Below are 72,089 nucleotides of genomic sequence, written 5' to 3' on the forward strand. Positions count from 1 at the left end.
AAAGCAATGGATTTTAGCCCATCAGTAAAAGTGGCTTGTAGATGCCCCCTCCCAAATCCCCAGCATCTACAACATTGCTCTGCCCCCATTTCTTCCCACATTGGTCCAGCTGTCACCCACTACCACCTTCCCTTTCCTCCCAGGAACTCCTGCGATAGCAAATAAACTCCTGCCTCTTGTCATTTTGTTAGGCAGCTCCCAGGAGCCAAGAAGCTGCATCCCTGGCTGTGAAGTGACTCTGGTGCAGGCAGCTTGATTAATGACTGAGGGTCAGCAGATGCCACCTCTCTCGCTGGATCCTCCAGTGCACAGGGAACCAGCTGGAGATGAAGGGGGGGGGCAGAGCTCCGGGGGCTCTGGATGAACATAAGAACTAAGAGCAAAGTTACCTGGGCAACTCTAGCTTTCTCCATGACAGGAAGGGCTGAAACGCCTCTCCCCCCACCATTCTCTTTTTTAGGCAAAGAGGATGCAGAAGTGGAAAATTTTTAGTCCAGAGCCTTCCAGATAACTAAGAGGACAACTCTTTCTGAAAATACCAGTAGGAAGTATGAAGATTGGACAGAAGCTCCCCAAAGCTCCTTACTACACTGCCATGGGTCCTGGGGGGGGGGGAGGAGAGACAAGTAAAATCCTTTGTCTCACAGAACCTGATGCTTGGACAGGTACACAAGCAACCACCATAGGACATTTATTCATTTGGATGGGCGTTTTCCACAGCCAGGGACAACTGGTCTCTTTGCTTGTTTTCTGCTGTAGTAATTAGCTTTTCATCCTTGTGACTGAAAAAGAAACTCAACAGAAATAACCTTAAGGGAGGAGTAATTTGTTTAGTCCATGGTTTCTATGGTGATTAATAATCATCGTCAACTTGAATGGATTTGGAGGATCCATATGTATAAGAGGTATACTTTTGGGTATGTCCTTGGAGGAATTTCTAAAAATATTTAATTCCTGGAGGGGAGAACTCATTTTAAATGAGAGGGCACTGTGCCATGGCTGGAGGTCCCTGGCTGAACACAAAAGGACAGCAGAAGATGTCAGCTCAGCAGCAGGTTGTAGTATGAGCACCCTGCCCCCTGCTCCACCCCACCCATGCTTACACCTCCAAGTTTTCCCACTGTGATAGACTCCATCCTTTCAAACCTGAGTCAAAAATAAAGTCTTCTCCTTCTAGCAGTTCCTATCAGGCATTTTGTCACAGAAATCAGAAAACTAACCACTGTCACTTCAGAATCCTCAGTCGACCAAGGAAGGAAAACATGGAGGAATGGTCCACAGAGACTATTCCTCCCTTCTTGGTGGATAGCAAGTGGTGCACACAACAGGAAGAGGCCAGAAATAAGATACCCCAAGGACCCACCCCCAGTGTCCAACTTCCTCTATGGAGGCCCCACCTACTAGAGTTTCCATACCCTCTGCTAAAAGCACCACTAGCTGGAGACCATGTATTCAGCTTATGTGTCTGCGGAGGCAGTTCACAGGCAAATCACAGTGTCTGTGAGCTCAACCTAACGTAGCATCCTCTGCTGAAAGGGACTGAGATCATGATCTCACCTTGCCAGGTGTCTGGAGGACAACCTGTCTGAAGGACAACGTCACACAGAGCACCCAGATCAGAGGTTATAATGTGGAGCAGGAAAGACAAGCTGTAATGTAGGCCATTCAAAGCATCTTTGTTTTCCTTATTTATGAAGTATAAGCACCTGGGGAGCAACCACTTTTCCAATTACGTTTTGTTTATTTCATCTGAAACTATTAATTAGGAAGGATTCTTATATCCCATTGGGATACTGGGTCTGATTAGAATAACCTTTAAGAGTCAAGTCTAAATCTAGAGCACTTGATAGCAACCCCCCCTGAGTAGGATTCGGAAACAAAGAGCCAGAGGATCAACGGAACCACAAAGGTCACTGAGTCTACACCATCATTTAACATATGAGGTAACTAAGATCTATAGAGATGAACTGTTAGACTTAAGGAGGCTCACAGGGCCATCACAGACCTGCTGTTGAACCCAGGACTCATGCCTCTAGACTACTGTTCATTCTGAAAGAAGATATTTTCCCTGGTAGTTGAGAACTGCAAAGGTATAGGTGACATTCGAATCTTCAGCTCCAGATATTTAAAAACTATTATAAGAGAAGAAGATGAAAGAAGTCAAACCTACTTAATGTATAACCCAAGCTCTTTCAAGTTCTCCCATGGGAAAAAAAATCAACATTCTTTTCCTCTTTCTTTCTCCCAAACTTTTGCTTTCCTTTCCCCTCGCTTTTTCTCTCTTCATCCTTTCTTTCCTTCCCACGTTGCCTTAAATTTATTTAAGTGCCATCAACTAGGCGTTACTTCACAGAGCACATTTTTGGGAAATGGTGGAAGAGATTGGCCATGAAAGGCAGGATGAACTCCTCCGGAACACGGGCACAAAACAGCTCTCTCTGGTCAGATTCACTGTGCAAGGCTTGAACAACTCATGCGACCTCCCTGGGGCATAGAGCCGGGAGGCTTGCCACACAGCTCAGCTAAGATTTGAAATGATCACTCTTGAGTCCCAGCCTGAGGTGAGGAAAGTGAACCATGGTCCAGGATCCTCCAGCCGGGGTGTGTGTGTGTGTGTGTGTGTGTGTGTGCGTAAGGCCAATGACCCTGGATGCCCCAGCTTCAGCATCATCGTTGCAAGGTAAAGGCATTCTTGGGTCAACTTAATAATGAACTCTTATTTACTCACATGAGCCCCTCCCTTAAAAACCAAAGTCTTCCTGTCAGGAAGTAAACAAAACCTTTAGCTCTCTCATGAACCCCCTCGTCCTCTCTTGTGCCCAGCGCTGAATAATCCCCTAGTGCTAAGCACCCAGGACGTTTCTCTTGGCTTTTATGGGGGCTCAGTAAGACCCTTCCTTTTCCAACTACATGCCTGAATTTTATGTTTGCTTTTAATTATCAGACCTCCACCCTCTGTTACAGCAGGTATATCTCGGGTGAGCATTGCCAGGAACTGCTTTTGCTTCTAATTTTCTGAGTGGTGCCCACACCTGGCATGATCAGAGTCCAGAAATGTCAGGCCAGGAAGTAGAGCTCCTCCTGCCTGCTGACTGAGAGGCCTAGATGCTAGACAACGGACGAGCTTTGCAGGGTACCACCTGAACATGACTAGGCTCTAACAAGGAAGGGGCAAGAACTTGGAGCTTTGCAAGGAGAGAAACCATATTGATGGATGGAGGATGGGCAAACAGTCTATGAATTCACATTTTTTGTTTGTTTTTTTGTTTTTTGTTTTTTCGAGACAGGGTTTTTCTGCATATCCCTGGCTGTCCCGGAACTCACTCTCTAGACCAGGCTGGCCTCGAACTCAGAAATCTGACTGTCTCTGCTTTCTGAGTGCTGGGATTAAAGGCATGCGCCACCACTGCCCGGCTGAATTCACATTTTTAAAAAATCCTCCAAGAAAAAGTAAAGTAAAAGCTACCCCATCTCCATGTATACACCAAAGGATTGTTTTTCAAAGACAGACAGGAGAGAAACTGGAAACATTTTTGAAGGCAAAAGGATGTTTATTTCTGCCAAAGTGTAGACTCTTGCCCCTGCCTCTGGCAACTGTATCAGAATCGAGACTTCAGCAAAGAAACCCATTCACTTGTCACCACGTAAAACCTCTGTTCCCTAGAGAAAACGGCAGAATTTCACCCTTAACTGGATTTGTCAGCTGAGGGAGGGAGGGGAGTGGAGGAAAGAGGCCAAGACATCTTCAATCCAGGGACATTTAGTGACCTTATTGCCATGTGAATGGAAGGCTGTACCTTTAGAGAGGTCTTATGTCATCCTAAGACAAAGACAGAGAGGAAGGACTTAGGATAGGGGGACCCCAAATTCTTAGCCCAGGCCAAAAGAGAGATTCCACTCATATCACCACAGAGGGCCATGGGCATGTTTCTGAGGAGGCTAGAACAAGATCCTACTCTCTCACTGGAGGATGCCTGGTACCTGCTTTACACTGACTGGAGTTTCTGGTAAGTGAGCTTAGCATGGTCTATATCCATTGTGCTAAGCCAAGGGTTCATTTCCCACTCAATTTCCTGCCAGTGACATTTCTCGCTACCATATGCCTAGCCAACTGGATTTACCCCCATCTGCAAATGCTGTTAGATGACAGGAGGGAACCCCAAGATGTCCTTCTGCAACACTTAGTCTCCTCAGGTCAGAGGTTCACCACCGCTCTCCACGCGGGATGTTCTCCTGCCTTCCAATTCTTTGGCATTGCTTTCTTTTTCCATTTTCGATTGCGGTCCAAGTCCGGCGGGAACCGCGGCAGTGTCCTGAGCATCCCATGATTCAAAAGCCCCTGCGTTCCAAAGGCTGAGGTCAACATGCAGAAGACTGAGAACCAGAAGAAAACGAGTTGCTAGGATGCAGGGTTGTTTATCAGGCTCTCAGCCTTAATTAGGTGTAAGTAACGTCTTGTCAATGTTCTGCCACATGTGCTAATGCTGCTGGGGCAATTTGACCCAGCCTGACAGTTTAAATCAGAAACGAGAGCCAACACGTCAATGATGAGGCCAGACGGGATGGATGTATTAAGAGAGGTCTGGAAAATTCTGGACTTCATTACAGTGGCCCTGCTTCTCAAATGTTTCTGTCAAAAGAATTTCAGCCCTCATCGGGGGATTACGCCAGCCCCGGGGCCTCCCATGGCCACCTGGACACAAGAGATTTTCTGCAGAGGGCTTCTTTGAAGAAGTGATTGAGGGAAGATGGGAACAGGGAAACTGCTGATTTGGGTATAATTTCTACAAATGGATCTATTGAAATTTAAGAGGTGCCATAACGACATTTTGGGTGAGTTAAAAAAAAAAAAACTGCTTAAAAATTGGTTTGCAGCTGTTTCTTTTTCCATCTTCGCCCTGGGCTATTTTCAAAATGAAAAGAATGAGATCAGGTCCTGACCAGGGAGGTAGAGTTGAAGGCAGTAATGAAAATGTAAAGACCTGAAAGACAGAGGTGATAATCTTTGGGAGGTGTTAGAAGTACATTTGACTTAAGAGAGAAAGTTTCTCAAAGGGGGAAAAAAAGCCATCTGGGTCAGGGGAAAGCGCATTGGCTGTGAGGACTAGCACCTTAGCAGCCTGGCCCACAGAGGAATCCTTTTGCCAAGTCTCCAAGGACTGTTGTATGGAAGACATCTGCAGCCAAGACCCCAAGGAAAGAGACCATGGCCTGCCATTTTTAAGTGCGAGGAGAGGAACGAGGAACACTGCCATACCTGGCTATGCCAGAAGGTCCTGTGTTCTGAAACTTAACTATCTGGTGATCATTAAAGAATGAGTCCCGGGCCCAGGTGCACGGTCTCTACCGGGTGTAGGGCTTATATCCAAAGCAGTGGAGAACATAGGCCAGGGCCTTGCAAAAGACACACACACACACACACACACACACACACACACACACACTTTTGTGCCCCTTTCAAAGTAAGAAGTGTGTGCTCATACTGCTAAGCAAGACTTGCTGTAAGGTTTCAGGAGCAGTGTGTGGTCGACCCACAAGGAGGCAGACTCAACGTGGATTCCAACACACGACAAATGGTGGCTTTACAAGGGGGCTTTTCTAGAGCTGTTTTGTCTGTTGGTTCCTATATTCTTTTTGTGGCGCTAGGTAGGTGGAGTTGACATAGCCTGCAAACGCTGCTTCAGAAGTTGAAACAGAGTCCTGTCTGAGTTCTAAAGCAATGAACAAACCCAGAAACAAAAACATTTGTACAGTGTTTGGTAAATAAATATTCATGCTTTTAGCATCGGATGATGATGATGATACCTCCCCCACAGGAATAAAAACCTAAAAGGCATGTACCTTTTATTTGCCTGAAAAGCAGTCTTTTTCCTTTTCTCATTGGTATGGATGCAAATTGTCTTCCTTGCTTGCCTCAAGTTAGATGCGACTGAAACTTCTTCCCAACCTACTTGGAGGCAGAGCATCATCAACTCATACTTTTGTCAGCCCAGCCATCGAGTAGCAGGCTTCCCTGATGGCCTTCTCTTCATCTCTCGCCTTAATGCTCCTGATAAAAGCAGCCAGGGACACTCGCAGCGCTCCGGAGGTAGAGGCAGGGGGATCTTTGTGAGTTCAAGGTCAGCCTGGTCTACAGAGTAAATTATATGACAGACAGGGCTACACAGAGAAACCCTGTCTCAAAAAAAAAAAAAAAAACAAACCACAAAACAAAACAACATAAAACAACAAAACAACAACAACAACAAAAGAAAAAGAAAGAAAGGAAAGGAAAAGAAAAGAAAAGACAAACTCTCACCACCAGGAGGGCCTAGATTTTTTTCTTTCTGTGTCATGAATACTACAGATGGAGATTAGTGTCATCAAAACCTCTGATCCTCTGACATCCCCTCCCTAAATCGCTTGAGCAAAACATAATGATGTCACTGGGGAACAACATTTTCTCCTGTGTTCAAAATATTTCTGTTGAGTCAGGTCTGGTAGCACAGGTGCATAAGACCAGCTCCTTGGGAGGCAGAAACAGGAGGACCACAGGTGGAAGACTAGCCTAGACTCAGAGTGAGTTCCAAACCAGCCTGGGTGATGTAGTAGCATTGTATGTCAAAAACCTATGTGGAGAGGGGTCTGGGGAGAGATCAATTGGTAAAGTCCTGGCCCTGTAAGCATGAGGGTCTGAGTTAGAGTCCTAGTACCACATAAAACCAGGCATGGTGGCCCATAATTGTAGATGCCAGCACTGGGGAAATGCATGCAAGCAGACCCCTGGGGCTCAGTGGGCAACTAGCCTGACCTAATCAGCCATCCCCCAAGTCCCAGTGAGAGACAACATGCTTCTGATACCAAGGCAGATAGGTCCTGAGGAAGGACATTGGAGACTGATATGGCCTCTACCTATATGTGTATATATGTGCATCAAGTGAACACACACGCACGCGCGCGCGCACACACACACACACACACACACACACACACACACACACACACTGAGCAAAGAAAGAAGGATAGAGATATAACTCAATACTCAATAGTAGAGTGTTTGCCTACTATCCATGATGCCTTAGGTTTGTTTCCTAGAACCACAAGGAAATAAAAAAAGAAAGGAAGGAAGGAATGGAAGGAAGGACGGAAGGAAGGAAGATCTATAGAGTTCAGCATATATATCAAATTATTCTAGATTCTTGGAAATACGGAAGCTAATCTAATAGCCAGCAGTGAGAGGATTCTTACTGTCTCTAGCCCCATTCTAAGTGCCTTACATAAAATATCTGCTTACTATAATGATCTCCATCTTGAAGATGAGGAGACTGGAACTAACCAATTAATAGCTGGAGAGCTCACACGTGGAAGACCAAGGACATCCATCTAAGCATCCGTCCCTAGCCACACCACTGCACCACCCTGCCTGGCAACCAGAAGAAATGGCCCGTGCCCCACTGGACGTCACGGTCTGTTAGTTAAACATTATGTGTTCATACAGTTTAGTAATTGGGCCTCTGGAAATAAACGAAACATCCTGAGAAACTTCAAGGGATGAAAGCCCATCGACTTTTGATGAAGTCTCATCTTAATCAGATCGTGTCTTGGTCAATCTGTAGAGTGCACACAGCTCCCGTAGTACGCGTAGCCTCCTTCCCTCTTGGGCTCTCAACAGCTGTTCCTGTATCAGGAACTTCCCCGAGCTGAATTGTTGCTGGCCACAGATGACTTCCGAGTTGCCTTCCTCTCGGGCTTTCAGAACAAAGCACAATGACATCACTGCAAACAAACCTATACTCTTTTGTTTGTTTGTTTGTTTGCTTGTTTGTTTTGGTTTTTTGAGACAGGGTTTCTCTGTGTAGCCCTGGCTGACCTGGAACTCACTTTGTAGACCAGGCTGACCTCAAACTCAGGAATCCGCCTGCCTCTGCCTCCTGAGTGCTGGATTTAAAGGCGTGTGCCACCACGCCCAGCTTACTCTTTTGTTGTTTAAGTAGTGTCATGAAGCCAGGCCTGGTGGCATAGGTGAGACTCTCTCAAAAGCCAAGCCACACAAAAGCAGCCCATAGACACACAAATTCTCATGCCAGGCCCTTTCCTATGGGCGTTAGGTTCGTTTACTTTAGTCTTTCTTACAGACTGGGAGGTGAGACTATTTATTCTCCCTCTATGGATGAATAAAGCTGAAATTTAGAGAGGAAGTGGTTTTCTCAGCCTGACACAATGGGATAAACAAGCCTGGGTGATCAGCTTCAGAAGGAATGCTGTCCCTCCCTTCCTATCATCTGTGTCTCAACCACTTTGGCCTCTTGAATTCCTAGAGGTAATATGAGTCTGGAGATCATTGGTGTTAGAAGTCTCACTTCCTATATAACAATGTTGAGTGCCCACGGGGGCCATGGTGAGGTCTGGTGGCTCAGATGATGGTGAAGTTGGGTGTGTATTGCAGCCGCCATAGCTTTTAACCTCAGCCCCAGCTCTCCTGGGCTGTACCCCGCAGACACCTTAAAGTCTCTCTGTGGACGACCCCCCAGCTCCTCTGCTTCCCACATTTATGGAGGGAGGTCTCTCTTGGTGTTGGATGTTCTGGACTTTTCAATGAGACCCAGTGAGGGAAGACTAGCCCCTGTGCGAGGGCCGCCATCTTTCTCAAAACTTGGACAGAAAATTTTAGGAGTTGAAGAAAAAAAATCATTACAGTTCATAAAGGGTTCAGAAGCTCACCTGAAAACCTAATTAATCACAGGCGGCATGCTCCAGTGTTCCAGTTAATCAGGGGCTTTCTGTTCTCCCTTTGTATTGCGAGCCCGCAGCTCTAATGCACCATTCAGCTTCAAGTGGGGGCTCAGTTGATACTTCTGACTGAGAAAAGCAATTAAAAGCATAATACAAATTCCTTCCAAACCTTGTTATTATTGTGAAGGTGTTTTGCTTATGCAAGGCACTTTTTAACAATCCTTTTGATTAGTCATTTGCCGAAGTATTTGACTAAACATTTCAAATCAAGTCAAAATAATCACAGAGGAGAATATAGCACTTACGACATCGCTTAGGGAGATTGTGATCGCTGTGTGTCGTTTTTTTTTTTTTTCTTTTTCCCCCTTTTGGAATTGTGTAAATAAATGGTCTTAGTCCATTTTGTGTTGCTACAACAGAATAGCACCAACTGGGTAATCTACAAACGACAACAGCAAAAGCTAATTTGACTCATAATTCTGGAGGCTGTGGTTTGACTTTTTGCTGCATCTTAATATGGCGGAGACCCTGACAGGCAAGACAGAACAAATGAGCAGTGCATACAGAGCCCCAGTCCTATCCCAAGTCTCACACTCCCATGACCACATCTAATCCTGGTTACTTTCCAAAACTCTCACCTCCCGGCATATGACTTTGGAAATGAAGTGTGTATTGCATGAGCTTTTGAGGGTGATGGTTCAAACGAGTGCATAATACTACCCCCACCCTTGCCTGCCCCTTTTCAGCTTTAAGAAGTGGAATCTGGCATTTCCCCTCAATGTCATGGTGCTGTCCAGTTGGCTGAAAAAGTGAGGCAGCTTTTAACCTCTTTAATAACTCACAAAGGGAAGAAAGGACTCTTGTGACAACGGGCAAAAACAGCAGCCATCTCCAAGGGGAGGAAGAGAGAGACACAGAGAGAGAGAGACAGAGAGAGAGAGAGCCAGAGAGAGAGACAGAGACAGAGAGAGACAGAGAGAGACAGACACACACACACACACACACACACACACACATAGAGACAGAGAGAGACAGAGGGAGACAGAGAGACAGAGAGAGGTTATTCCTGGGGCAGCCAAATGTGAGGAGATAGCACTCCGACTCTTAAACTCCTCTCCCCCAAGATAAGGCCTATTGGTTACTTACAGGATAGAAAACAGAGAGGTCTAAGATATACAGGCAGGTAATAGGAGGCAAAATGACTAAATGAGCAGTCTGGACATTTAAAATCAGACTTTGCCTTTTCATAGGATGTAAGCATGTTCAGAAACTGGCTGAGGAAGAGGCTTTGAGGATGGAGTTTTAGACCTCAGGGGTTAAAAGGTAAACCCCTTGGGCACTTGCACAAGCCCCAATGAAGGGTCAGTGGTTTCAAGTGGTTTGATATAGGTAAAAAGAATCTCCCGATTCATAAAAACAAAAGAGAAAAAAAAAAAAAAACTCCAACAGTGTGGGCAACTGTTACCATGGTGACCTATGTGGTGTTGTCTTCGGCAAAGCTACACCAGTTAGCTTTAAAAGGTCGATAAAAGCCAGGTCAAAAATAAGCAAAGCTGGAGAGTTTATTAGTGTTATCCCTCAGCTTCAGAGGAATCTCTTAGTCACTAGGGCCAAACTGGAGGTGTAGATGCTTCCATAATCTGTTTGCCAGATGGCCACCTTTGCTCCCAGCCTCAGCTCCTGTGACCTGGTGCAAAGTAAGCAGACAGTAATTGCCATCAGTGAGCTCCAGTTACTAGATGGTGTCTTATTAATGGACCACTTGACTCCGGGTAGTATCTGACATCACACTTTGAACTTCTTGCTGTCACGGCCTCTCCCTTCCTTGGCTCCTGCCTCATGATTGCTGGCGTTTTCACCTGCACTTCCTTCCCCATACCTCGACACATCCCCCATGAGCCTCTGGCTGATCTTATATTCTTCTTCGTCTCCATCTCTATTGTCTTCTTCTTCGTCTCCATCTCTATTGTCTTCTTCTTCTTCTTCTTCTTTCTCTTCCTCTTTTCTTCCTCCTCCTCCTCCTCCTCCTCCTCCTCCTCCTCCTCCTCCTCCTCCTCCTCCTCCTCCTCTTCTTCTTCTTCTTCTTCTTCTTCTTCTTCTTCTTCTTCTTCTTCTTCTTCTTCTTCTTCTTCTTCTTCCTCCGCCTAGACCAACTTAGAGGGCACAAAGTCTTCAAGCTCACAAATAGCATCAGGGAAACCAGGGACATTAAACTCTTCAATAGAAAGGATTTACATCTGTTCCCTCCCAGAAAGCTGGATGTAGTTAACAATCTGGTTATCTTTTGCTGTCTGTAGATCAAACCTTCACCTGAATCCCCCAGACTATTATGTTTATCCTAACTCCTGAATATTGTTTCTCTGTCAGTAGAACCCATTCTGATGAGAGGGGTCCCATGTGCTTTGGAAAAGAGTCTACTTTTATGCTTATTCCAGACCCTCCCACCTTAGACCCTAATCCTAAACATGGTTTCCATCCTTATGAAAGAGGTCACAGGTCACAAGTTTGAACCAACACTGGCTAAATGAGTCCTGCTAGACCGGATTTCCTTCTTGCATCAATTCTTGCCTGTCCCCACCTTTCACTGCCAAGAGCACAGCATCCATTCCTGAACACTTAACAAAGTCAGTCAGTAAGCCCATGTCTTTCTCACCAGCCTAAGAGTCTCTATCCTACTGACCTTAAAGGTGTAACTCCTGGAACTTGAGAGATGGCTCAGCTGTTACATGTACTGATTGCTCTTCTAGAGGACCTGGGTTTAGTCCTCAGTACCTGTCTGTTAGCTCGCAACTATCTCTAGCTCCGTTTTCAGGGAGTCCTACACTCTACTCACCTCTGTGGGGACCAGGCATAGGTGTGGTTTGTAAACATACACAGGGTCAAAATATTCACATCCATTAAATAGGTAAATTCATTTGAAAATGTGCAACTTGCAGTCTGGGGAGATGGTTCAGTGGGTAAAAGTGCTTGTCATTCAAGCCCGACCAGAGTCAGGATTCCCAAATCTCACATAAAAGCTAGACTAGGCAGCAGAAACATCCCTAATCTTTTGCATGCCTCTGGGGAGATGGAAGGTGGTATGGAATATTCAGATGCTACAGGGGCAGCTAGCTTGGCTTACATAGTAAAAAAAACACCTCGAGCAAGTGAAAAGGCAAGGGCCCATACTCAAAGGTTGCGCAACATTGCACACATGCACACACACACACAAGTTTAACAAGTGTTATTCTCATTTCCTTGTTCTTAGCATGTGTGGTCATCAACCTGGTTTTCTTTTCTTTCTTTTTTTATTATGTATTTATTTCATTTACATTTCCAATACTATCCCAAAAGTCCCCCCAACCCATCCCCACCCCCCTACCCACCCACTCCCACTTTTTGGCCCTGGCGTTCCCCTGTACTGGGGCATATAAAGTTTGCATGTCCAATGGGCCTCTCTTTCCAGTGATGGCCATCTAGGCCATCTTTTGATACATATGCAGCTAGAGTCAAGAGCTCTGGGGTACTGGTTAGTTCATAATGTTGTTGCAACTATAGGGTTGCAGATCCCTTTAGCTCCTTGGGGATTTTCTCTAGCTCCTCCATTGGGGGCCCTGTGATCCGTCCAATAGCTAACTGTGAGCATCCACTTATGTGTTTGCTAGTCTGCGGTATAGTCTCACTAGAGACTCCTATATCAGGGTCCTATCAGCACAATCTTGCTAGTGTATGCAATGGTGTCAGCGTTTGGAGGCTGATTATGGGATGGATCCCCGGATATGGCAGTTACTAGATGGTCCATCCTTTTGTCTCAGCTCCAAACTTTGTCTTTGTAACTCCTTCCGTGGGTGTTTTTTGTTCCCAATTCTAAGAAGGGGAAAAGTGTCCACACTTTGGTCTTCGTTCTTCTTGAGTTTCATGTGTTTTGAAATTGTAACTTATATCTTGGGTATTCTAAGTTTCTGGGCTAATATCCACTTATCAGTGAGTACATATCATTTGAGTTCTTTTGTGATTGGGTTACCTCACTCAGGATAATGCCCTCCAGGTCCAACCATTTGCCTAGGAATTTCATAAATTCATTCTTTTTAATAGCTGAGTAGTACTCCATTGTGTAAATGTACCACATTTTTCTGTATCCATTCCTCTGTTGAGGGACATCTGGGTTCTTTCCAGCTTCTGGCTATTATAAATAAGGCTGCTATGAACATAGTGGAGCATGTTTCTTTCTTACTAGTTGGAACATCTTCTGGATATATGCCCAGGAGAGATATTTCGGGATCCTCCGGGTAGTACCATGTCCAATTTTCTGAGAAACCGCCAGACTGATTTCCAGAGTGGTTGTACAAGTTTGCAATCTTACCAACAGTGGAGGAGTGTTCCTCTTTCTCCATATCCTCGCCAGCATCTGCTGTCACCTGAATTTTTGATCTTAGCCATTCTGACTGGTGTGAGATGGAATCTCAGGGTTGTTGCATTTCCCTGATGATTAAGGATGCTGAACATTTTTTCAGGTGTTTCTCAGCCATTCGGTATTCCTCAGGTGAGAATTCTTTGTTTAGCTCTGAGCCCCATTTTTAAATGGGGTTATTTGATTTTCTGGAGTCCACCTTCTTGAGTTCTTTATATATATTGGATATTAGTCCTCTATCTGATTTAGGATAGGTAAAGATCCTTTCCCAATCTGTTGGTGGCCTTTTTGTCTTATTGATGGTGTATTTTGCCTTGCAGAAGCTTTGCAGTTTCATGAGGTTCCATTTGTCAATTCTCGATCTTACAGCACACGCCATTGCTGTTCTATTCAGGAATTTTTCCAATGTGCCAATATCTTCAAGGCTTTTCCCCACTTTCTCCTCTATAAGTTTCAGTGTCTCTGGTTTTATGTGGAGCTCCTTGATCCACTTAGATTTGAGCTTAGTACAAGGAGATAGGAATGGATCGATTCACATTTTCTACAAGATAACCACCAGTTGTACTTGCACCATTTGTTGAAAATGCTGTCTTTTTTCCACTGGATGGTTTTAGCTCCCTTGTCGAAGATCAATTGACCATAGGTGTGTGGGTTCATTTCTGGGTCTTCAATTCTAATCCATTGCTCTACTTTTCTGTCATTATACCAGTACCATGCAGTTTTTATCACAATTGCTCTGTAGTAAAGCTTTAGGTCAGGCATGGTGATTCCACCAGAGGTTCTTTTATCCTTGAGAAGAATTTTTGCTATCCTAGTTTTTTTGTTATTCCAGATGAATTTGCAGATTGTTCTTTCTAATTCGTTGAAGAATTGAGTTGGAATTTTTATGGGGATTGCATTGAATCTGTAGATTGCTTTTGGCAAGATAGCCATTTTTACAATGTTGATCCTGCCAATCCATGAGCATGGGAGATCTTTCCATGTTCTGTGATCTTCTTTAATTTCTTTCTTCAGAGACTTGAAGTTCTTATCATACAGATCTTTCACTTCCTTAGTTAGAGTCATGCCAAGGTATTTTATATTATTTGTGACTATTGAGAAGGGTGTTGTTTCCCTAATTTCTTTATCAGCCTGTTTATCCTTTGTGTACAGAAAGGCCGTTGACTTGTTTGAGTTAATTTTATATCCAGCTACTTCACTGAAGCTGTTTATCAGGCTTAGGAGTTCTCTGGTGGAATTTTTAGTGTCACGTATATATACTATCATATCATCTGCAAAAAGTGATATTTTTACTTCTTCCTTTCCAATTTGTATCCCCTTGATCTCCTTTTGTTGTTGAATTGCTCTGGCTAGGACTTCAAGTACAATGTTGAATAGGTAGGGAGAAAGTGGACAGCCTTGTCTAGTCCCTGATTTTAGTGGGATTGCTTCCAGCTTCTCACCATTTACTTTGATGTTGGCTACTGGTTTGCTGTAGATTGCTTTTATCATGTTTAGGTTTGGGCCTTGAATTCCTGATCTTTCCAAGACTTTTATCATGAATGGGTGTTGGATTTTGTCAAATGCTTTCTCCGCATCTAAGGAGATAATCATGTGGATTTTGTCTTTGAGTTTGTTTATATAATGGATTATGTTGATGGATTTTCGTATATTAAACCATCCCTGCATCCCTGGAATAAAACCTACTTGGTCAGGATGGATGATTGTTTTGATGTGTTCTTGGATTCGGTTAGCGAGAATTTTATTGAGGATTTTTGCATCGATATTCATAAGGGAAATTGGTTTGAAGTTCTCTATCTTTGTTGGATCTTTCTGTGGTTTAGGTATCAGAGTAATTGTGACTTCATAGAATGAGTTGGGTAGAGTACCTTCTACTTCTATTTTGTGGATTAGTTTGTGCAGAACTGGAATTAGATCTTCTTTGAAGGTCTGATAGAACTCTGCACTAAACCCATCTGGTCCTGGGCTTTTTTTGGTTGGGAGACCATTAATGACTGCTTCTATTTCTTTAGGGGATATGGGACTGTTTAGATTGTTAACTTGATCCTGGTTTCACTTTGGTACCTGGTATCTGTCTAGAAATTTGTCCATTTCATCCAGGTTTTCCAGTTTTGTTGAGTATAGCCTTTTGTAGAAAGATCTGATGGTGTTTTGGATTTCTTCAGGGTTTGTTGTTATGTCTCCCTTTCATTTCTGATTTTGTTAATTAGGATGCTGTCCCTGTGCCCTCTAGTGAGTCTGGCTAAGGGTTTATCTATCTTGTTGATTTTCTCAAAAGAACCAGCTCCTAGTTTGGTTGATTCTTTGAATAGTTCTTCTTGTTTCCACTTGGTTGATTTCGCCTCTGAGTTTGATTATTTCCTGCCATCTACTCCTCTTGGGTGAATTTGCTTCCTTTTTTTCTAGAGCTTTTAGGTGTGTTGTCAAGCTGCTAGTGTGTGCTCTCTCTAGTTTCTTTTTGGAGGCACTCAGAGCTATGAGTGGTTAGAAATGCTTTCATAGTGTCCCATAAGTTTGGGTATGTTGTGTCTTCATTTTCATTAAACTCTAAAAAGTCTTTAATTTCTTTCTTTATTCCTTCCTTGACCAAGGTATCATTGAGAAGAGTGTTGTTCATTTTCCACATGAATGTTGGCTTTCCCTTATTTATGTTGTTATTGAAGATCAGCCTTAGTCCATGGTGGTCTGATAGGATGCATGGGACGATTTCAATATTTTTGTATCTGTTGAGGCCTGTTTTGTGACCAATTATATGGTCAATTTTGGAGAAGGTACCATGAGGTGCTGATAAGAATGTATATCCTTTTGTTTTAGGATAAAATGTTCTGTAGATATCTGTTAAGTCCATTTGTTTCATCACTTCTGTTAGTTTCACTGTGTCCCTGTTTAGTTTCTGTTTCCACGATCTGTCCATTGGTGTGTTGAAGTCTCCCACTATTATTGTTGAGGTTCAATATGTGCTTTGAGCTTTACTAAAGTTTCTTTAATGAATGTGGCTGCCTTTGCATTTGGAGTGTAGATATTCAGAATTGAGAGTTCCTCTTGGAGGATTTTACCTTTGATGAGTATGAAGTGTCCCTCCTTGTCTTTTTTGATAACTTTGGGTTGCAAGTCAATTTTATTCGATATTTGAATGGCTACTCCAGCTTGTTTCTTCAGACCATTTGCTTGGAAAATTGTTTTCCAGCCTTTCACTCTGAGGTAGTGTTTGTCTTTTTCCCTGAGATGGGTTTCCTGTAAGCAGCAGAATGTTGGGTCCTGTTTATATAGCCAGTCTGTTAGTCTATGTCTTTTTATTGGGGAATTGAGTCCATTGATATTAAGAGATATTAAGGAAAAATAATTGTTGCTTCCTATTATTTTTGTTGTTAGAGTTGGCATTCTGTTCTTGTGGCTGTCTTCTTTTTGGTTTGTTGAGGGATTACTTTCTTGCTTTTTCTAGGGCATGTTTTCAGTCCTTGTATTGTTTTTTTTCTGTTATTATCCTTTGAAGGGCTGGATTCATGGAAAGATAATGTGTGGATTTGGTTTTGTCGTGGAAAACTTTGGATTCTCCATCTATGGTAATTGAGAGTTTGGCTGGGTATAGTAGCCCGGGCTGGCATTTGTGTTCTCTTAGGGACTGTATAACATCTGTCCAGGATCTTCTGGGTTTCATAGTCTCTGGTGAAAAGTCTGGTGTAATTCTGATAGGCCTTCCTTTATATGTTACTTGACCTTTCTCCCTTACTGCTTTTAATATTCTATCTTTATTTAGTGCATTTGTTGTTCTGATTATTATATGTTGGGAGGAATTTCTTTTCTGGTCCAGTCTATTTGGAGTTCTGTAGGCTTCTTGTATGTTCATGGGCATCTCTTTCTTTAGGTTTGGGAAGATTTCTTCTATAATTTTGTTGAAGATATTTGCTGGCCCTTTAAGTTGAAAATCTTCATTCTCATCTACTCCTATTATCCGTAGGTTTGGTCTTCTCATTGTGTCCTGGATTTCCTGGATGTTTTGAGTTAGGATCTTTTTGCATTTTGTATTTTCTTTGATTGTTGTGCCGATGTTCTCTATGGAATCTTCTGCACCTGAGATTCTCTCTTCCATCTCTTGTATTCTGTTGTTGATGCTTGCATCTATAGTTCCAGATTTCTTTCCCAGGTTTTCTATCTCCAGCATTGCCTCACTTTGGGTCTTCTTTATAGTGTCTACTTCCCTTTTTAGGTCTTGGATGGTTTTATCCAATTCCATCACCTGTTTGGGTGTGTTTTCTTGCAATATTTTAAGGGACTTTTGTGCTTCCTCTTTAAGGTCTTCTACCAGTTTAGCAGTGTTCTCCTGTATTTCTTTAAGTGAGTTATTAAAGTCCTTCTTGATGTCCTCTACTATCATCATGAGATATGCTTTGAAATCTGGGTCTAGTTTTTTGGGTGTGTTGGGGTGCCTAGGACTGGGTGGGGTGGGAGTGCTGCGTTCTGATGATGGTGAGTGGTCTTGGTTTCTGTTAGTAAAATTCTTATAGTTTGCCTTTTGCCATCTGATAATCTCTGGAGTTAGTTGTTGTAGTTGTCTCTGGTTAGATCTTTTTCCTCAGGTGTTTATGTTAGCCTCTATCAACAGACCTGGAAGACTAGCTCTCTCCTGAGTTTCAGTGTTCAGAGTACTCTCTGCAGGTAGGTTCTCCTCTTGCAGGGAAGGTGCCCAGATATCTGGTGTTTGAACCTGCCTCCTGGCAGAAGTTGTGATCCACTCACAGAGGTCTAAAGATCCCGTGGAGGATCCTGTGTATACCTTACGGGTGTCCGCAGACTCCACGCCCAAGGTACCCCTGTGCTGGCATGGACTGGAAGGGAATTGTGCCCTTGATCAGCCCGGGTTTTCTGCTCCCTAACTAATGCAGTCTCAAGTCCTGCGCGATTGGATTGGAGCAGCAGCTGTGTTCCACTCACCAGAGGTCTTAAGATCCCCTGGCGGGTCTTGTGGGTAGCTGGTGGGTGTCAGCCGACTCCTCGCCCTAGCTACCCCAGTGCTGGCTGGACCAGAAGGGACCAACCTGGTTTTCAAAAAGAAATTTTCATTAGATCTTAAAAAGGTCCCCCCCCACCCCCGCAAGGTGGTTCTCATTACTGTTATTTGAAAGTTTCATCCAAAGTGTTTTGATCATAGACACTCCCCTCCTCCAACTCTTCTCATGTCCACCTTCTTTGTACATCCAACTGTGTTGTCAAAGAATCAACAAAACAAAGCGACCTACAGGACCAGTTTGTGCACCCCAAGTACTCTTGAATGTGTGGCATTCTGCTTGATTGTGGTTGACCTGCTATAGAATACATTCTAAGAGAAACCTGCCTCTCCCTCTCCCAGCAGGTAACAATCGCCAATAGCACCACAGTCAGGTGTTCATTTGTGTGCCTGACTCCTCTCTGCAAGCTTGGATTTGCTATGGCTGGTGATTGCAAGTGTTTTGTGCATGTGGTCATGCATGTCACTCTTCTGTGAGCTCCTATTGCAGCTTTCCTGCTGTGTACACAGGATAGTGTTTCCTCAGAGTCATCCTCTCACACCCTTTTTGCTCCCCCTTTTCACCATGATCCCTGATTCTCAGGAGGGGGGTAGTATAGACATTCCCTTTATAACTGATCATTCTGTAGCCTCATATCCTCTGCACCTTTGCCAGTTGTGGGTCTCTTTGTTAATCACCATGAGCTGCAAACAGAAGTTTCTCAGTGAGAGTTGAAACATGCATTTATCTATAGGTGTGATGGTTTATATATGCTCAGCCCAGGGATGGAATTATTAGAAGGTGTGGACCTGTTGGGATGGGTGTGGCCTTGTTAGGGTAGGTGTGTCTCTGTGGATGTGGGCTTAAATACCCTCATCCTAGCTGCTTGGGAGCCTTCTACTAGCAGCCTTCAGATGAAGATGTAGAACCCTCATCTCTGCCTGCATCATGCCTACCTGGATGCTGCCATGCTCCCACCTTGATAATGATGGACTGAGCCTCTGAACCTGTAAGCCATCCCCAATTAAATGTAGTCCTTTATAAGAGTTGCCTTGGTCATGGTGTCTGTTCACAGCAGTAAAACCCTGACTAAGACAGTAGGTATAAGCCATTAGGCACTGGTTTAATACTATGCCAATTTACCAGCGTAATAGTAGTAAGTTCTCCCTATGATGTATAACCTGTTTAGCTATGTGTTCTTGCTAAATAATGGTATTGGAGATACCATCTACATCTTACAGAGTAGGATTTAAATTCAGTTATAAAGTGGTTAGTGGCTTTAAGGCCACTATTGCATGTTGGCATGCCTTGCCAGACCAGTGATTATTGGTGAAAATGGTTCAAATGGGTTGACAATTACACTTCTGCATAGCACATTCTAGCACCGTGAGAGCTTGCCAGTAGGGATGGAGCTTCCAGATCTGTACCCACTTGATTTTGCCATGTTTTATGACACAAGTATGTGGGTATCTTCAGCAATAGAGTCTTATTGTCAAGTTCTGGGGAGTAACCAAGAGCAATGGGCATAGCCTGTGGTGTTTGGGGACCTATGGGACCTCACTGGCCTACTTCCAAAAGTCACACATTTCTGGCACTGGGGTTATTTGTTAGTTTCTGGTGTCTACTGGACTCATTGTTGCCTTGATGTAGGGTGACTTCATTGAAACTCTTTTTTTGGATGCACACACACACACACACACACACACACACACACACACACACACACACACAGAGAGAGAGAGAGAGAGAGAGAGAGAGAGAGAGAGAGAGAGAGAGAGAGAAAGAATGGATATCTAAATGGGGTTTCTACAGTGCTTTATACTTTATATCTTTTTAAAAAGTTTCAGTGCTATTTGTCCTTTGCCATCCTCCCCTCTCTACATTTCCCTCCACTTTCCTACCAATTTTAACCCTCCCTCTGCCATTATTAATTTTAACCCTTTATCTCCCTTTTCTGACACTCTCATTCTCATGGCTGTTTAGCAACTTTCTGACCATCCATCCTGTTTCCATTTCCTGACTCTTGTGGATAAAGAAGCAATGATTAGGGGTGAGAAGTTGTCTCTGTAGTTGGATATGGAATAATTTTGGGAATATAACTACGAGTGGTATAGCTGGATCTTGTGGTACATCTATCTTCAGCTTTGTGAGACAGGTCCACACTTATTTCCCTAGTGGCCCTACCATTTTGAACTGTGCTCAACAGTGAAGAAGTGTTCCCACTTCCTCATGTCCAGTATTTTGTCATTTTTTATTTTTTGACCTTTGCCATTCTGACTGGGTGAAGACGAAATTTAAGATGTTTTACTTTGTATTTCTCTGACAGCTAAGGATAAAGAATATTTTGAAAGTGTTTCTCAGTCTTTTATTTCATCTTTTGAGAACTCTCCCTTCCTTCCTTCCTTCCTTCCTTCCTTCCTTCCTTCCTTCCTTCCTTCCTTCCTTTTCTTCTTTCATTTATTTATTTATTTGGTTCTATGGCTGTACTGGCTAGTTTTATGTGTCAACTTGACACAGGCTGGGGTTATCACAGAGAAAGGAGCTTCAGTTGGGGTAGTACCTCCATGAGATCAAGCTGTAGGGTATTTTCTCAATTAGTGATCAAGGGGGAAAGGCCCCTTGTGGGTGGGACCATCTCTGGGCTGGCAGACTTGGGTTCTATAAGAGAGCAGGCTGAGCAAGCCAGGGGAAGCCAGCCAGTAAGGAACATCCCTCCATGGCTTCTGCATCAGCTCCTGCTTCCTGACCTGTTTGAGTTGCAGTCCTGACTTCCTTGGTGATGAACAGCAGTATGGAAGTGTAAGCTGAATAAACTCTTTCCTCCCCAATTTGCTTCTTGGTCATGATGTTTGTGCAGGAATAGAAACCCTGTCTAAGTCAATGGCTCACTTTTTAATTGGGTTGTTTATTTTCTTGTTTGGTTTTTAAATTTAAAAAATATATTCTTGATAGTAACTCTATATCAGTTGTATAGCTGTTAAATATTTTTTCCCATTCTGCAGGCTGCCTCTTTATTCCAGTGATGGTATCTTTTTCTTTTATGTAGACAGCATTACGCTGATACAAAAATCAGACAAAGACCCAACAAAAAAGAAAGTTGTAAGCCAGTATCTCTGATGAACGTGAATGAAAATTTATTAATAATTACTTGAAAACCAAATTCAAGCATATATCCAAAAAATTATCCAGCACTACCACGTTGAGTTCATCCTACAGGCACATAAATGGTTCAACATTTGTCAATGAATAAATACAATCCACCACATAAGTAGACTAAAGGACATAAGCTATACAATAATCTTATGAAATACAGAAAAGTCCTTTGACCATATCCAACACCCAATCATGATAAAAGTCCTGGCGGGAATAGTTACAGAGAGGACACATCTTCATAATAAAGGTAATTTGTAGGAATCTAACAGTTAATATCTTGTTAAATACAGAAAACTCAGAGAATTTCCAATAGAGTCAGGAAGAAGACAAAGATGTTTACTTTTCCCACACCTGATCTATCTATACTTGAAATTTTAGCTAGAGCAATAAGGCAAGAAAAGGAGATAAAAGGTCTATAAAGAGGAAAGAAAGAAGGCAAAGTATCTTTATTTGTAGATGACATGATTTCTTTTTTGTAAAATGCCCTAAAGACTGCACCAAAAAACTCCTGTATGTGATAAATGCATTCAGCAAATTAGAAGGATACAAAATTGAGACCAATATTAGTAGTTTTCCTATGTACAAATGACAAAAACATCAAAAATCAAGGAAATGACATCATTTACAATAACACACACACACACATCTTGAAATAAATCTAGCCAAGGAAGCAAAGACTTGTATACTGAAAAATTTAAGACACTGAAAACAAACTGAAGAAGATACCAGAAGATGAAAAAACTTTTCATGCTCATGGGTTAGAAGAACTAATAATTTTGAAAATACTCATCCTATCAAAAGTAATCAACAGATTTAACACCATCCTTATCATAATTCCATTTCAATTCTTCATAAAAATTGAACACCACCACCACCACCACCAAAACATAAATTTATATGGAAATACAAAAGACTCAGGAACAATCCTGAATAACTACAGTTTAAAAACCCACTAAAATTATCAATGTACCAAGTTTTGTGTTATACTACAGAGCAATGGTAACAACAGCATAGTACTGTCATAAAAATCAGGTAGCTGTAGAAGTGTGGGTTTAAATACGGGTCCTCAATTCTGTTTCATTGGTCAATGACTGATTCTGCTTTTATGATGATAATGGACTGAACCACTGTACTTGCAAGCTAGCTCCAATTAAATGTTGTCCTTTTTAAGTGTTGCCTTGGTCATGGTATCTCTTCACAGCAGTGGAAACCCTAAGACATCCTGCACAAATCTTAATTTCAAATATATTAAGGATCTTAACATAAGACCTGATTCCCTGATTGAGGAGAAAATAGGCAATACACTTGAACTCATTAGCACAGAAAGTGATTTTCTAAATAGGATCCCCAATGCCACAGGCATTAAGATCAATTATTAATAAATGGGACTCTTGTGCAGCAGGTTCTTTCATGTTTGAAACATTACATCCTGCAGGGAAGCTCTTTAAGAGAGAAGGTAAGTAGCTCAAAACATCTTCAGGAAGTCCCTGAAACTGACCAAATTTACTAGCTACCCCTAAGAGTAAACGGTAAAGCTGATGAGAGTCACTCTCAGACAAGACAAGCTGCAGAGAAGACTGAGACCAGACCAGCTGCCTGGAAGAGATTTAGACCAACTGAGTCACTTGAAAGATATTCGCTTGAACCTGTTGAACTGCCTACACACTGTGCAGTATGCTCCACGGTCACAGCCTATATGAACTGTCACCCATGCTTGGATGGGTTTTGGTGAGGCAGCTGTCTTTGAGTCATTTCTGCTTCTGTAAGTAATCCTTCATCCATATTTCTGTAAGAAGCCCCATTAAAACTCATTAGTTACCCACACTGAATTTTGATAATGTCCATACTTTTGGCCTGTCATGGGTTCCCTATAGAGGGTAAATAGATGCATGTGTGTTGCATCTCCCCAGGAAAAGTCTCATCATGCAACAAGGACTTCATGGAAATAAAAGCTTTCTGTACTTCTTCAGGTACGCCAAATGTCTCCATCACCCTAAGATGAGAATGTAAAATGTGTAGAGAAGACTATCAACAGATTTCCAACCTTTGATTTTTGTTCATGCCCTCAGTACCTCTTTTACATGTTTGCTCCCTATCTGCCGCACATATCTGTCTGAGGGTCTATGCTGTGCCAAGCCTCTGATGCCACAATATTCCCCTCATTTCCATGAATTTGGTTCACACTTAGCTAACTGACTGGCTTTTCAAGTATGCAGACCCTAACCTAAAAGAGCTCAGTGGTCATCTTGTTCTTTTGTGCCTCCAACTAGATAATCATGGGAATCATGTGGCCAGTTATGCTTCTATACACACACCTCTAACACATACCTTCTTTTTACAAGACATAACACACAGTAAATAGTTACAAAGATTGGATAAATAATGTTTACAGTCACATCAAAGTTTGTACAGAAGAAATTTAAATTCAAGTAATTCTATATTCTTGTTTTATTTCAATACAAGACATGTGTTGTCCTCTTAAAAGTGGAAATGCACTGTGTACTCACAGACTTACTTAAGTATATTTTTTAATATATGGGAGATTTAATTTACTAATAGAAGAACCAATTTTATGGCTATTTTCCATGTCTTTATTATATCAATGTAATCCTACTTAATCACAAATAATTTCTTTTTGGGACATTAGGGATTAAACAAAACGTGTTCTTCCACTGAATTATACTTCCAGCCTCCACTTTCAAAAACCTATGTTTCTACTATATGTCAACAGAGAATTACAGCTGGGTATAAAACTCCCTCTCAACTATTAGCTGCTGTTTTCATCTTCTTTGGTTAATGAGGGTTGAGATGTGAACACTACTGGAGGCGAACAAGCCACCTTGCCTCATTTACCCATTTTTACCTTATTTCCATGATTCTTGTAATGTGTTTTGGGGGTCTAGTTGTGGTTACACATCTTCTACTTCCCCCCTCTCAGGGTGTGTAGACACTAGTCTGGAAGGATGAAGCTGAGTTCAAAACAGGTGGGGTCTGCAGGATCCTGGTCTGGCTAGGAGTGAGTGTCAGGGGGGTTGGGGAGAGAGAAGGCCTTCTCTGAGGATCTTGGTGTTACAGCTCTTTTAGATAAAGGCCTTTTCTGACAGTCTTCAATGAAAGAGCTCTCTAAGATGATCTTAGCTTGTGTTTATTCCTTTATTTAAGGTGAGGTTGTACACATACACTTTATTTGGGGTTAATCAAGGGTTATATAGTTTTAGGAAAGGGGGTAGGAGTATATAGGGTGGACAAAGGTCATTGGCTGAAGGCTAAGGGTATGAGGTGAGATGCCTCATTAGCATGGGGAGGCATTTCAGGAATCTCAGATGCTTGCTGATTCGGTTCTTAGTTTCTTATCTTATTGAGGAGAAAGGAAGCTTAACCTGTAATTTCACCAGGCCTGCATGACATTCCACAGGTAGAGGGTATGGGGGTTTTGAGTTCCCCAGACAAGGTCAGAGAAGGAGAAACCCTACTGATAAAGGGAGTCCCCATTTTATGCCGAGCTCAGAAGGCTTTCCAGACAGTGCTAGACTGAAGTGTCTTAATTACCAAGGCCTGACAACTCTAGTAGAAAATGTTGACATCTCAGAGAACTCTAAGATTCAAGACAATAAAATGACTGAACTTAAACCCCATTTCTAGGTACCAGCAAATATCTCTGGTCACCCAAACTGGGAACATAAGATGGCACACATTTAGAGATCTTCAACTTCCATGGAAAGAACCTCTTGGTGTTTTGTCATATGTATTAGAATGTTTGATCAAAAATCTTCCAAAGAGGATGCATCCTGTTCTGTAACAGTATCTTCAGGAGGCAGGAACAGGTTTCCCTTTTCTGTGTGCTGGACAGGAAGTACCATTTGATCCCCATGGGTTAGCAGAAGGGGGATGCTGGCAACCACACTGCTATAGTAGGTGTAGAAGATGCTCTAACTCCTCAGCCATGGGAAATAAAAGCACAGGCATTTGATGTCTTGGCTTATTGAGATCATATCACTTATTTCTGATGTTTACCTGTGAGTCAAGAATAATTTTGCAAAACATTGTTAAATCTGGATTCTCATGACTCTTTCCCGGAAATCCCTTACCTGTCCCTTGAGTGGGTGTGTTACATTTTAGTGAGGGGCTGTACAGTTTGGGGTAATTCGGTTGGATGTTCCCCTGGTTCACAGTCTTAGTAGCAGCAATATGTAAAACAACACAAATCTCAGGTGCCCCAATGGCTGTCTCCCTGCCCTGCCCCCATCTTCTCTTGCTTATTTGGAATTAGAATGGCACACAAAAGACAGATCTTTAAAGTGTATTTAAGTGACGTTTATTCTTTAATAGGAATTATAGTTTTGTCTTCTCAGTTATCTTCAGAATAATCCTGTGGGGGTAGATTGCTTTTCTTTTCTTTTTTTTCTCCTCCTCCTCTTCCTCCTCTTCTTCTCCTCCTCCACTTCCTCTTCCTTCCTCTTCTTCCTCCTATTTCTCCTTCTCCCCCATCCCCTCCCCCTTCTTCTTCTGCTTCTTCTTATATCTGGAAACTGAAGCCAACATAATTAATCCAGGAGGCCAGCTCTACAGTTTTAAGCAGAACTCTGAGTTCCAAAGTCCCTGTAACTTCTATACTTCATCTTAAGATGAAATAACTTTTAAAAATATTTTTTAATGGGCCCAAGATATGGCTTAAGAGATCAGTGCATTTTCTGTCAAGACTGACAGCCTGAGTTCCACCCCCTGGACCCACACCATGGAAGGATAGAATGAACACTCTTGCAAGGCCCCCTATCATCTCTGCATGTGTGCATTACCCTGGGACTTATCTATGGAGCTCAGCCAGAATTAAATAGGGAATTTTCCAAAACCATAGTTCGTCCTGAAGTCCTCTTTATGAATTATGGTTCATCTTCCCTGAATTTTCCTGTTCTTCTGTCTACCTTTCTTGTTAGTTGGGCTGCAGGAAGCTTTGGAGCGAGGAATAGAAGAAAACAGGGATCAACCTGCACTAACAACTTTCTCTAAACTGGTGGAATATGAAATGACAGCCACTTAGAGAACTTAGTAAAATGCAGAACCTCACAGGGTGACAGTTAATATTTGCACCAAAGTCAGTTCAGGAAGAGAAGGAAACAGCTTACATGGGCTCTTGGCAGTTAACTCAAACATTTACCATACTTCTTTCTGACAGCAGAGGGCGCTACGCAGCACAGGATGGAGAAAGAAGAGAACAGGCTTAGATTTGTGCACAGTAGGTCAGACCCTAGCAACTCTAGTTCAAGTTAGTTTATTACTCTTACATAAAGCAATATCACATGGCTCATCTTTTAAAATTCTCAAATAGTGAATAGCACTTAAAATATGAAGCCAAAAATGCTTAAGGCTTGATATACTTAAATATGCAGCCATTTGTTTGTTCTTAGTAATACATTTTATCCCCTGTGGTAGGAACCATTGACAAGGAGGGAGGGAGAAAAGGAGGGAGGGAGAGAAGAAGTGAGGAAGGGAGAGGAGGAGGGAGGGAGATAGAAACAGAGAGGTGGGAGGGAAAGAGGGTGGGAAGGAGGAAAGAAGAGAGGGAGAGAGAGAAGGAGGGAGGGAGGGAGGAAAGAAGGAAGGGGGAGAGAGAGAGGTAAGGAGAGAAAGAGGGAGGGAAGGAGGGAGGGAGGAAGATAGAGAGAGGGAGGGAGAGAAGGAGGAAGGGAGGGAAAGAAAGAGTCAGTCTCTAAGAATTTGTTTTTATGGTCTACTGAGCTGCACAGCCTTCTATGCCTCAGTCTAGTCCCAAAATGCATTCCGTGGATAGGACGAGGAAAAGAAAGTGCCTGTGGTAAACTCTGGTGTCTGGGGTGCGGTCATGGGAGCCTGTAACCCCAGATGGCTAAGGCAGAAGAGTTGCTGTGAGTTTGAAGCCAGCCTGGGCTACATAATGAAACCTCATCACAAAAAGAGAATTAAAGAGAGAAAGAAAGGTAAAAAGGGGAGGAGGAGTGTGGAAGAGAAGAAGGGAGGGAAGGAAGGAGGGTTGGGAGGAAGGGAAGGGAAGGCAGTTCAGTCATGATTTTAGACAGTTTTAGAACTGCCTATTCCTCGACAGTTCTGTTAAGTTTCTCAGGGCAGAAGAACTCTGAGACCCAGTGCTGAGATTCGGTTCAGCCATTTCCAGGTCCGCTCCTGGGCTTATTTTATGTGATTTTTGCTCCATTTCCACAGTGTGTAATTTAATGATGGAGCTCAAAGCTTCGCGATCCCTACATCCTCTGATTGAGTGTTACAGTAGCTGGGTTCCTGCCTCCTTTGCGCACAAGCTCCCCCCCTCCTCCCACCATCTCAGCTCAGCTTCCCTCCAGTGATCCAAACAGCCTTCAGTCTGAAGGTTGGCTAGGCTATGCTGCTCATGCTTTTAAACCTGCTTCTCAGCCAAATACTGAGGCCCAAGGATCAGACAACCCCAGGAGGTGGGTACATAGCAGAAAGCTTGCTTTCTCTCACAAAGATGCACGGGGCACCTGTTATTCCAGATGTGATCCTAGGCTTTCAGCACGCAGTAGGGAACAAAATGGAAGAGGAGAGAATGCAGTTTTCTGAGGGAGCCGACATCCTCAGGGAGGGACAGATATGAAGACATGCAAATATCTGTCGAGTGGGACTGAACGCGCTACATAAAAAGGGAGCAAAGAAAGGAGAGGTGGGAAGCAGGTGCTAAGGGTGAAGATCTCACCCAGAAGGTGACGTGTTGTTAGCAAAGATGGAAAGGAGTTAGCTTGGATTCTCTATGCGGTATAAAAAGCTTCGGGGAGAAGCTTGAGCAAGGACTGTGGGTGGAGCTTGTGCCATGGGAGGAGCTTGTAGAAGGACTGTGGGTGGAGCTTGTGCCATGGGAGGAGCTTGTAGAAGGACTGTGGGTGGAGCTTGCACCGTGGGAGGAGCTTGTGCAAGGACTGTGGGTGGAGCTTGCGCCATGGGAGGAGCTTGTGCAAGGACTGTGGGTAGAGCTTGCGCCTTGGGTGTGAGGACTAGGAAGCTGCCTGTGTGTCTGAAGCAAGTTGAGAGGACGATAAGTGAATGATCTGAGGACTCAGAAGGTTCTTTTGGTGTCCCTGAGTGTATTAGTGTATGTGTGCTTGTGCATGTGTTGTGTGTACCTATGTGTTAGTTGTGTGTTAGATGTGTGTGTATATGTGTGTTAGATGTATGTATGCGTTAGGTATGTGTGTGTGTGTTAGTTGTATGTATGTGTGTGTATGTGTGTGTGTGTTACATGAATGTATGTGTGTGTGTTAGTGTATTAGGTGTGTGTTTTGGGTGTATATGTGCGTGTTCGGTGTGTGTATGTTAGATGTGTGTGTTAGGTGTATGTTTGTATATGTTACATGCGTGTATGTGTGTGTCTGTGTATTAGGTGTGTGTGTATGTTTGTGTGTGTATGTTAGGCGTATGTTTATGTTAGATGTGTGTGTGTTATGTGTGTGTATGTTTGTATGTGTTATGCGCAGGTATGTGTGTGTGCCTGGGTGTTAGGTGTGTTTGTGTATGTGTGTGTGTGTTTTCTGAACACTGGCTGTGCTACTTTTACATGCTGGACCGCATCAACTTGAGGGCTCACAATGCACGAGAGGGGCTATCTTGGCAAAGGGGGCGTGGTCTCAGAGAACCACACGGTCCAAGGCAGCAGGAGCTTAAAGAACATCTCCCCATACTTTAGCTGAGCAGGAAGCAGATTGGAACCAGTGCTGGACCTACCTCCATCCCTAGGCCCCACAACCTCAGAAAACAGTGCTAGCAGCCCAGCTGGAACCCGGTGTTCATAGGGATTAGACCTAACCCATAATGCCAGGGGAAGCTTGCTTTCTCCGACCACTGAACCCTTCTGCCAGTTTACCTTCTCTGCAAATGGAGGGACTGAAATACACCACCACATTGCTGTATTAGCTAGGATCAGCCCTAGTTCTGTGTTGTGAACTGGGAATCAGTGTAGCATGTCAAGTACCCCGAGTTAGACCTTGGGCTTCAACAGAGCTTTATAAACAGAAAGCTTTAGGTAGTTACCGAGCATTAGTATTGCTTTGTGATTATTATAAAGCCAATAAGTACCAACCATTGTTAGCAGGGGTGGCAACAAATATCCCATCACATAAACCCTACAGGGATTTTTTTTTTTTTTTTCAGCAAGAACTCTGTGTATGTGTGTGTGTGTGGGGGGGGGGGGTAGGGGTAGGAGTTGAGGAGGGGTGGTGTGTGCAACAGCTCTCAGGCCCCAATGCCTGACAATACTGTAGCCATTACACAGGACTCGGTCACTTTCCTTAATAGGAAAGGTTCACATGCTCTGCCTGGCTGAGGAATGCTTTGAGTGTCTTTCTCCTACTTCCTGATCCCAAACTTGTCCCTTCCCAGCCACCATTCCCCCTACATTTCAAGTTGAGACCAACTCGAGGTTCCCAGGCTGGGAGGGAAACACAAGGGCCCTTTCTAAGTTCTCTGCCAATTTTTATTTCTTCCAATAATACAAACCCTGTTTTTTTTGTTTTTTGTTTTTTGTTTTTTTAAATCGGCCAAATAAATAGAACCAAAAAAGGCAGTCACATCCAAAAGAGAGATTTATGAGATTGGTGCTTGAAGGGGCCCCTCCTCCTCTGTGCACGTGGCCATCCCTGCTCCCCAGTTGGGCCCTGAGGTCTCTAGGCCTTGCATTTCTGAGCCAGTTATAGCTCAGTCCCGCCCACAAGCCACTCCTCCCTTTTCTGACCTCCTTCCTCCAGGCTGGAGTTTACAAGGTGCCACCCTGCCTGGCTTTACTAAATGCAGCCCTTCAAGGTGTCTCTGCCCACGGGAAGCTCTATGAACAGACTTGTGGCATTTATTAGCAGGAGAGGGAAGGAGTTTGGCTCATCAGAGAGCAGCTGGAGACAGGGCTTTTCAAAGGCATCCACTGACCTCTGGCTAGGCTGCTGGGTGCCTGCAGTTGCAGACTCAGAGGACTTCTTGGATCAAGATTTCTCTCTTCTCTCCTCCTCCTCCTCTCCCTCCTCCTCCTCATTCATTCTCTCTCTCTCTCTCTCTCTCTCTCTCTCTCTCTCTCTCTCTCCTCCCTATCCCCTCTTTGCAGCAGTGTCCTGACCTTGCAAGGACCCCCATCCCTCCCACCCCCCACCCCCCAATCCATCTCCCTACATTGTGTCTGTCTGGTGAACTCAAGCTGGGAGATTAATTGCTGCTATCACCCCTAATCCATCACACTTCCCAAAGATTGTTTTGACATCTAGTTAATTTTTGGCTGATGATTTATCAAATTCTTATTACCGAGCTCTGAAGGGGCTCATTTATTGTGTTGATTCATGGTAATGATAAAGGGGAAGCCGTTTGAATTTTAACTACATTTCCCTCGTGCTTCTTTACCCGGTGTAAAAAAGAATTAAAGGGGAAAGGGGAGAGGGGGGCAGAGGAGACACAGCCAGGAAAGTCTTAAACAATTCAGAATGTGAATTCCGAGGGTGAGGGAACCAGGAGAGGGGGAGAAAAATCCCACACACACACATGCGCACACATATGAAGTGTTTTTAGCATCTGGGTCTGAACTGCTTTTGGAGAGCTCAGACCCCTTAGGCTCTTAAACATTTATTGCTCTGTAATATTACCTAAATGTCTACTAGCGTTTTATTCAAATAGAACTTAATGGTAAATGACTTTAGTCATACCCCAGTCAGTAGAAATGTAAAGTGAGTGTCTTCGCCGTGCCAGATGGCCGCTCCACCTTTGAAAAGTGCAATTAGACTTTTGTTGGCCACACTGGTCACTCCCCAGAACTTTTCAGTTTCTCATTTACCACTCAACTCTCAAGAGTAAGCCAGGTGGTGGGAAGGATCCCAGAGCCAGTGTCCATCCTGCTTTTAGGATATTAGAGAAAAGGCTCTCCTTCTGGGCGGGGTCCAATCTGAGAGGCGAAGACTTGAAAGTGCTTGCTGGTCCAGGGGCCATGGGAGAGACCTGAAGCATCCATCCCAGGACCCAAGTCCAGACCGCAGCAATAGACATAAGGAAGAAGTCTGCCCATCCCCCAATGACTCCAAAAGTTTCACAAAAGGGGTGCATGTTGGGTCTTTCTGGATGAAGAACAGGCCTTTTATCAGCTGTATCTGGCTCCCAGAGTGGACAGGGAAAATGTCTTCCCCATCCTCTCTCCACACTCGGCCCAACTTGGAGACCAAGTTCCATCTCACTGGCTGTCCCCTCATCAGCCCTCCCCCACAGCCCTCCCTCACCAGCCCTCTCTCACCAGCCCTCCCCACCAACCTTCCCCCTAGCCCTTCCTCACCAGCCCTCCCCCACAGCCCTCCCCCACCAGCCTTCTTTCTTTCAAAGTTCAAGGACTCACTGTGGGGAGTCAGGCTTGCCTATAAAAGTCTTTAGCATCTAAGGACTTCTTGATGGTATGAGTTGGTCTTCAAAGAGCTTGAGAGGAAGGCAGCATAAAGGTTCCCCACAGCACCCTTATAAACAGGCTATTTTTCTCTCTTTCTGATTTCTGAAAATACATAAAAAATGCCTCTCAGAAATAGTCCAATTACAATAAAATAATCTGAGGCTGGGAATAGTTACACACACACACACACACACACACACACACACACACGCACAGACAGACACCAGCACCAGAGCTAATACTGAGGTTATTTCAGTTTTAAAACAGTCGTTGATTTTTTTTCATTAATAAATGTTCTTTGACGATATCATACATGGCTACTATGCATTCTGGTTATCTCCCTCCATTTTTTTTTGCATCAATTTCATGTACATTTTGCCAACTATGGCGTCTCCCAACCCTCCCAGTGTTTCATACCGACTCCCGCAGTGAAGCATCTCAGATCCTAAAATCTGATTCTGAATGCTCCAGAGTTTGAGCAGTTCAGTAGGACACCATGATGGAAAACTCCATATGACAACACTATGTTTAATAAGAGGACCTTCTGTGTCTATGAGGTGTGCATCGGGCGTACATGAACTTTGTCCCTAAGTCCTACCTTCCAGGTAGCTCATTCTTTACAGTGTGTGCAGAAATTCTGAAAATCCAAAGCATGTTGGCCCCCCCACCCCCGCCCCTAGGCCTCACATCAAATCTGCCCACAGAGCATTTGGGGAAAGATAATCCCTACATCGGACTTCCTTGCCAACCCACTTTTTATGCTCCTAGAATATCCTTCCCCAGATTCTTGCAACTAGTCATCTCCCAGCCTAGCCCATCAGCCTCTAGGATGAGACACCATCTCCTTGTGACCTCGCCATCTCACTTTGCTCCTCACCTGGCCACCCAGGCTTCATTGCTCTTTCTTCAACAAGCTGACACCTCCTCTTCACAGGGCCTTTTCATTGGCTGTGGCTCCCGCTACCTGAGATGTTTTCAACCCAGGTGATTACAATTGGTCCTTCAGAGCCTCTTAGCTGTTCTCAAATTCCACATTGTACAATGTCTTCCATCTCTCACTAGGATACATTCTTCACAATGAAGCCAGGACACAGTCAAGGACAAACGGATGGGGGAGAAAAGAAAAACGTTGAAAGGTGGCACTTTGGGTTGCAGAAGAGATCAGTTGAGAAGAGGACTACCATAGCTTGCTTAGCTTGGGCATCACCCATGGGTAGGAGAGTAGACACCTGAAGCCTTGCTGTTCTTTTATTTCCTCAGGTAACTCACATTCTGCCGTTCATTGATGGATTTTGAAGAGATTGAACCTAGTTTTCATACCCCTTCCCATTTCATCTTCAAACAGGTGATGTGTCAATCAGCTTTTACTGCTGTAGCAAATTGTCTGGAATACTCAATTCATAAAGGAATAAGTTTTATTTTGCCTCATGTTTTCTGGAGTTTCTGTACATGGTCATTTGGTCTGTGTACTGGCTGGTTTTGTGTGTCAACTTGACACAGGCTGGAGTTATCACAGAGAGCGGAGCCTCCCTTGAGGAAATGCCCCCATGAGATCCAGCTGTAAGGCATTTTCTCAATTAGTGATCAAACATCACTCCATAGCCTCTCCATCAGCTCCTGCTTCCTGACCTGCTTGAGTTCCAGTCCTGACTTCCTTTGGTGATGAGCAGCAGTGTGGAAGTGTAAGCTGAATAAATCCTTTCTTTCCCAACTTGCTTCTTGGTCATGATGTTTGTGTGGGAATAGAAACCCTGACTAAGACAGCTCTATATCCTTAGTTCTGTGAATTGCACATCACGGTACAGATGTACCATGGATTGGGGGTTGGGGGGAGGATATTTGCTTCATGGCACCCAAGAAAAATAGACAAGAAGGGTCCAGGATCTTAATACATCCTCATGACCTAACTCTCCCCTCAACCTCCAAGTCCAGGTCTTAAAGGTTCCACACATCCCAAAATCAGCACAGGTCAGCATTTAACACTCAGATTGTTGGTGATTCAGTTAAGATGCAGACTGTTAGAAGCTATGTGTGAAGAATGTCCCCCGAGGAATTTCTCCTCATGTTCCCTTCCATTGTCTAGTATAAAATCACTGGCAATCACACTTCTATTGTGTCTGAGATAAGGCATATCCCACTTGGGTATCAATGAATCGGTCAATCAATTCATTATCCCCTGTTGCTGCTCTTTCCATTTCCCTACCTTGTCCTTGTTCTCTTCCCTGTTCCCTGCTGTCACACAGACCTGTGGCTCCTCACATCTCTCCTGACATTTCTTTTTACTCACCAGTGTTGAAATAAGACCTAAGCAGACCTGATGCTACGTGCCTGTAATTCCACCGTTCAGGAGGCTAAAACAGGAGCATAGAGGTTCCAAGCTAACTTAGATGACATAGCGAGACTCTGAAAGATAGAGAGAGGGAAAGGGGGAGGGAGAAGAGGGAGAGGGAGAAGGGTAGGGAGGGGGAGGGGAGGGAGAGAGAGAGAGAGGGAAGAGAAGGAGAAGGGAGAGTAGGAAAGAGAGAGAGAGTGAAAGGGAGAGGGGGAGGAGGGTGGGAGAGAGGAAAGGGGGAGGGGGAGAAAGAAGGGGAAGAGGGGGAGGGGGAGTAGAAAGGGGAAGAGAGAGAGTGGGAGAGAAGGAAGACAGATTAAAAAAAACTAGAAATGAAGGAGGAATCAGAGGTAGAGGAAGGATGACAACTTAGAAAAATTCTCCATTGCTCCCTATAGCATCTGTGAGATCTGCTTCTACCATGCTGAAGATTAATGTTCTCCAGAGAAACCCCACTCACTTTTCTTATTTTCTTACCTCTCTCACTCCTCAGCATACCTTGGTCAAGCCTCCAGCTGCCTTCTAATTCCACCACCTCTCTGTTCTCCAAGTCCCAACTGGCTCCTTAGTGCCCAACTTCTGAAGCTCTGTTTTCCTGTCTCCTTGCAGCATTTATCATGATAGTTGACTTCCTGTCTCCAAAAACACATCTTCTGCCAACCAGGCTCTCCTCCAGCAGCCAACAACTGTATCCTTTAGTGCTTGTCACTGTTACCACATCATTTTAACATGAGGATATCTTCTCTTCCCTTGGACTCCATGACTGTTCTTCTTAGACATCTTTATGGTTTCCTCTCCTTCTGCCCATACTATAACACCTCATAAATGCATTTTTCTAAATGTCTTGTGCTCAGTCCCATTTACAAAATCTTACATTGGAATGTAGATAACTTTGGTAGCTGTCTATATTTGGTGCCTTTCAGACTATGTTATAATTAAAGTTAAAACATTTATATCAAGTGAATCTATATTAATTAAATCTACCTTTCACATTTCCATAGAAAAATGACCTTTTCTTCATTTAGCTCCTGCTCATTTAAGGAAAAAAAAGTAAACTGAATTTTATTATTTTTTTACTTAATTAAAATATAATTACAACATCATCCCAGTCCCTTTTAATTTCGTGGCCTCTTCTTTAGCTGTCATCGTTATATATGTACATGTGTGCAAAGAAAAATATAAATGCAACCTACTGAGTCTGTTTAGTGTTGCTACTACGAATAGCCTTTTATAGCTGACTACTTGAGGCTAGTTAACCATTTAGGATGCTTATCTCCAAAAGAAACCAATTCTCATAGGGGTCTCATATTTAGAAGATACAGTGTTGCAGCAGGCTCTCCAGTTCTTTAGCTCCCAAAGTTGCTCTTCCACATCTTCCTCAACGTTCCCCGAGCCTTAGGTACAGGGATGTGTTGTAGATTTATCTACTGGGGCTGGGTACTTCATCCTGAGTCGTTCTGTGCATTTTGACTAGTTGGGGCTTTTGGAGAACATGTAGCAGTTTTCTTTCTGAATCTGGTTTACTTCACTCAAAATAATCTTGTGCAGGTCCACCCGGTTACCTGCATGTTTCACTGTTTCTTTTTTCTTTACAGTTGAATAGTATTCCATTGTGTATATGCACCAAATATTCATTATTCTTTCATCTGCTGAAGACCACTTAGGTTGCTTCATTTCTTACCTATTATGAACAGGGCAGCAATGGACAGAGTGTGTCTGAGCATGTGTCTGTGGAGTAGGATGTCAAGTCTTTTGGGCATAGGGCAAAGAGTGGCATAGCTGGGTCACATGGTAAATTTATATTCAGTTTTTCCAGAGCTCTCTGCACTCATTTCCAGAATGGATGCACTGGCTAGCAGTGTTACCAACGGCAGGGTCTGCCACACATCTGGGACAGCATTTGTTATCGGCTGCTCTGTTGATTGCAGCCACTCTGACTAGGCTAAGATGAAATCCAGAGTTGGTTTAGTTTGCTTTTCCCTAACTACTAGGGATGATGAACATCTTTTTGAGATATTTCTTAGCCATTCATATTTCTTCTGTTCAGATCTATAGCCCATTTTTAATTGCGTTGTTTGTTTCCTTGACTCTTGGCTTTTCCTTACATATTCTGGATACCAACCCTCTGTCAGATGCACAGCTGGCAAAGATTCCTGACCTCTCCGTACCTGATGGTTTCCTGTGCTGTGTGCAGAAGCCTTTAAGTTTTATAGCGTCACACTTGTTAAGCCCAATTCCTGGGAAAATGGGGTTCTATTCAGCAAATCTTGTTAATACTTGTGTATTTCTTCCATAACTAACCACCTTATTAAATACTTCAATCATAAGCAAATTCTAAATACTTTTTGTGTATTTTCCAGGTGGTCATAAATATAATATCATTATAGTAATTATTTTTGTTTTCCTTTCCAATACTTAAGATTTTCACATTACAATACTTAAAGATTCTTGAGCTATTACATGTCTGAGAATTTCAAAATTTGTTAAATAATAATGGTGGTAACTATTATGTATATTTTGTTCTGGACTTTAATGATACTGTCTCTTATGCTGCATTCTTTAAGTAATGATAGCTTTTTACTTATGCATATTATTTATTATGTTATGTTTCAGGTTTAGTAATAATTATGTTCTTAATTAATCAGTATAAAAACAAAATTTTACAAATTCCCTTGGAGTACCTATCAAGATAATGTTGAATTTTATTTGGTCATTTGCAATGGCGGGTTTTGTTTTGTTGATTGATGTTAAACCATTTTTTTGGTATTCTGGAATAATCCTTTCTTAGTCTTATGTAATAATCCTTAAATATTCTGAGGGGACTAACTTGAGAATATTTTCTTCTTATATCCAAAAGGAGAATGGCCTACACTATCTATATGTAAAGTACTAATCGTGCTATTTTGGATTGAGGGTTTTGAAGATGATCAGTAGTAATATTTCACTTCTTTTTTAAAAAAGATTTATTTATTTATTTATTTACTGTATGTGAGTACACTATCACTGTCTTCAGACACACTAGAAGATGGCATCAGATCCTATTACAAATGGCTGTGAACCACCATGTCGTTGCTGGGAGTTGAACTCAGGACCTCTGGAAGAGCAGCCAGTGCTCTTAACCTCTGAGCCATCTCTCCAGCCCAATATCTCACATCTTTAAAGATGGTTTAAATAATAAGACTGTTTCCTTGAAACTTTTATGGAAGTTATTTTTGGAAAATAATTCTTTATTACTTTTCACAAACATCCATTGTTTATTGGTGTCTCTATAAGCAGAAGATAATTATGCAGTTTATTTACTTTTAATTCTATGTGTTTCTTTTTCTGTAATATGACTATTTATGCATACACTTTAGAGTATTAAAATATTAAAATTAAAAAATTTTACATCATGATCAGGCACCGGGTTCTTTAAAATTTAGAGTCTTTGGGATTTATTAAAGATTGCTTTATACCCAAGAGCAGGATTAACTTTCACAAATATAGCATAAATGTTTCAAAAAAGATGAATTTCTATTTATGTAGAACATGATTCTGTATATATTAAGAGATAATATATGTTTTATTAGATCTGATGTCATTATTTACCCAAACTTTATTGCACTTACATGCTGGACTGTAGATAATATCCCTCCTAGTCTCTGGCATTACATATTTTTTAAAACTTATTTGGCAATTTTCATAGTATTCATGGAGACAGAAATTAGATATCCATAATCACAACTCAGTTTTTTATGTAAAGGTCCCCATAGGAATCTTTCTAAAATGTAAACATTGCCATAATAAAATCTCCCCTCCACAAGCATTTAAAAACCCCATTTTCAAGCTCCATCCCGGATCCCTTTCTCTCCTATCCTTCAATGACCCTGAGGCTGCTGCTTGCCCCGCCCCCTGCCTCTCCTCACCAATCAGGATGCCCAGGCATTTATATGCCAAAACCAAACCCTTGTGGCTCACTTTTCTAACTTTTGTTTCAGACCCTAGTCCTTTTGTTCAGAGATCAGAGACCGCTTCCCACCCCTGCCAAACCTGTTCTTAAAAGTCAACATCACTTCCCATCTTAAGTAATAATGTCCCGCGAGCCCCTCTGGATCCCCTGTAGATCTTGTTGCTACATTCAGTGTTTATATCATTGTGCTGATGATGGTACTACGACTCCTCATTGGGCTGTAAGCTCCAATACCCAGAGGCAGGTCCTATCTCTCAGGAAACCAGCGTGTCTTGGAACCAGGGCTAAAATGCGGTCGCTAGGCTCATTCTACTCCAATTCTTGTGAGTCTGGCCTAGACTGAACTTCCAGGAAGAACATATTGTGAAAATTGTACCTGACATCTTTCAGTGTTCATTATATTCCAGGCACCAAAGCGAAACAGTAGCAGTCATGAGCATGCAATTAGTGATATCTCTCAAGAGATCATGTGCTCTCTCTCTCTGTCTGTCTCTGTCTCCCCCCCCCCCCCCCGCCCCCTGTGTGCGTGTGTGTGTGTGTGTGTGTGTGTGTGTGTGTGTGTGTGTATGCATGTGTATGCTAGAGCACGGTGGGGGGGGGGCTCTTGTTTGTTTACTGTTTATACTCTGTGACTGCCATGTTGAAATTGTAAAATCTTATGGGATAAAGAAATACATTTTGAGCCGGGCAGTGGTGGTGCACTCCTTTAATCCCAGCACTTGAGAGGCAGAGGCTGGTGGATTTCTGAGTTCCAGGCCAGCCTGGTCTACAGAGTGAGTTCCAGGACAGCCAAGGCTACACAGAGAAACCCTGTCTTGAAAAAACAAACAAACAAACAAACAAACAAACAAACAAACAAAAAAAAGAAAGAAAGAAAGAAAGAAAGAAAGAAAGAAAGAAAAGAAAAAAAGAGAAAAAAATAAATACATTCTGGCTTTTGTCTTTTTGCTCCCACTCTATCCCCTCGCCCCTTCCTCCCACTCTCCCCATTCCCCCCCCACCATGTGCTCATGGCCAGCCTCTACTCCTCTCTCTCTCTCTCTCTCTCTCTCTCTCTCTCTCTCTCTGTGTGTCTGTCTCTCCCCTTCTCTGCCTCTACTACCCTCTTAACTCCCCTCCCCATGCCCTGAATAAACTGTATTCTATATAGCTAGATAAACAAACAAACAAACAAACAAACAAATAAATTTTGGAATTTGTCTGGCGCCTCAGCTCATTCTGGGTCCCCCTCCATACTCCCCCACATACACACATACACATCACTATCCCACACCCCACAGTGGATGCCTGCTTTCCCACCCCTGACCATCCAATTCAGCAAATAAAATGAATCAGGAAAAAGAGGAGTGAGATGGAAGGAGGGAGGAAGAAGGAAGAAGGGAGGGATGGAGGGATGGTGGGAGGGAAGGAGAGGGGCTGTCCTCTCTAGGTTCCTTCTGTGAATACTTGACCCCAGTTGATGGTGCTGTCTGAGGAAGATGAAGAGGTGCAGTCTTGTTGGATAAAGTCACCTGTCGCCTGAGACTTTAACGATTTGCACCATTTCCAGTTCTCACTCTCTACCTTGTGTTTGCAGTTTAAGGTGTGAGCTCTCAGTTTCCAGTTCCTACCTCCATGCTGGTGGCCACCTGCTCCCTGCCACCACGTTGTTCTGCCAGTCCTGCCATGGACTCTAACTCTATGGAACGCTATGCTACGCAAACTCTTTCTTCTCCAAGTTGCCTCGGTTATCAGGTTTTATCACAGCGACAGGAAAGTGACTACTGATACTATGTTGTTGCTGTGCTTCCTTCAAAGACAAGGAAAACAGCTACAGCTATGGAAATTCTGAAGGTGAGAGAACCTTCCCTCAGGATAGACCAGGATACAAGCACTCTTTTCTCTCTGGCTTCACAGAATGCTGGATTTCAGCCTATTCTGGCCACTTTGTCTGCATACCTTCTTGTGAGGCATGAAGAATCATCTGCAGTGACTCTGGAGGAAATGGAGGGTATTCACTACCCAAGATAACAGGGCCTCAGGACAGCATATTAATATCCAAACACAATTGTTCTTATTTGGGCATCTGTACTTTAATTCATGATTCTAGAGTTCTGAAAGCTACTTAATGAATATATAACTGATGTATCTCTTGAAATACAAATTTCTAGGTTTCTCCTAGTATCCTAGACATCAGGACGTCTAGGGAAGATGTCTGGAAAGAATCCTATATTTTTATACAGATGCCAAGGGTGATTTTTTTCCATCTTGTAATTTCTGGAAATGCTGCTCTGCTCTGTGGACTCTACAGCCTTTGAGTTTTTAATTTGCAAAAGACAAGAAGAAAGTAAACAGCAGATTCAGATAGGTAAGAAATAATAAAAAAAGAAAGATCTTAGCTAGTGTCAGCATCATCACAGTCAAAGGAAGAACAGCTCTGACTCTGCAACTTCCTTGCAAAGCGCCTAGATTTACAGTCACACACCACTCAACTCTCTGACGCATCCACAGAAAGATGTCTTTAAGTGAAAGATGTCTTTAGATGATTCATCTTTGAGTGAGCCCTGGAGTGTGGATATCGCTAAGACAACCACAGTGCCAGTAGTCAATACACTCTTACAGGATTGCTATTACATTCATAGTTCATCATTGGTGCAAATATTGCTGGGTAGCTAGCACACCACTGTACATTATTTTTGACAAAGTACCATCTTTTTTGCTATAACACAATTTCCCTCTAAATGGAAGAGTAATAGGAAAAGATGAGAGAATTTCCCTTTGTGCCCATAATGAAGTCTTTGGTTGAACTGATTTTGCCTCTACAAAGTGCTAGAAAAATCAAGCAACATGTAAGAGACAGTCACCTTCAGACGCTGTCCAGCAGGTGGTAATGTCTCTTCACGGAGGAAGAAGCAGAACCCTTGTGATGTGCCGTCGCGTCCTGTGTTCTCCTCAGAGGCATTAACCTTAAATAGTAGCCAGAGAAGAAACCTAAGCAACCCCACCAAAGCACCAAGCTAAGGAAAGTGAGACGAGCTCAGAGCCTAGAAGGCCTCATTTATCAGGAAGAGTATCAAGGAACAGCACTGAGAATGGACACAAGAAGTCAGTGTAAGGAAAGCAGAGCCTTTGGCTAACACCAAGCTGAACATATGTAAGGTGAATGAATATACATGGCCGGTATGGGGTGCAGATCTGGGATGGGAAATCTAAACAGCTATTGAAGTTCACAAATGTAAGGAAGGTGTTTGCGTCACAATCAGCGAGGATAAATAATTGATCAGAACAAAAGAGAATTATTTGAATACTGAAAAGATATCAGAAGGGCAAGACCTAAAGTCTGGTTTACATTGGCCTTCATATGCGAGTGACTTAAGATCTTTATTAAAAACAACAACAACAAAAATGCAACAAAGTAAAATAACAACAACACCTTGCAAATAAGTCTCCTAAGAATCAAAATGATTCATAAGTAAACATTACATGTTAGAACAAAACTCAAAAGATGAAAATGAAATTCAGACACCCCACAGTGCAACAAGGGGAATGTGTAACACTTGATAAAAATGACCGGCCTTGCTAAGACAGGAATGAGATATGTAATAGTGAAAAAAAAAAAAAAAACCTCAGCAACATGTGTTTAAAAAGAATCCTCAGACAACTTTGCTAAAATCGGTCCAGCTTTGAAAGAATAGACATGAGCATAACTAGGAGAAAGAAAATAATAATAATAGTAAAAAAAAAAAAGGGCCAAGGCTCTTGCCTAGAGTTGTGAGTCCCCAGATTTAATTTTCAGAAAGGTAAAGAAAGAAATTCAGTAGATTTAACATAAGATTAATAATAAAAGATGATAAATTTGAAGATATAACAAAAATTACAAAAACCTAAGCATTTGTGGAAACTATATTTTTGTTTTATTTTCTTTGTTTCCTGTTTTAAAAAATACATTTTAAAAATTCTTTGAAATGTTCATATGACACATTTTGGACATATTTACTTCCCTCATAACTCCCTCAGATCCATCCCTTACTTCCCCACCCCTTCCAACTCACGTCCTCTTTTAAATTTTTTAAACCCATTGAGTCCAGAGTGTGCTCAGCACACGTTCCTTTTTGTTATTATGATCAGCTCTTTCTTCTCTCTGTTCTGTCTCAAACTCCAATCCATGAAACAGCCCTGCTCACAGTTAGAACGGGCACTCCCAGCTCAGTTAATCTACCGCAGACTATCTTCCACAGACATGCACAAGGACATGTTTCTACACTGATGCTCAATCCCATCATGTAGACGATCAATATTAACCATCACAATCCATCCCTTGTCCATACGTCATCCATACGTAGCGCTTTAAGACACAACTGTCTATCTTTTGTCCCCATAGGCTCATAGCCATCTCATGCTATGGAGTTCATTCAGTCTTGATTTTAAGAACTATCAGTGTTTAACCATTTGAACACTATTTACAAGTCAAAGGTTTCTTCTGTGAGTCAAACCAGTGTTTTAATTGTGAATCACTGTAAAATAAAAAAAATAAATTACATACTTATGATATATAATGACACAGAATAAAGGACATAAACCCAGCAGGGAGAACTCCATGCTCTTCAGCTTCATGTTGGACAGCAGGCTCATGCTGGATTCATTCGGTTCCACTGAGCTACGGAAGACAGAAGTGTATATAGAAGTACATAGGTAGCCATTCTGTAGGATTGGCCTTCCTCAGTGGATGTCTCACGATTCTGGCATCTCCTATATCTTGCAGTCTCCACGGAAACTTAGGTTTCACATTTACAGTTTCATATAAACAGTGGCACCTCATGGCTTCCAGGAAGGAACTTCAACCTTGCCACACACTGTCTGGTTTCAGCATCTCTCTGGAACCATGGTGCAAGACTCCATGCTACTCCAATCCTGAGTCTTTCACGACAATTAAACTAGTACCACAAGACAATGGTGCCGACTTCTGCTGCCAGCGGATGGAAGACCTCCTTGGATCAAGGCCATATCAGCTCTGTGCACCTCCCTAAGATGCATGCTCTCAAGGAGCAGGGAACCCCTTCAGTGGCACTCCCAGTTCTGGCCCTTTCCTTTGGTGTGAATTTGCACATTTTCAAGATGGAACCTTGGATGAGTCAGGTCCTGCCCTTCGGGATACATTTCCCAAGTCTCAGTTTCCTGTTGCTACTACGGTTCCCTTTAATGAGGTTAATCTCTTCAACAATCACAGTGGCTTTCAACACCTCTTGTCTGCGAAGTTAAACTGGCTCACATTCTTTTGCTTGCCAAACTACATATTCTTAATATCGCTCTGATTCATTTTTAATAAATTATCTGTTTTATATCGTAATTAAAATGTAATCACACCACTCTTCTCTTTCCTTACCTCCCTCCAATGTCCCTTTCCTCTGGCTTCTTCCATTCTTGCCACCCCCCATTTTCAAAATGATAGTCTTCTGTTTTGACTCTTTCTCTCTCTACATATATATATATATACATACATATATATATATCCATACAGTATTATATGTATGGATAAATATATAAATATGACCTGCTGAGTCCATTTTTATGGTTTATGAGTATACAGCTTCAGAACCAACCACTTTGTATTGGTACCCATTCAGGAGGTATCTGGCTCTTAACATCTTTCTCCCCTCGCTTCCATAATGTTCCAGGAACTGTAGATGCAGGAGCTGAGATGTAAATGTATCCACTGGGGTTGAGCTCCCATAATCCTCTGCTCTTTGCATTGTTCCCAGTTGTGGGAACAGTCCCTATTTGCTATGAAACAGCTTCTTTGGTGGGCATGATAGCTATACTTACTTGTGGGTACAAGATAAGGTTTAGTATGTAGTAAGGAATATGCTGGTCTAGCAAAGTATCAATAGTAGAATCTCTTCTATGATCCATCCATGGATCCATCTTTTATGGTCCCTTTAGACATTCCTCATTTTTGTAGTTACTCCAAAGCGCGCGCGCGCACACACACACACACACACACACACACACACACACGTTAACACCTGAAAATTTGGAACTAGGAACTATAGATGAGAGAGAACATGTGGCATTTGTCTTTCAGAGTTACAGTTACCTCACTAAATACATTTTCCCCTAGACCTACCACTTACCTGCAAACTTCATGATTTTATTTTTCTTTATAGCTGAATAGTATTCCACTGTGTCTGTGTACCACATTTTCATTATCCAGGCAGTGATTGAAGGGCCATTAGATTGTTCCCACTTCCTAGTTACTGAGAAGAGGACAGTAATGAACATGGCTGAGCAAATGTCTGTGGAAGAGGATGTCAAGCCCTTTGGGCACATGCCAAGGAGTAACACAGTTGGGTCTTCTGGTAGTCTCGGTTTCTTTGTTTGTTTTGAGAATTTTCCGCACTAAATTCCAGAGTTGGCAATCTCACCAATAGTGATTGAAGCTCACTTTCCCCTACAACCTTGCTGGCATTTGTTATCAGTTGTTTTGCCGACTTTAGTCATATTGAGTGGGTGAAGTCTCTGCATTGTTTAAATTTGCATTTCCCTAACTGCCAAAGATGAGGAACATATTTGTGGTATCTACAAGCCATTTTTATTTCTTCAGTTGTGAATTCTCTGTTCTTTAAAGACCTCTAACCCATTTTTAAAAATTGGATCATTTTCCTTGACATTTTGATTTTTGAGTTCTTTGTACACCTTGGATATTAATCTCCTACCAAATATGTACATTCTATGGATTTCTTCTTCATTCAATTTATTGTTTCCTTGGCTCTGCAGAAGCCTTTTCATTTTATACGGTTCCACTTGTCAAATGCTTTTTACTTTAATTCTTGGGTAAATAGAGTCCTATTCAGACAGCCCTTTCCTATACCTGTGCCTTGTAGGTTATTGGCTATGCTTTTATCTAGAAATTTTAGCATTTCAGATTTCAAGCGGAGGTTTTCAATTTATTTGAAGCTAATTTTTGTGTGGGGTGAAAAAAAACCATGTTTACTTTCACTCCTGTACATGTGGACATCCAGTTTTCTAGTATGGTTTGTTGAAGGGGTTGGCTTTCCTCCACAGTATGATTTTGTCCTCTTTGTCAAATAATGGAAGACTGTAATTTTGTAAACTCATATTCGGGTCTTACATTTCATCCCATTGGTCTTCATGTCTGTTTCTGTGAAAGTGCCACACTGTTTGTATTACTCTAGCTCTACACTATATCTTGAGTTGGGAATGGTAATCCTCCTAGCATTACTTGGTCTGCTCAGGGTTGCCTTGATTATCTATGACCTTTTTGGTTTTATATGTGTTTTAGGATGCTTTTTGTTTCTATTGCTGTGAAGAATGTTATGGGTAATCTGATTGAGATTGCATTGAATCTGTAAATTGCTTTCTGTAGGGTGGTCACTTCCACAGTATCAGTCCTATCAATCTATGAACACAGGATGCCTTCCCAAGTTTTAGTATCTTTCTATCTTTCTTTCTTTGGCTTTTTGGAGCTTTCACTAGAGAGGTCTTTTATCTCCTCTGCTAGGCTTATTGTAAGATATTTTGTTGTTTCTGATGCTTTTGTAAATCTGAGTATGTCCATGATCTTTTTAAAAAAACATTTTATTTACACTTCAAATGTTATCCCTCTTCCCAGTTTCCCCTCAGAAAGCCCCCATCCCACCCCTTTCCCCCTGCTCCTATGAGGGTGCTCCCTCACCCACCTACCCACTCCAGCCTCACCACCCTGGCATTTCCCTATGCTAGGGCATCAAGCCTTCACAGGACCAAGGGCCTCCCCTCCCTTTGATGCCAGATAAGACCATCCTGTGATACATATGTGGCTGGAGCCATGGGTCCTTCCATGTGTATACTTTGGTTGGTGGTTTAGCCCCTGGGAGCCCTGGGGGGGGTGGGGGAGTCTGGTTGGTTGATATTGTTGTTCTTCCTATGGGTTTGCAAACCCCTTCAGCTCCTTCAATCCTTACCCTAACTCCTCCACTGGGGTCCCCATGCTCAGTCCAATGGTTAGCTGGAAGCATCTAAATCTGTATCGGTAAGATTCTGGCAGAGCCTCTCAGGAGACTGTCATATCAGGCTCCTGTCAGCAAGCACTTCTTGGCATCAACAATAGTGTCTGGGTTTGGTGGCTGCACATAGGATGGATTCCCAGGTGGGGCAGTCTCTGGATGGCCTTTCCTTGGTTTAGGCATGGCCCCTGGTTGAGAGGTGGAGCCACCCACCCTTCTCAAAATTTTAACCCAGAATTGCTCCTGCCTAAAGGAAATACATGGACAAAGAGTGGAGCAGAGACTGAAGGAAAGGCCATCCATGATCGTTTTCTCAGTGTGTGTCTTAGTTACTATTGTTTCGGTGTACACCATGATCAAGGCAACTCTTATAAAAAGAAAGCATTGAATTGGGGGTTTGCTTACAGTTTCAGTTAGTCCATGATCATCATGGCAGGAAGCAGACAGGAATGAATGGATTTGGAGCAATTGCTGAGAGCTTTACATCCTGATCCAAAGATGGCAGGCAGCAGGCAGTAAACAACACACTGGGACTGGCACGGGCTTTGGAAACCTCAAAGCCCACCACCAGGGACAAACTTCCTTTGACAAATTCACACTTACACCAACAAGGCCACATTTCTGTCCCTTGATTTGAATGAAGTGCACTTCTTTGTCTTTTCTGATTAGTGTTAGTGAGGAGTCAGCTTCGTGAGCATTAGGATGACAATACCTGCTTGCTTCCTGATCCCATTTACTTAGAAAACCTTTTCCTATTCTTTCACTTTAAGGTGATGCTATCTTTAAAGCTAAGATGGATGTTTTGCAAATAGCACAATATGGACTGTATTTCGAAATCAGTTAAGGTAGCCTGTGTCTTTTGATTGCAACATCAAGACCATTAATATTTAGAGTTATTATTGAAAAATATGTGTAGAGTACATTTATCTTGATTTTTTGCTTGTTTTGTGTTCTTAATTGTAGTGTTTCATTAAATTATATTTGCATATTTGTTTTATCTCTATAATTTACTTATGTTAGTTGCTTAATTTATTATTAAATCATTTTTGTATTTAAAATAGAAATTCATATATCTACTTATATAATATACACAAATTATATATCAATACATATTAACATGTAGGGTATAACTTATAATACAAATAACATAATTTATAATATATTAATATATAATATAATTTATAATTATAGAGTATATTTATATAAAATAGATGTAATTATATAATTATAATATATAAAATTTATAAATATGTATAATTAAAATATATAGTCATAATTTATAGTTATATAATTATATATAGCAAGAAACAGACAAGAATATATTATATATAATATATAAATTTATATATAAATATATAATTATAAATTTCTATAGTCTCTTGGCTATAATAATCACTCCCTTCAGTTTTGAGTATTGTTTCCAGTATTCCGTGCAGAGTTTTTGTTGCTGGATATGAACCCTCTGAGGCTGTCTATATCACAGAAGGTTTTCCTTTCTCCTTCCTCTGTGGCAGATTGTTTGTCTGGGTACAGCAGTTTCAGCTGGCTGTCTTGGTGCTTCAGAACTTGGAATGCATTGTTCCAGGCTCTTCCCACTTTCAGTGTTGCCTCTGAGGAATCCACTGTTATTCTGATAGGTTCTCTTCTTTACTGTGCCTTTCTTCCTTGCAGTTTTCAATGATTTTTCTTGTTCAGTAGCGTCAGTGTTTAAAACGTATTATGCCTTGGGAATGTTCTTTTCTGGGCTTGTCTGTTGGGTGCTCAGTGTGGTGCTTGTATCTGTATGTGTATGCCTTCCCTTAGTTTGGGGGAGTTTTCTTCATAGGTCTTGTCTCAGATCTGGCCTATGGCATTGACCAGGGGCCCTTCTCCCTCATCTGTGCTTATAACTAGACAACTGGGTCTTTTGATGATATCCCATATCTCCTGCATGTTCCTTTCCTGTGCTTTAAAAAATTATATTCTTCGCATATTATATCTAGATTTTTGCTTTATCTTCCAGTTCTGATAGTCTGTCTTCTGCTTAATTTGTTTTATTTGTATGACTTTCCCTGAGTTTCCATATAGTGATCTATTGAGTTGTTCAATTCCATCTTCCTTTCTACTTACATTCTCTCCAAAGTTTCTTCCTCTTTACTGAGTTCAGCTTGAAGCCTGACTTACCTTTGTGTGTTTGCATGTCATTTGACAGCACTCGGGTATTTACTGTTATCCTTTTGGATTCATTAAACTGTTTGTTTGTTTGTTTTCATGTTTTCTTTAAATTCCTTGAATAATTTGACAAAAATCTATTTTTTTTTTCTTTTAAACTCTGTGTCCCGCGATTCGTTTAGGTCGTTCTCATTACAGAACACTTTTTATCAGGGTAGTGGCTTTGAGGGGAGACATGCTGTCTCGGCCATTCATGTCCATTTTCTTTTTGCAACTTCCCTCGGGGATGGAGAGTTCTATCTCGGTGCTTTGCAATGAGGCTCTGCCCTGCCTTAGATTGGGGTCCACACAGAAGCGGCATGACTGGCGTTAGAACATATAAAGTTGTCACATGAGACGCTTCCCTGGACCAGGCAGAGGCAGCTCCCAATCGGAGCTCCACCTGTGGATGCAGGAGGAGGACCAGTCAGAGATGGGAGGAGCATCTCACCCAGGAAACCTGGCTCATAAGCAAGCGCCAACGCCACAGATCTGGAGCAAGGTATGTGGGTATGGAGATACAACAGGTGGCTTAAAGGATGGGAAAGGGAAGAGGAGACTCCCCCGCAACCCCCTGCCTGCAAAGGCAACCTGGAAACAAACATGGTCGCTGGACTGCAGGCCCGAAGCTAGGCTTATTGGGTATGCAGATGTTAACAGTTCCTCTTCCTCTACCCCTAGAGGCCGTTTTAATTTTAAAAAGCCATTAGATATTTTAAAGGCTTTTTTTTCTTTTTGTATAGTTATTCTTTAAAATTAAAATATAATTAACCACTTTCAACCTTTCCTTTCTCCAACTCCTCCCTCGGCCCCTCCCCTTCCTTACTTCTGCTCAAAACCATGGCTTCTTTTTCTTTTGTTACACATAAATATGTAAAGGCAGCTTTCTGAGTCCAGGTGATGTTGCTTGTGTATGCGTAACTTCAGAAGTAGCTACTGATGCTGGATAACCAGTCAAGGGGCTCGTCGCTGGGGAAAGCTAACTCTCCCAGTCTAAGAAGTCCTTAGTTACTCGTAGTTATTTGTCTAGGGATGGGCCTGGGAGATTTCCCCCTTCTCCCTTAGCATGTCTATGGGTGCAGGTCTCGTTTAGGCATCTTTACTATTGAGGTATCATGAGTATGGCTTTAAGGAGATAATCTCACAGCAGATTTCCTGGTCTTTTGTGGCGGAAAATATTAAAAAGTGAACCCACCAACTCTCAGCGGGGCCAGGCCACGCTCCCACGCTCCTGACGCTGCCACTCTAGAGTTTGTCCCTGTGCCAGGTGATTTCACTCGCTCCGTCTCTTAGCCCGCCAGCTCACCAGTCATGCAAGGCCACATGGCTCCCACCCGGCCATCTCTCGGATGGGGCCCCTGAGTTCCTCTTGCTTTCACAAAACGCCCCATGCACCCCTGGTTAGCCATCTCAACACCTAATTACTCAGTATAATCAAGATTCTTAATGCTTAGTTAGCCAATCAGATTTATGTATCAATAATAACACAATTTACAAGATGCCAATACCATAATTTCAGAGCCAAATGATAATGATAAAGCTTTAACCCAACCATTCTAACCTTTTGATAACCCCCACATCAGCCTCCATTCTGGTTCTCTCTCCCCTTCAGAGAAGTCTCTCTCTGTCTCAACTTCTCGCTCCGCCTCCCTTCTCCTGGCCAATCACAAGCCTCTCACTGCCCTAATGTGATTGGACAGGGAAAATCCTGCAACACTCTGGCTCTTACCACCTTTTTGCAGACACTGGAGTGCTCAGCCCAGAACTGTATGTTTTTATCACCGCTCCTATCCAAGGTACAAGTGTGAGCAGATTATAAGAAGCAGGGTTTGTGTATGACCTCCAGGAAACTGTTTTATGGACATAGCGGCCGTTGCACATAAGAACTCAGTGGGCCTTCATGCCTACTTCATCCTTCCAGGCTGGAATTTTGTATGGCTTGGACTTGCACAGGTCTTGTCCCTGCTGCCGGTCGCTGAGTTCTTATGTGCAGTGGGTAGGTAACCAACCCAGGAGAGAGATGGATTCTGCAGGCAGCAAATAGAGAAAGAGAGCCACCTGAGCTCGTTGAAGCTGAGCTCTCCAGATCCTGGAGCACGGAGCTATTTGATCTCGGTTTCAGTGCTGCTTCAGTCCAGTGTTTCTTCCCTGGACCCTCTTGTTTCCCTTCTGGAATAGGGAAGTATACTCTGTGCCACTATATTAGAAGTATAAAATTTGTTTTTTTGTTTTTTTATTTTTTTCATTTTACAGGGGGTCAAAATTAGGATATTGCCTTGAGCCTCTGAGGTGACTTTGGACTTGTGAACAGTATTGAGACTGTTAAAGGCTATGGGATGTTGCAGCAAAATTAATTTGGGGAGGGGTTCTACCCCACCTTTGATCATTTAGTCCCCAAATAAAAGACACTAGACCTTTAAAATTTATAATTAGCCTTAATAGCACTAGATCTGGGCAGATATCAACTTTATGCTATTTTGTCTACTTCCCTGATAATAACCTAGAGACATAAGTTGTCATGTTCCACCTGGGTCATTCAACTGGCCAGCCCTCATGGCCGTGTTCTCATGATCCACCTACCCCATGGTGTCTTCTTCTTTTCTCCTCTCTCCTCTCCTTGTGGTTTCTAACCCCAAGCCTGGGAAATGAAGCTCTGTCTACCTCTCCTCTGTCCAGTTACAGACTGGAAACATCTTTATTCAACCAACAGTTTAAAATTAAGAGCAAGATTACATAGCATCATTTGGTGTATACATGAGGCCGTCCTTGTCCCTGGAGGCAACTTGGGGACCAGTATTTTGCATTGCAGTACTTAGCAACACACCAAACTTCAGCAATGGGGGTTTCTGAGATTGTACCACATGTATTTTGCATCCTAAGTGGGCCATGAGCTTATTAGCTTCCCAGGTGATGGTGCTGTTTCAAAGCCTTTAGGAGGTAGAGCCTTGCTGGTGTGAGCATGCTACTTAAGGGAAGGCTTTGGGGCTTTATAGGCTGTGCCACTTCCTAACCACCCTCTCTGCTTCTTGTGTGCAGATGAAATATGACTGGTGGCCTCATGTTCCTGTGATCTCGCCATTCCAACCGCGATGGACTGCATCTCCTCTTTCTTCCTTAAGTTGATTTGGTCATGGTGTTTTATTACACGACAGAAAAGTAATGAACACAGCCTTCTACTCAATACTTAGCAACCACCAACCTACTTTTTTTTTCATATAAGTTTTCTTATTATGTACTTTCCCCTGGTGGAATTATGTAGCATTATACACAAACTAGCTTCTTTGGCTTAGGATGCTTTTAAGATTCATCATAGTGTATGTGTGGAACCAGATATGGTGCCACAGAAACAGATAAACCGAATAATGTAAGTGTCCACTCTTCCTTTAGGCCAGTGGTTCTCAACCTGTAGTTTGCAATCCTAAAGGGGTCCCATATCAGATATCCTGCATATCACATATTTACATTATGATTCATAATAGTAGCAAAACTACAGTTATGAAGTAGCAAGGAAATAATTGTATAGTCAGGGGTCACCATAAAATGAACAAGTGTGTTAAAGGGTCAGAGCGTTAGGACGGTTGAGAAGTGCTGTTTTAGACAAAGGCTGGATAGAATTTCCCCTACAGCAATATGAGGGAAATCAATATTTACTGGCTAGCTAGTATGGGGCATGGTTATTGCTGTTCAATTTCCCCATGAATATCAGGGACTAGAAGACATTTGAAGACAAACTGGCATTCCTGAGGGAAAAGCAGAATCAGATGCCCAGGTCACTGGGCCTGGTAGACTATGTCACAGAATAGTTTTAGAAAGGAATCCATTGCACTCATAAACCCACAGTGCCTATTGCTGTTTGTAGGAGACCTGCATAAGATCAAGGCATTCCACATCCTAGCATGGAGAGAGGGTTCACTGCGTCCCCAAGCAACTGAGAGGCTATGGTGGGGGTAGGGAAGTGGGACTCTATCTGGGAGGAGTGATGGGGAAAGTGTAAGGAGAATATTATCAAAAATACACTGTATGAAATTCCCAAAGAATTACTAAAAGCACAGTTGCTTTGCAGAGCCCTGTGTGCTGTGACTGTCTAGAGGTAGAAGAGTCTCTAGCAGCTCTGAATGATTTTAGACTGACATGTAAATTGGGTTATAAAATACTTGATTGCCAACACAATCAAGGAGGGATGAGCGAGGAATATAAAACAGGCAGAGGAGCCTTGGTCACTTGTGGCAGATGTGGTAAAATTTATGTTGAACTGGAGTTCCAAGGGGAGAAAATTAAAAACCAAAAACCAAAAACCAACGTGATGCTAGAGAGCTGTGGACAGCTTTTATGCCTGAGTATAACTGTTGTCCTTGGGAGACATAAATAATAAAACCGTGCAGGTGAAGCAAATGAGGCTGGGGGCGAGCAGTCATTCCTCCAGAGCAGAGGGTTAGAGACGGTTCACCCAGACCAGAGTCTTTGTAGCAGCCATTTGTGGCCAGTGTGCCGCCCCACTTGCCTGAAGATGGTCAGAATGGGGAAAAAGACTAGGTACAAGAGTCTACAGTACAGCACTATTTCCTCTTGGGCTTGAGCTGGGGTGAGCAGCATGGGCCAACCTTCTTGAGCTCATTAAGAGTGAGGAGATGAGGACTAGCCCTGTGCTAACAGCAGCACACTAGCATGAGGAAGCCTAAAGGCTCATGGGAAATGGCAGTGGATTACAGAGGGATAGATGAGAGCTCTCATCCATCTGGCTCTACCCAATATTGCTCTTTAAGCGAAGCTGTTGACATGAATGATGGGATCCATCTATATTGTATTGGACGTGGCTAACATTTCCTTTGTAGTATCTCTTTAGCCATCTGTCCGGGTTAGTTTCTATTTTCAAACTGATGCAACCTAGAGTCATCTGGAAAGCGGGGAGCTCTACTGAAGACTTGCCTGGATCAGACTGGTCTTTGGTTGTCATGCCCGTGAGAGATTGCCTGGATGCATGATCACTGTGGGAAGACCCAGTCCATCATGCTAGTACTATTCCTGGGCAGGTGGGTCTGGGCTGAATTAGAAAGCTAGCTGAACACGACCCGTAAGAGTACACTAAGCAGCATTCCTATGTGGTTCCTGCCTCCAGCTTCCCGCCTTGCCCTCCCTCAGTGCCTCAGTGACAGACTATGACCTGCAAGTGTAATGCAAGCAAATTCTTTCCTCATGAAGCAGCTTTTGATCAGAGTGTTTTATTTTTTTTTAAATCACACACACACACACACACACACACACACACACACATCTCACCATCTAAGAGCTGTTGATACTTGCTTAGAGTAGATGACAGTCAGCCTTCAGAGAATGCGCCTACTTTCTCTAAAAACATTCATTATAAAAATGTTAACTCTCGAGTATTTTGCAGATTTGGAAAGATACCTGGAAGGACAACGTAACTTACAAGAGTTAAAATTTTTAAATAGAGGTAGCATGTACATGTTTTAAAAAATTAAGGGATTTCCTAAGGCTGGAAAGTTATTGAGTGCCAAGAGAGGCAACTCCCCTGTGGATTGTTGGCTGTGGAAATCTCTAATACACCCCAAACCATGATGGCTACTGTCCCAGCTGCTGGTGGCATACTAGAACTAGATGCTAAGACGCTGTTGACAAAGACATTGTGCATTGGTTTCGAGACATTGGAAATGAGGCTGAGGCTGGAGCTGGGGCTGGGGCTGGGGCTGGGCCTGGGGCTGGGGCTGGGCCTGGGGCTGGGGCTGGGGCTGGGGCTGGGGCTGGGGCTGGGGCTGAGTTAGAAGCTTCTTTGTAAGGTACTGTGCAGGCTGATGGGGAAGAATTGTCTCTGTCAGTTCTAATGTATAATGAACGCTGCACACTATCCTCTCAATGTGCTAAGTATGTGTAAGCTTGCACAATGGTGACACAACTGTTATGGGTGGAACCGACTATTTCTGACTGAACATAAGACCCACATCACAGAAGGTCATATCTGGTACTGTAAATCAAGACAAAGATCTATGTCTGGGAAGTCCAGAGGCCTCAGTTGAGAGCTTAGTGATACTGTTTGATGAGCAGGTCAATATGCCTGCCAAATGATCTGCTAAATATTTCTGTTTATGCCCATAGATTCCTTCTGCTTTTGGTCTCAGTCACAGATGCAGGCTTCTGTTTTTGCAGTTGGCCGTGGTTACTGCAGAGATTCATAATCAGCAAAGCTCCCCCAAATAAATGATGTCGCTTGGCCATAAATGGAAGAAGATATCCAGACATCTCCATCACCCCTTCCGAATCTCCTGGGACGTAATGGAAGGAGGAACGGAGAGAATGAAAGAGCTTTTGGGAGTAGATGGAGCATTGAGCATTTACTTTCAGTGAATTGCAGCATTACCTCCTCGAGTGGGGAAGAGGGTTGTAAGTCTCTGGACTCTAAAGAAACCTGCAGGCTCGTGAAGCCCAGAAAGTGACAAGATCCACGAGTCCTCTTCCCAGGTTTATAAAAGCAGTAAGCAATTACTGGGTAAGAAAAGACTTGCTTGAGCAAATTCCAAGTTCTGCAGGGAACTCCAGGGATGCACTTTTCATGAGCTGTCACCATGCAGAGTGAACTTTTCAGCAATGCCTTTGAATCACCCCTGCTTCTGGAAGCAACCCCAATAACTCACTGTTTCTCCAAACTAGACTTGGGGTGACTGCTTCTTTGATCTGTCATGATGCCCTCCACATTCAGGGTAAATATACATTCATTCAAGTCTCCCCATTACTTGGATGTGAACACACACGCACACACACACACACACACACACACACACACACACACAAATTAAAATGCGCCCCCCCAAATTAAAATGACTAATGTCAGCATAAAAATAAAATGTATCACATTCAAGCACTGATTGTACTATTATAGTAGTTATGTCAAATTCAAAGTAGGCTTTAGGATAAAAAGGTTACCATCGATAAAGAGGAGAATTCCATAGTAGTAAACATAAGTTCATCCAGGTGACATCACAGCCTTATGTGAGTAGGTCCTATTACCAGTGCTTTGAAAGGCAGAAGGAAAACATTATCAGAAGTGGAAGGGAAAGCAGACAAATGTACAACTGCAGTTAGAACATTCAACAATTCTCCATCAGTAACCAAAGTTACTGGAATACAGAAGTGCAACAATACCGTAGAAGACAGGATTACCAGCCATAATATAGCATATTCCGCTGAAAAGCAACAGAATCTGGGTGACAGAAACTGCTCAGAAAAAAAAAAACCTTGGAAATTAAGTGCCATATTTATCACTAATGAATGAAAATAAAGGCTATATGAAATATCAGAAAGTATTTTAAGAATGGTAATGAAAGCCATCCAAGCAGCATAGATACCGGCACTAAATCTAAATGCAACACAAGACAGTGATCATAGCAAAACTGTACTAGGTGATTACAGCATATGGATATGTACGACATCTCAAAAAGGAGCAGGAGAAAGACTGAAAATATTCTATTATAAGGCACACACACATTACATGAAGCAGTGTCTGGCATTTGAAGATGAATTTATATCACCTAAGAAGGTACACTGTAAATTTAGCAAAGCCCTACCAGAAAGATCAAACAATGTTGACAGACGGAGAGAATAAAGTAGAATTATACAAAATGCTTAAATAGAACCCCAGGAATCAGAAAAAGAAGAAAGAATCAAGGAATAAATAAAGGGGAGGGTAAAGCGATGGCTCAGAAGGCAAGGACACCTGCTGCTCTTTCAGGAGAGAGGGGTTCAGTTCCCACTACCCACAGTGCAGCTCACAACCACATGTAGTTCCAGTTCTATGGGATTCTATGCCCTCTTCTGGCCTCTTCTGGTACTGCACACACATAGGGCATATACATGCATATCAATCACTCACACATACTCATAAAATAAAAATAGATAAAACATTAAATACTGGAAATAATTAAAAGCATACCAAATATGAAACTGTGTCAATATGCACACATGTTAATGCTTTATAATTACTCCAATTATAAAAGAAGGTTTATGAGCTTGGATTAAGAGACAAACATCGCTCCCTATGCTCCTCAAAGGAAACACACTTTAATATGAGGATCCAAATGAATTAAATCAAATGGATGGGCTCTATAAGTCATTCTTGCATAAATACATGAAGCCATGGGTTTGATCCTTGCATCCCATGTCAAACAACCAAGTAAATAAGTGGATGAAGAACTATGTTCTGCTGTGATACTTAATATATTAATTGATTATACCTGTCTCTTTGGATGAGATTGACATTTACATTGGAAAACTTTGAAAATGCAAAAGGCTTTCAATGATGTGGGTAATTCTTATTCACTCAGTACAAGGGCAGAACTAAACGAATGACTGGCTTTCTCAAGCAAGGTGGAATTCTCCAGTTTAATTCTTCCAGAGTTCATCTGCACCCTCAGCATTCCTGAGCCTCCAGGAACTGCAGTATCAGCTCTCCTGGGTCACCAGCCTGCTAAACCACATTGCAGGCTTTGAATTTGTTAGTTTTCTTAATCTTGTGAGACAGTGACATACAGTAAATCTATTTAAATATGAATGTACACATAGATACACACACAGACACACACAGACACACAGACACACACAGACACAGACACACACATACACACACACTGTTAGTTCTGTTTCTATAAAGATCTTCAACCAATATCAATTTTGCTATTAGAGCAGAGGAAGAGAATCTTGGGAATAGATTTTCGGTGTTGGTTTTGGTGTTTCTGGAGCTGGTTAATTTAAAGATGCTGGTAACTATGAAGGAAAGGAAGCACTGCGGTGATCACACAGTACATCTGTACAAAACACCACAGGTAGACATTCCTAATCAAGTCTGTGGGTAAGGTTCGGAGTGGATGTGTCCAGGACACTCTTGGATGCATTCTGCCACACTAACAGGTAGGTGGGATTGATCGGCTGCTACTCATGTTGCTGGACTAAATGGACAAAGGGAAGGATGAGCTCAGAGTTCAAGCTTCCCAGCCAAGCAGCACATAACTGACCTGACAGCTTCATCGTCTGCTTCCGAAGATCCTGATGTGCTGTAATCAGAGTTCAGAGTGATGAACACCAAGCCTTGGACCTCACCCAATGAAAGACTGACCTACAAAGCAAATACAGTTTCTAGCTTCTCAAGCAACTTTTTAGTTTTAATGACCACAACCAGCAGCAGCAGCACTGACTCCTGGATCTGATCCTTTGGACCCCAGCTGGTGGTTCTCTCTTGGGGAGGTTATGGAACCTTTTAGACATGGAGCTTAGCTAGCAGATATATGGCCAGTGGAGCAGGGCTTGAGGTCATATATAGGCTGGCCCTTCTTTCTGCCTGTTGTGTGACAGACTTTTCCTGGGAAGATGAAACATACATGCCAATTCATCTCCAATAGGAAGCCCATAACAGATCAAAGTTTGGATACCATTAAAGTCCAACTTAATGAACCAACGAGTTTTATTGGGGCTACTAACAGGAATATGGGTGAGAGGTTATTTACAGGAGCAGAAATGACTCAAAGACAGCTGTGTCACCAAAGCCAGTATGGGTGGCAGCTCACAAAAGCTGAGAAGCTGGAGCACACTGTGCAGCGTGCAGGCAATTCAACAAGTTCAGGAGTCCTTTCCAGGTGGCTCAGTTGGTCTGAGCCTCTTTCAAGTAGCTGGACTGATCTTAGAGTCTTCCTTGAAGTTTGGCTCCTCTGAGCATCCTTGCAGCTTATCTTATCTGAGACTGCCTCTCAGTAGTCTTTGTTTACAGCCATTTTGTTTAGGGAGGGGCCAAGTGAATCTAGTCAGTTTCAGGGACTTCCTGAACTTATTTTGAGTTGTTGGCCTTTCTCTCTTGAATAGCTGCTGGGTAGAATGTTTTCATCATGGAGAAAACTGTTATACAAGACAACCTTAGTGACTCTGCTTTTTGAAAGCTGCCAGAATGTAATCTGCTGCCTCAGGCTCCTGTTGCCACAGTTGTGAGCTGTTCCTGACATTGTATCATTTTTACCACAACAGACTATCCCAAGAACCATGATACACAATGAATCTTTCCTCCCTTAAGTTGTTTCTATCAGGTATTGTGTGATGAGAAAGGCAACTCATATACCTAATGTGGTCAGCCAATTCCTATTGGAAGACTGTTTTGCCTGAGCTGCTTCCTTCAAGGAAGGGGCAGTTTCCCCGTTATTAGAATAGACAGTCAGTTGATAAGAGTTTGATTTTCTTGCAAACAATGTTGGACCAAAACCACCATGCATGGATTATGGTATGCCTTATCCACCAACAAATTGTCTATTGAACACTGCTTTGATTAAGGAATTTACTTCATACCCAATATTAATATTACAGTTCTGATGGGAAAGGATTCCCCAGCGCATGTATTGCAGCTCAGAAGGTAAGGTATCCTGGAAGTTAGGGACCGAGACATACGACAAAATCATACTGCACACCAAACCTCACACAAAGAGATTTATTGGGAAAGACACAAGAAGTTGGTTTTTGTTTGTTTGGAGTCTCTGTTTATCTCTGCAATGTTGGGGAAGCCCAGTTCCTCTTCTCTTTCACTGCAACCTGGTCAGCACTGAAAAATTTCTGAACAAAGTAATGATTCCGGAAACTCAGTTGCACATTTCTAGCAACAGATGCAACCTGTCAGCCCACTCAAGTGTGCCTGCCCAGGGGCTCATCGTTTGATTATATATGGGCACAATACCAGCTTCTGGCCTAGGATCAATAAAACTCCCTTGCCTTAGCCCAGAAACATGGCTTCTCTGGCCTCATTCTCTAGGATCTGTGAACCCACTCCCAATGAACCTGTGTTTATAATTTTAATTTGGTTTAATTTGGCTTATCACATCAGCAAAGAAGCTTATTATCTGGAGGAAACCTATTGGCAGTCTCTACTTAGACAAGAAGCAGAGAACTGAGCAGCAGACAGCCTCACACAAGATTTCTTGGGGGCAGAGATGATTTCCAGGGTGGGGATTGGTGGGATTTCAAGTCCTGCATTTAGGATGAACTCAGTGATTTTTCAGATGTTGAGCTCAGGAACTGGTGGTTTTTCAAGCTTATAGACTGGTGGGTATTTCAAACCTAGAGGTGAGCCAGTGGAGAAATCATACACTCTTGCTCACTGGACTCACTAGTATTGCAAGGCTCCCCACCACCCTGAAACAGTTGGTAGAATAGTGAGATGTAACACTAGTTACAGCATTAGCCTGGTGCATTGTTTCCTAGGAGGATGTACATGCTCTGAATCATCGCTAATGTATGGTGGTGCTTGTCTTAGAACCAGGGTTCAGAGGTCTGAACACTTGAGGGGTGAAAATGGGAGCAAGAGAACCACCATCACCACCAGTAACTGCTAGAGGAATGTTTGCTTCTTGCTCCCATGATTGTGTACGATAGTTCCCAAGGTCAGACTTTCCACATGGAAACACACCAAGGATCATATTAAGCTAGAAGACTGCCACTCAGCCATTTTGAAGTCATACCTCTGAGTGAACAGAGACTTGCTATAAAGCATGAAGTGACTAATCCTGACAGCCAGGGAGACACTGGGCTACCATTCTACAGTGGAGGGATGCGAGACTGTGTCTGTAATGCAATAATCTTTGTGGGGAGGGGGGGGGGCTTCTACTTTCACCATGTTCAAGAGGCAAAGGGAAGTCAATAATTAGATTTGGGCCAGGCCACTAATGTCCCAGACCCTCTACCAGTCAACATTCCACGGAAGAACCATGCCAGCTGAGCTGATTGCTGAGGGAAAGGGGACGCTGTGGGATAATGGAAGATAGCAGTTATTAATGACAGCCATGACTGCATGATCAGTTAGACATGAGAACTGGACTTGTTAAGTTTCCCCCTTCTAATTTGGGTCATAGGACTATGTATATCAGATTCCTTCCTTCCTTCCTTCCCTCCCTCTCTCGTTCCCTCCCTTCCTCTGTCCCTCCCTCCATTCCTTCCTTCTTTCCTTCCTTCTTTCTCTCAATGGCTTACCATGTAACATACTTACTATATATTACAGTGTTTAACTTATGGGATACCAAAGAGACAACTTCAGGTTACCTAAGGGCATGACATCTCCTGGGGAGTTAGTGGCTTTACATTGATACCAAGTTAGGTAAGTATGACTTTGAAAATTATGTGTATTTTGAGATTAATAAAGCTTACAGGGATATGTATGGTTATTATCAAAGATGGGAGGATTGTGTCTTTCCAAAATCTATATATTAAAGGCTTAGTCCCAGTGTAATGTTGATTAGATATTGGCCCTTTGGTGGAAATGAGATTAGATAAAGCCCTGTCCATCTATTTGGGATGTTATAACAAGATACCACAAACCAAGTGGTCTATTAACAACAGAAATTTACTTTTCACACATATGGAGGCTGGAAAGCTTAGGATTAAAATATAGGCAGACAAGCTGTCTGATGATGAGCAGGTTACTAGCACACAGGAACATCATTTTACTGTGTTCTCATGTGGCAGAAGGGGCAAGAGATCACGATGCAGCATTTCCTCAGGCACACTAATCTTTCCATAAGAACTTCACCTTTACCACCCAATAATTTCCCCCAAGCCTCTCTTTCTGATATCATTGCATGGGGATTAAAATTTCAATCTGTGATTTGGGAATTGACATGCGTAGACATTTAACCCTGTGCAGTTTCAAGAGGAAAAGGATGAGATACCATAGCATAGTCTCTCTCTGTCATGTACAGTCAGAAGCAAGGAAAAGGGAGGGTGCACAGAAGTGCTAATGAGAGCACCTTGATTGTGAACACCTCAGCTCTCAGCTTCATAAGGAATGTCTGCTGCTTAAGTCTATGATTCCATTGTAGTCAGTCAGACTGGCAGGTGTCATGATATCAGGGTGATAGATGTTATGTGGTGAGTGGTCAATGATTAATTTTCTATGTCAATTCGGAAAGTGTTTTTGAACGAGATTTGCATTTATTTCAGCAATTTTTGTGAAATCAGAATGCCTTGCTTCATGTGAGTAGGCCTCACCCAGTAAATCAAAGAAAAGAGAGGCAAAAAGGAGAGAAGAAATGAAGCTGCCTTTGTTCACAGAAGAAATAATTATCCATGTAGATAATGCCCATCCACTCTAAAGAAGAACCAGTAAGTAAGTCTAACAAGGTTGCAGGATACAAGGCTAATATACGAAAGGTCACTGCTTTCCATGGTAGTAGTGCTGAGCCATTGGAAACTGAAGTTTAAACATAGTATCATTTGCAACTGCACTAAAAGATACTCAGAAATACTTAGGCAAATGCAACAATATAGAGATGATGTATATAGTGGGTGCTGAGAACAGAAGTGGGTAAAAACTAAGGACATCTGGGTGAAATATAAGTTTGTTTCATTAGCTGGAGCAAATGGACTGAGGTAATGAGAGATGATAACGATAAGGAAAACTGTGTATGAAATATACAGACAAATTTGGTGCTGTCTTTGTGATCTTCTGTAAATCACAGGATGTTCTAAACTGTTATTTTGTTTGTAAAAATAGTGTCTGTTGAAGAAATTGAACCAATAGCCAAGAGGTGTTTAAAACAGTCTCCATTCCTGGACAATTTCAGCCGTCAATTCAACCAAATGCTTTAAGAGGGAAATAAATGGAAATGAGTATAATCTTTCTCTGGAGCCCAAGTAGGATGGGAGATTTCTGTCTCTGGTATGAGGCAAGCATTACTCTGATGCTATGATTAGGAAGGAAAGACAAGAAAATGATCCTATAGAAAGATAATTCCCATGGATACTGATTATTTAAAATATTAGCATATATTTTGTTAATATAATTAATATATTAATTACTATATTAAAACAATATATTAAAATGATGGGTTTCATTATGACATTTTCGTGTATACTGTGTCCTTTCTCTTATTCACCTCTCAATCTTCCTCTCCCACTGGCAAATTATTTTTCTCCAAATAGTTCATTTTGCATTTCCATTCCATCTATCTATCTATCTATCTATCTATCTATCTATCTATCTATCTATCATCTATTTATCTATTCATTGTCTGTATATCCAATCTGAGTTATGCATTTAAAAGAAAAACGTGGTCTTTGTTGTCTGCCTCTGGCTTATTTCCCTTAACAAGATGTTCCAGTTCCATCTATTTCCCTTAAAATGGCATAATTCCATTTCTTATGGACAAATACAATTCCTTTATGTCTATGTACCACCCTTACATATCCATTCACAGGTTGATGCACACCTAAGTGGATTCTAGAATTTGGCTGTTGTACCTGATGCAGCAATAAATATTTCTCCTCCTCCATAATACACTAACTCCTTTGGGTATATACCCAGGATGGAAGAGCTGGGTCTAGTGTAGATGTGTTTTCATTTTTTAAGGCCTTTCATGCTGATTTCCATGCAGGGTCTAATGGTTCACATTCCCACCAGCAGTATGGAATTCCTTTTCCCTTTATCCTTATATCCTCAAGGGGACAAATGCTGTTTATGGAGACCAATGATTTAAATGCCTGCCCCATCCTCACATCTTTGATGACACACTCAGAATTGATGCTAAACCTGGGCACCCTGTAGCCTAGTTTGGGTGGCTCACAAAATCAACCATTCCACCCCTTGGCACTCTAAATTAGCAATATCCTTTGGGCAACATGTCTAGGCAAGGCCAAGTGTCACATCATTACTTGTTCCCTTCCTCTCAGGGGTCATTTTCCAGATGGTCAGCATCCTGAGACCCACTTTTGTGTATATTTTATCTAATTTCTCAGTAGTTTCTGGTAAGAGTTTGAAACTTATCTACATTACTCTTTCTTGGGCAGAGGCAACACCTCTAAAGTCTATGTTTGATGTAACTAGATGTATTGAGCTTTGGCTATATTATTGTTATTTTGACTTAGCAATTTATTTTTACACTCAGTCCACCAAGATTTCATTCCTATGTGTGACAGGAACAGTTTTCTCAGCTTGTGAGTGATTTTTGTGTGCATAAAATCAGAGAGCATTCTCAATTTGCTTCCGTCCAACCTTGGGAGCAAAGGGGCTTTTCTCTCTTCTCTGAGGCCCAGTGTTCCCACTGGTTAAAGGGGACCAAAGATCTCTACCTATCTTAGGGTTTCATCTGCATGATGAAACACCATGACCAGAAAGCACGTTGGGGAGAAAATGGTTAATTTGGCTTATACTTCCATACTGCTCTCTGTTATTGAAGGAAGTCAGGTCAGGAACTCAAGCAGGGCAGGAACCTGGAGGTAGGAGCTGATACAGAAGTCATGGGGGGTGCTGCTTACTGGCTTGCTCCTCATGGCTTGTTCAGCCTGCTTCTTATAGACCCCAGAACTACCAGCCCAGGGATGGCACCACCCACAATGGGCTGGACTCTCCTCCACTGATCACTAATTAAGAATGCTCCCTACACATAAACATTCTGCAGAACTTTGGGCTCAACAGAATGAAATAGTGAAATAGTCACTGAAATAGCCAGTTTGAGATAGGCTGTGATACTGCTTGGAGACTGGCTAGAGATATCAAAAGAACAAATAAAATTTAAATGTGATCGGAATGCTCTATCTCACTGTATTACAGCCCTAGCAAGTATGATTGGGAAAAGGTTGACATGCATTTGTTGGGCCATCCTAATTCTTCTCAAACGATTTATGACTTACAACAAGAGATTGAGGAAATTTTTACCAAAAGGTTGTTGTCTGATATGACTGGAATAGATGTTAGGGAAAGCATTGCAGATACTTTAGCCTCTTTTAATCCTATGCATCATTTTAATAGAGTTCTTGTTCTAGCGATTGTTAAAAGGAAAAGAAAAAGGAAAAAAAAGTGCTCTCCAGACAGATCTTAAGGAGGCTTTTTCTCACTTGAGGTTCCCTCTTCTCGGATGACTTTAGGCGGTGTCACATTGGCATAAAACTATCCAGCGCACTACCTCATTGTATTATTGCTTAAATGAAACCGTTCACATCACTTATTCAATATAGTAGCAGATATGCTGCACAGACACTAGGTCTTCTCTTCTGCTCTATCTTCCAACGGTATGAATTGCTTTTTGTAATACATCTATTTTATGGCATTCTGTTTAATGTTTGCCTTCTTAAGATGCCAAAATTGTACATTTGTCTTATTAATTTATTCTTATAAGGGCCCAGCTTATCTCAGGCTCTTTATAAAATGTATGTATAGCTTAGCTGTCATATCTGCCAGCTATCTGATGCCTTTAATGATTCCTAGGACAGCTGCTGTGATCAGAATGTGTCCACTTCAAAATCCAGATGCTGACAATGGAATGGCATTCAGGCGAGACCATCAAGAAGTGATTAAGGCACAAAGGTTCTTTTGTTCCAAATAGGAGCTGTCAAGGGGTCCAAGAGATGGCTCCTTAGTTAAGAACACTGACTGTTCATTCAGAGGACCCTGGTTCAATTCCCAGCACTCACATAACATCTCACAACTGTTTGTAACTATAGTTCCTGGGGATTTGATGTCCTCTTCTGGCCCCCTAGAGCATTGTGTGTACAAGGTACACAGATATTTGTAGGCAAAGAAAACACACACACACACACACACACACACACACCAAAACAAAACAAAACCAGGTAAGTGGTACACAACCAGGATTTAAGCAACCTTTGTCCCTTTCCTTTTTTGTTCCCTTCAGAGGATGTAACAAGATGCCATCTTAAAAACAGATGCAGACAGTCAACCTGCCAGCACCTTGGCCTTGAACCTTGTATCTTCCATGGGAACTATGGGAAATAAATGTATACTCTTTACAAATTTCCCACTGCCGAGCATCTTAATGACATTAACAAGAAAGACTCAGAAAACAGCCATATCATGGGATTGGCATAATTTTATTTACAAGTTTTAGAATCATCACAGAGGCTAAAAGTGAAACAAACAAACAAACAAACAAACAAACAACAAAACCAACAGTTCCAGTAGCTTCTAGCAGTGAAAAATCCTTTGTACCCTAGCGAAGCATCTATGTGCTACTTGAACTGACTCTTAGATTTGAGAACACCCACAGAGTAGTATATTAACCTGGGAAAGTCTTACTGGATTTCAGAAGGAATAGGCTTCTCTTTTACTGAGAGAGATGATTATTTACCATGTCTGAAGGGTGGTTGGGTGGCCGTGGGAACGTCTAAAGATATACGAGCAACTCTGACACTTGCTTTTGATCCTCAGTGGACTCTGTTAGAAGCTTACCTGAGTCGTTTCATTGCAGCATCTCTAGCTCATTGACTCAAAATAAAGAGGGGCATGGACATGATGGGAGACGCAGAAATGAAGGCTAGAGAGAAGTGCATGCCTTCTGCTTAGTTAGTTTTACTTATCAGATAAGAGGTAAGATTTGAGTCCTGCCTGTCTCACAACACTGATACAGAGAAAAAAAAATTATGAGGGTGGCAGGAAGGGAGGAGGGAGGGAGGGAGGAGGGGAGGAGAGGAAGGGGGAGCTGGATGGATCTGGATTGGCTGCAGCATGAATCATTAATTTTCCCAGGAATGATCAAGAGTGTCATTAGGATGCATTAAGCATCGTCTAACGGAGTGCGGGTGTAGGGAGGAAGACCGGTTCTCTCTGCGTTATTGCATAATCGATGTGGATTACTCAAAGCTGCTCACAGAATCTCCTCACTCCATTAGCACAAGACCTGGCTCAGTGCTTCACCCCTTCCTTGAGTCTCTCCTCTGGGGATGGAGACCTACTGCACAGAAGAGAGAGCCCCAGGCTTTTCATAACTGCAACCCTGGGCTACCCAGTGCTGCTGACTTGGGGTGGGGTTGGGAGAGACATGGGAGAGCCCTATCTTTGTTTTATCAACACATTGATTTATATCTGGAAGCTAGGGTGCCTTTCACCTGATTCTTGCCTCCCTCCTTCTTCCCTTCTTTTTCTCAATTCATTCTATATAGGACCCTTGTCTGCCTCCTTCAGAGCAACCCTCTCTCCTCCACCCCCTTGAAGGCTTCACCTCTCTCCATCTTCCCCCAGTTCTCCATCTCATTTTCTGTCCCTTTAGATGAGGTCACCGTGACTGCATGAAGGACAAGAGGCTCAGGAGAGGTCAGGCATTAGCACAGCTATAACTGTTCAGCTACTGAAACTGGGCGAGCCCATCCATCACAGCTCCACCACTCCATTAGGCCTCCTGTGAAATATGCCCCGCTCCGAATCGCACAACCATACATCTCCCGGTCTAGACACCTTCCTGTTGTGTGAAGATCAATGCCGCACGGTCATGCATCATGTGTCATCCAGTAGCCGTCCGTCTAATAACCATGTCTATTCTCTAGTCTGCAGTATAAATTATAGCACCAGGGAAGTACTATATTATGCAGCAACCTTGGTTGCTAATGGATTATTGGGTTTATTGGTTGATAATGTGAACTCCCTCTCTTTCTTTTCTTTTTCCAACCCTTCCATTCCCCTATTTCTGGCTGAATCTCTCTTATTTATTTATTTCTCTCTATTTTTATTTTATTTGGTTCAGGTTTGAGTGATGGCTGCTTTAGGCTTCTGTCAACAGACTCCTCTATCAAACCTCTAAAATAGGCCCAATTAGAAAGAGCTCTCCAGTGGTGCCCATTAGATAATGGATTAAGTCCAGCGGTAGTTGTTTATCCTTCTATGTCCCCGGGTTTCTGTTTTGGTGCCTCTTAAATGAAGGGCAGCTGTGGAGAGCCAAGGGCAGACTAGGCATCCAGGAATTCCTCCTATCCCACAGGCTCGTCTCCAGTACACCCTTTGTGGTTCTTGTCTCATAGTGTTTATAGCCACTATTGTACTCCTGGCTCTCAACTTTGCCTCTCTGAGTAGATAGAGGGAAGAAATTTCTAATTATAGCAAAAAGTTCTGAATGTAAAAAACAAACAAACAAACAATGAACAACTCAAAAAAAAATCAGGGCATCCTGGGTATTATGCACTGCAGGCAGAAATGAGCAGGTCTCTTCTCTAGGTTAAGTTTGTATCTGGCAACAGCAAAGCCAAGCAGTAGATTTGTCTTTAATTTCTTCTACCCCTCTGCTTTCTCCCTTCCTCTTACCCTCTCCTTCCTTTACTGTTCCCTGTTCTTCTCCCTCCTCCCCCTTCCTTCTCTATGCTCCTCCTCCTCTCCATTCCCCTCCCCCTTCTTCCTCCAATCTCCCCCTTTCCTTCTTTCTTTCTGTTGTATCCACAAGCCTGGTAATAGTTTAGAGTTAAGTCTCAAAGGGATGAGAAGATGTAGGGGGAGTCTGGTTCAGAGGTCAAAAGGTCATTCACTCCTTAACACTTCAAAAACAATGTCTCTAACTCACCTGGGACCTAGCTCTGCAGTCAGCACGTTTTCCTGACCACATAGTTTCCCCCCTTTTCCTCATGCTTCCTGCCACCTGGACCCTGAAATCTAAGGTGCTATCTGCAGCAGAGCCAGCCAGGTCCTTGCTACAGCTCCAGGCAGTGAGGCTCTGGCTATGTTTGATTTTTAGGTTGCTGCTCCTTGTTTTTGTTGTTGTTGCTGTTTGTTTGTTTGTTTGTTTTTAATAGACTATGTTTAGAAGTTCTAGGTATATATACATATATATATATATATGTATATATACATACATATATATCACACACACATACACACACGCACACACACACACACACACACACATATATAGTATATGAATAGACTTTATCTGTACAGATGGTTGTGAGCCTTCATGTGGTTGTTGGGAATTGAATTTTTATGACCTCTGCTCGATCTGGTCAGCCCCACTCCCTTCGGTCAACTCCGCTCACTCAGGCCCAAAGATTTAATTATTATTATACATAAGTACACTGTAGCTGTCTTCAGATGCACCAGAAGAGGGCATCAGAGCTCGTTATGGGTGGTCAATAATAATAATACACACACACACACACACACACACACACACACACACATATATATGTATTGACCAAAACCAACAGAGAATACCCATGTGCCACCTAACCAAGTGCAGTGCGTCTGTGGAGGTTCGATGAGTGACATTGACACTAGGTTATTAAGGCAAGTGTGTGACTTACATTCACTTCACCACTTAATAACCATCTCTGCTCTTGTACCCTAAACCACCCACTGTTGGCTCTTAAACTCGCTTTATAGTTTACAGGCAGTGCTTACTCTAAGAATGTTATTTTTCCCTCAGAACCTTTATTTCTTATCTATCTATCATCTATCTGTCTATCTATCTATCTATCTATCTATCTATCTATCTATCTATCTATCTATCTACTTATTATTTATTTATGTATTTATTTTAGGATGCTGCGCCTATAGGCAACATCTCTTTCCATAACATTGGCTCTTTACAAGCTACTGGCCAATATGTGGTTTTCCCAGACAGGTCCCTTTAATTTAGTGGTATGCATTTAGTTTCTATATTTTCTAGGCCATGATGACTTGATTTCCCCTATTGAATAGGATTTTACTGTCAGCCACTGAAATATATTTTGGTCGCTTCTGCATTTGGGCAATTACAAAGAAAACAGGTAGAAGCAGCCACACAGAGGTTTCTGTGCAGGTGTAAGTTTTTAATGACAGCTGATAGATGTCTTGGAGTATGATTGCTGGTTCACACTGTGAGAGTCTTAAAAGCAGTTACCGGCCCATCTCCCCCAGAGCCTGCCCCCTTTGCAAGGAACAAGGCCTCTTATTGGCTCCTGTCCTCGACAGGGTTTGGTGGGGTGGGAGCGGTGCATATGACTGGTAGTTCTCTATGATGTGCAACACTGGGCATCTTTTCACGGATGTCTGTCCTTTGATTATTGTTATCTATGTTGCTACCCCTTTAACTAGGCCCCAAGACTCCAAATCTCTCTCGAAAGCCATTGAAAAGATGCTGCCTTAGACAAAGGAGGTCATCCCAAGAGAGGGTGGTGGTAGAAGTTCGGAAGCAGAAAGTACACAGATATCTGGGGTGCTAACTAGTGGAATCCAGGACCTTCCTCTTATATTTTTCTTTTTCAGTTTTAGAAGAACCCTGATAGGTAGACATTGTTATCCCTATTTTACAAAATTAGATCCCAGATTCTAATGATGTCGCCAGCCACAGCTCACAGTTATTAAAACAGGGCTCTGTGCTTCTGTTTTCTGTATACAATACCATGGGCTTTTTTTCTAGAAGGGGCTTACAGGATGCCACCCCAGCTCTGGCACCTGTCTCCGTGGCCCAGAACTTACACAGGGCACAGGATCCAGTCTCCTCTGCCCACCGCATCAGCCCCAAGATCCTTTGTCTAAGGAAGCACCCAGCCATGCGGTCTCCCTGTTCAGGTTTTCCAGGACTCCTGGGACCCAGATCTGATCTGCTGGAGCAGGCTCAGAGCAGGTCACAGCATCAGGGGTGCTGCCTCAGCACAGACCTGCTGTGCTCAATGTCAGTCCCCTGCTGGCTGTGGCTGCCTTGGGAGTCTGGAACTAGTCTTCTTTTTGTTAGAAAATGATAGTGATGTGTCTACCTGATCAGAAGATGCAGGAGTTGGGGTTTCCTGATACATCACTGACACAATCACTCGGTGCAAGCATCTCCTTCTATGTGGAGACCTAGAGAGTTCCTGAGACCTCTTGCCAGCAACTCCTCTGCATCTATGATCTGGCTGTAGCGCTTTTGTCCTTCATATCTTAGGTTATCCTCCTATTCAAAAATATTTTAGTATCTCTGGTTTAATGTGGAGTTCCTTAATCCACTTAGATTTGACCTTAGTACAAGGAGATAGGAATGGATCAATTCGAATTCTTCTACATGATAACCACCAATTGTGCCAGCACCATTTGTTGAAAATGTTGTCTTTTTTCCACTGGATGGTGTTTGTTCCCTTGTCAAAGATCAAGGGACCATAGTTTTGTGGGTTCATTTCTGGGTCTTCAATTCTATTCCATTGGTCTACTTGTCTGTTGCTATACCAGTACCATGCAGTTTTTATCACAATTGCTCTGTAGTACAGCTTTAGGTCAGGCATGGTGATTCCACCAGAGGTTCTTTTATCCTTGAGAAGAGTTTTTGCTATCCTAGGTTTTTTGTTATTCCAGGTGAATTTGCAGATTGCCCTTTCTAATTCGTTGAAGAATTGAGTTGGAATTTTTATGGGGATTTCATTGAATCTGTAGATTGCTTTTGGTAAGATAGCCATTTTTACTATATTGATCCTGCCAATCCATGAGCATGGGAGATCTTTCCATCTTCTGAGATCTTTAATTTATTTCTTCAGAGACTTGAAGTTCTTATCATACAGATCTTTCACTTCCTTATTTAGAGTCATGCCAAGGTATTTTATATTATTTGTGACTATTGAGAAGGGTGTTGTTTCCCTAATTTCTTTCTCAGCCTGTTTATTCTTTGTGTAGAGAAAGGCCATTGACTTGTTTGAGTTAATTTTATATCCAGCTGCTTCACCGAAGCTGTTTATCAGGCTTAAGAGTTCTCTGGTGGAATTTTTAGGGTCACTTATATATACTATCATATCATCTGCAAAAAGTGATATTTTGACTTCTTCCTTTCCAATTTGTATCCCCTTGATCTCCTTTTGTTGTCGAATTGCTCTGGCTAGGACTTCAAGTACAATGTTGAATAAGTAGGGAGAAAGTGGGCAGCCTTGTCTAGTCCCTGATTTTAGTGGGATTGCTTCTAGCTTCTCACCATTTACTTTCATGTTGGCTACTGGTTTGCTGTAGATTGCTTTTATCATGTTTAGGTATGGGCCTTGAATTCCTGATCTTTCCAAGACTTTTATCATGAATGGGTGTTGGATTTTGTCAAATGCTTTCTAACGAGATGATCATGTGGTTTTTGTCTTTGAGTTTGTTTATATACTGTATTACATTGATGGATTTCCGTATATTGAGCCATCCCTGCATCCCTGGGATGAAACCTACTTGGTCAGGATGGATGATTGTTTTGATGTATTCTTGGATTCGGTTAGCGAGAACTTTATTGAGGATTTTTGCATCGATATTCATAAGGGAAATTGGTCTGAAGTTCTCTATCTTTCTTGGGTCTTTTTGTGGTTTAGGTATCAGAGTAATTTTGTAATTTGTAGGTATCAGAGTAATCAGAGGAGAAAGTAGGGAAAAGCCTCGAAGATATGGGCACAGGGGAAAAATTTCTGACTAGAACAGCAATGGCTTGTGCTGTAAGATCGAGAATCGACAAATGGGACCTCATAAAATTGCAAAGCTTCTGCAAGGCAAAATACACCATCAATAAGACAAAAAGGCCACCAACAGATTGGGAAAGGATCTTTACCTATCCTAAATCAGATAGGGGACTAATATCCAATATATATAAAGAACTATATCCAATATATATATATATATATATATATATTAATATATAAATATATAAAACTAATATCCAATACATATAAAGAACTCAAGAAGGTGGACTCCAGAAAATCAAATAACCCCATTACAAATGGGGCTCAGAGCTAAATAAAAATTCTCACCTCAGGAATACTGAATGGCTGAGAAGCACCTGAAAAAATGTTCAACATCCTTAATCATCAGGGAAATGCAAATCAAAACAACCCTGAGATTCCACCTCACACCAGTCAGAATGTCTAAGATCAAAAATTCAGGTGACAGCAGATGCTGGCGAGGATGTGGAGAAAGAGGAATACTCCTCCATTGTTGGTGGGATTGCAAGCTTGTATAGCCACTCTGGAAATCATTCTGGCGGTTCCTCAGAAAATTGGACATAGTACTACTGGAGATCCCGCAATGCCTCTCATGGGCATATATCCAGAAGATGTACCAACCGGTAAGAAGGACACATGCTCCACTATGTTTATAGTAGCTTTATATATAATAGCCAGAAGCTGGAAAGAACCCAGAGGCCCCTCAACAGAGGAATGGATACAGAAAATGTGGTACATTTACACAATGGAGTACTACTCAGCTATTAAAAAGAATGAATTTATGAAATTCCTAGGTAAATGGATGGACCTGGAGGGCATCATCCTGTGTGAGGTAAC

At 42.3% G+C, this 72,089-nt stretch overlaps 2 long non-coding RNA genes across 2 annotated transcripts; one reads left to right on the forward strand and one right to left on the reverse strand.

Moving 5' to 3' along the window:
- Window positions 1–27,272: 27,272 nt before the first annotated feature.
- Window positions 27,273–34,845, forward strand: Gm31843. The gene is made up of 3 exons (XR_378836.2): window positions 27,273–27,680; window positions 32,906–32,990; window positions 34,587–34,845. It is a non-coding gene; the product is annotated as a predicted gene, 31843 (long non-coding RNA).
- On the reverse strand, window positions 31,637–34,571 carry Gm39148. The gene is made up of 3 exons (XR_870274.3): window positions 34,455–34,571; window positions 32,523–32,715; window positions 31,637–31,747 (listed from the first exon to the last, which is right to left on the reverse strand). It is a non-coding gene; the product is annotated as a predicted gene, 39148 (long non-coding RNA).
- Window positions 34,846–72,089: the final 37,244 nt, after the last annotated feature.

Source organism: Mus musculus, chromosome 8, assembly GCF_000001635.26.
Source record: "Mus musculus strain C57BL/6J chromosome 8, GRCm38.p6 C57BL/6J".
NCBI lineage: Eukaryota > Metazoa > Chordata > Mammalia > Rodentia > Muridae > Mus > Mus musculus.